A 72,089-nucleotide genomic window follows, 5' to 3' on the forward strand; every position below is an offset into this window, starting at 1 on the left:
AAAATCTACAGTAACTTTTACAACTGAAAATTTGAATTCAAGAGACAGCCACCCCCCCCCCCCCCCCATCCATTTGCCATCCTTTTGTTGATGTCATGTTTGGATTTAAAAAGATCTTTATAGAAACAAAAAAATAAAAAAAAATAAATGAGTTCATAAATGTTAATAAATTAGTTGATACTGCTTAATTCTGTTCTTTTCATTTTCTTATTTTGTGAAATATATGTGATGATGCTGGTGATTATGATGATGTAGGCACTCTGTAATGATAATGCTGTATGACTGAGGTGAGATGGGGTCTGATGCAGTCTTGTGTAGAATTGAGTATGGTGTTCGACCTTTTGATGTTTGTTTATATCTGGTATCAGCGAGATAGATTTAACCATCTTTCCTAATGAGAGAAAGTGGAAATGTAACAAGAGAGTGGGCAAGACTAATGTATAAATACAGTATAAAAAATGGTTTACAATAAAGATGGGGGGGGTTAAATAAAGAATAAGTCAATGCCAAAATGATGAAAGCATATAGGTAATTGGGTGTGGATGGGGGAGGGAGGTTAATAGAGCCTATGGAAATGTCAATATTGGAAGGGTCCCTGTATTGAAAATGTTACTGTTGGGGGGGGGGGGGGCAAATTTCCCCAAAATCAGTGACGACGAATGCAAAAATTTAAATTCATTGGGGATGGGGCACAATATGAAGAACATTGAAGTCGAGGTGAGAATGATTCATTATTTGGACACTTAAAATATTAATATATCACTTGTTAAGTCGGCTAAATGATCAGTGCAGTTTTTCTGATTTAAAAACTATTTAAGTTAATAAACAAACAAAAAAAAGGGTAAAAAATGAATTGAGGTACAACAGTGAAATGGGGTCATTATTTTTGCCTTTTAACTGAACTGAATTTTTTAAAATGTACTTTCCATCCTGGTGACAGTGAAGTTTGTGGCCCTAACTAAGTCAACCATTAAAATTTTATTACCCCCCCCCCCCCCCCCCCCCCCCCCCCCCACCACACACACCTCCACAACTCTGCATGACCTTTGTTCTACATTTATCCGGCCCAATTATAGCCTTTAGTCAAGGCACTCGTGCTGTATTTCCCTAAACGCGCCTGAATACATAGACTAATCGCGCGACGACTGTGATCTGTGGGACGAGGTGCGTCAGCAGCTCGGCCTTTACTAACTGAGTGGTTGTTGTAGTTTATTTCTTTTGTTTTGTATTATATTTCCGCTCCCGAATCAGGAGATAATTAGATGCAAAGTATCTTACCCAGAAAACCGGCCAAACCGCCCCTTCCAATCCGACGCACCAATCAGAGTAGACGATTCGAGAAAACTTCATGCATATTCATTATCAACATGTATAATCATAAATACATTTTTGAGCGGTTACAGAACGACGAAGGAGATCTCTTATCAAAGAGCCTTGAATATGCGGTCGAAAGGTTGAAATTATCATCTTTTAAGGAGTTACAATCAAAAGCTATAAAATCAGCAGTGAAAGGGGAAGATGTATTTGTTAATCTTCCAACGGGTTATGGCAAATCTGCGATTTTCAAGCCATTTCACTGTGCAAGGACTTCTTTGTGCGGACGACCACAGTCGCTGCCAGCACACCATCCCCATCGGCGTCTACTCCCGAAGCTGCCCAGAGTTCGGGGCCGGGAGGTACTACTCACACCGCACTGCACTGTCCATTGAAGTTATCGTTTCACCTCTTATTTCTTTAATGAAGGAATGTGAACCAAACTTGTCACACACAATAAAATGATATATTCAGTATAAGAAATAGCTAGGAAAACTCTTGCACAGGAACCATGCAGAATGTACTGCATAGAAGATATCTACCCTTTTTTGCACATCTATTACATTATAGACCTAAGCAGAATTACCAGAATTTGATGTCCTTTTCATTATTTTAATTCACTTGCATGCAGCTAGCTCAGCAGCTAGCCCTGCAAATTCAAAGCTCCATGAACGCATCGTTTTCACACGTACACAGATTCGAGTGTTTACAATAACAATTCCGACCAGCTGATCGTGCGAACCACTATGCGTAGGTTAAAATGAAAAACAAGGGAACAAAATTTTACTATAAATCTACTAAAGTAGCAAAATAATAAATACCCTAGTCAATAAGTAGAATATTGTTTTTGATAAATTCATATTTTATTCGAAATTGAACTAGATATTATTTTTTTTTTTAGTACATTTGAATACCGATTCCCCCACAATTTCATGGACGAAGCCATTTTAAACACCGCGCGGTTAAAACAATTAGGATTGGCCACGATCATCACTAGCTGCTGTATATGTAAGACCCTCATGCATATGCACAAATGATGAGCTCCGCAATTTAGCAAAGGCCAAGCCGCTGAAGCGGCTCGGTCCAGCGATCACTGCTGTAAATCCACACTGCGTTAGTCTATTTTCAGACCCTGCTCGGCAGACAAGCAGCGCGCGAGGCCTTGTCCAAAGGCTAGCCCAATTAAGGATTATGTCGATATAGTAACGCATGCGCATTGTCTTTTTTTCATTGCGATAATATGCTAATAGTGGAAAAGAGTCATGAATATTCAAAATTTTAATTTAAATATTTTGCGCGCTACGCGCAGTCCAAAATCCCCATTTCGCTGGTGCACTAAAAATTTGTCGTCTTCATAGGCTAATACATGAAAAGTGGAAGCAGTGTGCACTTTTGACCCTCCAAAATCTCCCCATGGCTAGACGGATGCAGAAGCGGAGTTGAACTAATATACTAAGTTATATCTCTATGGTAGCGTATGAACATGAATAAACATGATTATGACGTCATGATACGTCATCTGCATTGCTCAAATTGCGCTGTGCACTGCACTGCGGTTCAGTAGCTTTGTAGCAGTCCTATGTATTTACTGAAATATGTTTCCTTGTCTAGAAGTAATTTAGTCATTGTTCTTAATCCAGCATTGCACAAGCCTATATATCCAAAGATAATATGGAACTGTCAATGACTTCATATTTGAATTTATAGAATTATTGATAGATATGACTATTGATATGTAACCCGTGGCATAGTGGCAGGGGAAACCACTTTTAAATTATTATGCCAGGGTTCAGGTAATAATAATTATCAAAGGATTGACTGGCTTTACTCACATAGACCACCACACATTCTCACGTCTTATTTGGGGTAAGTAGACTTTTAAATAATGGTCGATAGGAAGTATAATTATATTTACTTAATACATGGTCCTTTAAAAATATATAAGTATAACATTCATCATCATCAACAACAAATCAAACAGCAAAATATCAATCTCATTTAAATCTACTCACGGTACCGCTACTTAAATCAAGCGAGGGGTGCGCGCGAGAGCTCTCTAAAAGTTCAACAACGAACTGGATCCGATTCGAAGTGCGATCGTGGTTGTCGTCCTCTGGATGTCCAGTTGCAACTCCCTAGCTACGTCAGTCATGCTTCAGGGCCCGTATTCAATAAACTTCTTAAGCTTGAAATCTAAGTACTTTTTCTTAATTTTGGCTAAGAAAAAATCTTAGCCAAAAATCGTATTCTATAACAGCAATGGGGACTTAAGAAATTTGCTTTAAGATTAAGAAGGATTCTTAGATTTTATCTAAGAAAAAGGACTTAAGTAGCATGTCGTATTCTAATACAATCGAGATATCTAAGATAAGTAAGAAATCTACCCTATATTTAAGCATACTACGAGGATGCTTAAATGGGGCTTTGGCACCGGCAGCTCAGTGATGCTGCAAGCAACCGCTTCGGGTTTCGATCAAATGGAATAAAAACAATGCATGCAGCGCGCGCAGCGCGAGCGCAGGTTATCAGTTGACCTATATAACAACGTAAGCTTCGCGTAATATACAGCGTCGACGGCGCAGCGCGCAGGAGCGCCATAGGCTCTTTGTACTTGTACTAGTATGTTTTGTTTGTACACAACTAAACGAGTAGTAGCATAAGTATGCATAACACTAAATCATGACATGGCTGTCGTATATAAGAAACCGTCTCTTACTTTATTAGTCTTTGGCGCTAAAGTATGGAAACAGGGAATAATGTGCAATCGGCATAATATTAGGTGAGACAAAATTTGTTATAGTATGAGTCTGATAAAGGTTACATTTAGCCATTTGATTAATTTTAGGCCATCATAACAGTAGACGATGTAAAACAATGAAAGGGTAGCTCCAAATCCAATGCTAGCTAGCGCTGGTCGGCCGGCTAGCGACGGCGCTCCCTTCATACTCACAGACCTGCGGCTGCGACATAATAAGTAAGCCCGGTTGGGCTCCTCGGAGTTGTTTGACAGAAAAGTATAAAAAGCCTACAGTGGATGTTAGATCTAGCCTCAGGTGGTCTTGACTAGACTGTTTTAGTGTCAGTTGGTCAATCCCGAAATAATTATGTGAGCATCGTTCCTCCCTTACGCTCTCCCATACATGTTAGTGTATAATTTTCGTGCGGTGCGATTTTTATTTTAACACGCAAATTACATAGGCAAATCGAGTTGCAATTAATTCGCTCGAGTCGACCACATCAACTTTCCCACATGACGTCATCGGGTCTAAGAATTTGTCTTATCTTTCGTCTTGGCTAAGACAAACTGCTTTACGTGTTTAGAATACGGCTAAGGCAACTTTCTTAACCTAGACAAATCTTAGACATTTTCTTAGACTTAAGAAAAATGTCTTAGAAGTTTTATTGAATACGGGCCCAGCAGATGATTAGGCAATCACCACGTACACCGTCACTGCAACTTGTTGAATCAATGAAGTTCTGTCATTGACTTATGAAGTTTCGTTCAGCATTCTGTGGCCGTCAACACCCCTTTATATCGACTAGCGAAGAACGATGCTTTGTAGTTGTATTCTGATTTAGAGTCTAATACCCTTTTCACATCTATTTTTCTTAACCCCGGACTATCCTTAACCCATACTATCCTTAACCCCATACTATTTTTTTGCTGTTCACATCTATTTTCTTACCCCGGACTATGTGCTTAGCCGGGTTAAGAAATTTCACGCGATTCACACTACGTTCGCCTTAGCCCCGGACTATTCGATAGCTCATGAATATTAATGCTTTTGCTACCGCGCAAAGCGTTTTCCCTTTATTATTTTACCGATACAAATCAATTACCCATTTTTCATCCAATTCACTTGATAAATTTACCTACGTAAATATGACTGATAATGATAAATGCAATAAAAAATTATGAGCTACATGTTCTTTCACTATTTTTTTAAATCAATTTTATAATAAAGATTTTTTCATAATGACCTCTGCCTCGTAAAAGACTAAACGTCAATACAGAGAGCATGCATGCGTAACGTGAACTGCATGCATGCGTAACGTGAACTGCATGCATAGCGCGCGATAAATGCAAATTCACGACCACACGACCACGCTGTCTGTGATTGGCTGTTGCTTAGCCCCGCTTCTCCTTAGCCCGGTTCGGATTCACACTACGCAGCTTAGCCCACAATTGCCCGGCTAACCCGCAATTGCCCGGCTAACCCTGCTATTTTGCAGGGCCAGATAGTCCCGTACTATTTGTGGGGTTAGCCCACTTTGGCAAAACGTAATGTGAACAGAAAGCCGGCTAAAATTACCCCGGGTAATTGGTGGGGCTAAGGAAGGAATTGGTGGGGCTAAGAGCCCCCTTAGCCCCACCTATTTCCCGGGGTTAAGCAATATTTGGTAGATGTGAAAAGGGTATTAGTGTTGCTCAGTAATCACAATGTTCCCATTCTGATTCCGCTTCGGAATCTGAGTTCTTAGTTCTGGGCTCTGTCACTATTCTCGGTATTGATTCTCAATCTGACTGATATAGTTCTTCTCAATTCTTCTAAAAGTCTGAGTTCTACATTTCGATTCTCAACCCGACTCTAACAATTATTCTTGTCAACTCTTCTCCGTCGATTATTCTTCGCCGATCATTCTTCTGAGGAGCTCTCCTCCTTACACGCACTTATACCACATTTACAATACATGGACCAGTGTAGGACTTTCCTAAAATGTTATTGGACAACAGCAGTGGCGTACCTGGGGTACTCCGTCAGGGGGGGGGGGGGGCAAGCGACCGAAACAAACAAAAAAAGGCGATGCTAATTTTCACTTCTGGCGAGCGAGCGAGCAAAAAAAAATCTTTAAGTAACGTTTTGGTATATAAACTGGTATTGTTGCAAGTTGGGGGTGGGAACATTCACTTGTTAGCGACGTTAATTTCATTTCTTTGCAAACGAGTGTAGCGAGCAAGAAAAAAATCACTTCTTTTTTAATAATTGCCACTTAAACTTGGTTCAATTGTCCCATGCAGTGCGCGGAACAATATTGTGTTTAGGGTGATTTTATACCCATTTTAGCTAGCGAGCGAAATACATCTTTCTCTCAATGAATTGCTAGTTAAAATTTGTTTCATTGTTGCAGGTAGGGGGCGGGCACAATCATGTTTAAGGCAATGTCAATCCCATTTTGGCGGGCAGGCAACCCCCTACATTTCTCTTTTTAATGATATTGTAGCAGGTTAGTGGTGGGCACATAATTCCACGAGCTAGCGAGCGTAGCGAGCGAAAAAAAAATCACTTCTCTTTTATAGGGAAAATATGGTACATAAAACTTGGGTTCATTGTTCCATGTCAGGGACGTGATTATTAAAAGCGGTGTTATTTCTATTTTTGCGAGCGAGCGTAGCGAGCAAGCAAAAAAAATCACTTCTCTTTTATAGGGAAATATGGTATTTAAACTTGGGTTCATTGTTCCATGTCAGGGACGTGATTATTAAAAGCGGTGTTATTTCTATTTTGGCGAGCGAGCAAAATTTTTGTAATGATAATTGGTTCATAAATTTCAGATTTTTTTGTGTTTTTTTGTTTTGTTTTGCAGGGCAGGGCTTACACAACCATGTCTAAGGTGATGTTAATTCCGTTTTGGCGAGCACGAGCACACCAAAACTTCTTTGAATAACGTTTGGTACATAATTATTAACTGGTTGTTGCAGGTTGGGGCGGACACGTTAGCGGTGGCAACTCCATTTTGGCGAGCGAGCATAGCGAGCAAGCAAAACAAAAAATTCTCTTTTAATAGAAATTAATAAATAAACTTGTTTTTATTGGGGCAGGTCAGGATGGACGCAATCGCGTTTAACGCGATTCAATTCCTTTTTGGCGAGAGGGCGAAAAACTCTTCCACTTTTAATGATATTGTTGCAGGTCAAGGGTGGGCACAATTGTTTCCAAAGCAATGTCTATTCATTTTATTTGCGAGCGAGTGTAGCGAGCTAGAAAAATGAAATAGTCTCTTTTAGCAACATTTACATATACAGTGCGTCCCAGAAAAAACGAAACCGAGAAGTATCGATGTTCTATCATAACTTAATCACAACTATAATTAATGAATGATACATATTTGGAAAGCTTAGAGTCTCCTCTTTCATGTGATGCTACTCAGATGATGCATATTTCACGCATGAGTGATTAAAAGCAATTTGAAGGAAGGAAACCAACAATTGCTCCGATTGTCTCATTTTCGCTCGCGTGAACATTGCCAGCACAAACCACTGACCTCTACCTCCTACACGGATCATCGCACATTCCCATTCACTATACGTTACGTACTAAAAGGCTGTATTGTCTGACCGTTCATGAATATTCATGTTTTTGCTAAACTCGGCAAAATGTTTGCTTTTACTAAATGGAAAAATTACGGTGGGGGGTTGGATGAAATGGACAAAACGAAATAGGCAGAAGTGATCTATGATAATTCATGCTTTTTATGTTTCGTGTGCTCGACCTATAATCTTCAAATCGCTTGGTAAACTGAGTCCAAAGTTAGACTTGTTTCACATGTGTTTTATAGGCAATGACGAGCTTGCAACCTATTTTGAAAAATTACGGTGGGTGAACTTTCAAAAGTCAATTAGACATGAGGGCTCCAATGAAAGAGCTAGTGATAACGTACGTCGGGGTGGATGTGCTTTTCGTTTAAACAAAAAATGAATTTTTAACGATTTTTTTAAAAAAACGTCCATAGGCTAACATGTTAGGCTGCTGAATCTGACCATGCTCTGACGATAGGGGCGTTGTGAAATGAGACTAAACGGAGCCATATGAAAGACATTTGGCGGGCTGTATCTAGATTTCGAGAAAAAATTCACATTTCTAGAAAGTTGAGTTTCTGCCCTTTTATATGACACCTCAATCAGGAAAATGAGCGAGGAATGACAAAGTTCTGTTTGTTTAAAGTAGTGCTTGCATTTCCATAATTTTATTAAACGAATTCGTTTTCACTGGCTGCCTGCCGTATCAATAAACGAAATTAACAAAAGACTTAACTCCGTTTCATTGACAATCAGCCGTAGACGAGAGTCTTCATGCATGGCTGATTGTCAACGAAACGGAGTTAAGTCTTTTGTCAAATCTGCTTTTTGCTACGGCAAGCACCCAGATAAAATTATGAACATGTAAGGGCTACTTTAAACAAACAGAACTTTGTTATTCCTCGCTCATTTTTCCTGATTGAGGTGTCATATGAAAGGGCAGAAACACAACTTTCTAGAAATGTGAATTTTTCTTCGAAATTCAGATACCGCCCGCCAAATGTCTTTTTGGTTTCCTTCCTTCAAATTGCTTTTAATCATGCGTGAAATATGCATCATCGGAGTAGCATCAACTGAAAGAGGAGACTCTAAGCTTTCCAAATATGTATCATTCATTCATTATGGTTGTGATTAAGTTATGATAAAACATCGATACTTCTCGGTTTCGCTTTTTCTGGGACGCACTGTATTGTGTGTTATTGTTGCCATGGTTGCAGGTCGGGGCAGGCACAATTGTATTCTAGGCAATACTAATCCTTTTCTTTTTTCAGGGGGACGAGCAAGTGAAAACATTTAATACAAAATAGGCTAGCAAGCAGTTCGCGCCAGCGAAGAGTTTCGAATTTGTTATATCACTTATATTTTCCTATTTTCATTTGTTTTAATTTTTCAGGGCCGTATGCGGAATATTTTTCTGGTGGGGGAGGGGAAAGATGCGTTAAAAGTTTTCGAAGAATCTCAAAAGCAAAAGGAGTGAAGGGAGTTCGAGCGACCGAACTGGTCAAGAGGGTACTTTTGCATTTTCAAAAGTAGAATTGAAGGATTTGGTATAGGCCTACACTACATTTTCAGGAAAAAAACTGTACGTTTTCAAAATATCTGGGGTCAACTGCCCCCCCCCCCCCTGGTGCGTACGACCATGGTCTTTTTTTTTTTTAAATTCCCCATTTTTATTCGTTTCCTTTTCTTTTCCCTTTTTCTTTCTTTTCTCTTCTTCTTCCTTTTTTCTTTCCTTTTTTTCCTTTTTCTCTTTCTTTCCTTTTTTCTTCCCTTTTCCTTTTTTCTTTTTCTTTCCTTTCCTTTCTTTTCTTTTCTTTCCCCTTTTTCTTTTCCCCCCCCTGGAGCCCGTCAGGGGGGGGGCACTCTGCCCCCTGCCCCCCATAGGTACGCCAGTGGGCAACAGTTTGAGAAAGTGGGAAGGGTCATACAATATTAAATTCCCATTGGTCAACAGGTCCACTTCCTTTCATGTTCCCCCCGAACTTGAATTCAGGGAAACCCTACCAGTCCTACAGTATAGCCCGAAACATGACTCATAACTTTGATGGATTAGGCCATTTGACCAGTCTGTATTCCTGGCCGAAACCAAAACAATAATAAAATGGTCAAGGGTGTATTCCTCTTTTGTTATGTACATAACAAAAGAGGAATACAGCCATATAATGATACTGAGAATCATGACGCCTACTACTTTGAAAACATTGAGAATGGCTGTGTAGAAAGACATATTGCCCCCAGGGGTAACATAAACTCACCCTTGACCACACGAAATTTGAAAGGAAATGGACATGAGAAAAGCACCTAACTAGGAATAACAAGCACTACGTGCAAAACGAATGCGATTTTCTGACGAAGATAAGAAGAATATTTATGGGGCAGAATGTGAACGAAAACAAGGCAATGACGAAGGTCGTCATTGCAATAACATGCAGCCTTTTCACACACAGCTAAAATTCATCGTATCTAGAGATGATTAGTATAAACGTGTTTAACTCAACAGTTTTAAACATGTTTATAGAAAATTTTCCCTGTGTGAACATCGTTTATACGATGTTGGGATAGATAATAATTTTACCCCCCCCCCCCCCCCACCCTGAAAATGATCTCCCCCTAAAAATTACACAACTTATTATCGGGGTTGACTTCCCCTTTAATGAACAGGGGGTATTGTTCTTGGTTGTCCCGGGGGGGGGGTCAATGTCCTATATAGGGGTTAAGTTTCAGAGATGGGGGTAATCGTCATCGGGGGTAATTTTCTGGGCGTAGTTTGAGTCGTCGAGGGGTAATTGTCATTTGGGTAATTATCCTTGGGAGTAGTTTTCTGGCGTGTAATTGTCCTTATTATGATAGGCGAATAAGGTGGGAGGCCGGGATTGAAGCCCCCCCCCCCCCCCCCTCCCCCCGAAGAATGTTGCAATGATGTTTGACCGTTCGTTCGAGCAACCGACAATTTCGGGTAACGATGTGGTCTATTGATTTGTAATTTAATGTAGGCCTACTAGTCATGAAGTTAAATTTTGTGACAAAATTAGATATGATTGATATTAAGAAATGCTTGAAGTTCGGTTCTCCGACAGTGATCCCAATGACAAAAAATAGGTCCGGCTTTTAAAAAGTTGCCAGGGTTGGTATAGATTTGCAAAAAGTTTGTATTCATGTTGTGTCGCCTTTTAATCCAGCGTCGTGGCTTTGTAGCGAAAAGAGTGCTTGTTTATAATACGATACAGGATGTTTCTTCGATTACACCCCTCCTTTTCCCCATTTTTCTTTTAGTCTCCCTCTTCAATTTTATATCCTTCTTTCTTAATACTTCTATTTTTTAGGCTATAATTTTTTTTCAATTTTTTTTCAATTGTTTGTGTGTTAATTTACCAACATGACCAACATGAATCATGACATTTTCGCTGCCATAAATTTCCCTCAGTTGACTGTGAATAAAATAAATATAGGGGTAGAAACTAAAATCCCAGTCTGTTGTTTCATGTGAAATAAACCTATATGAATGGCTATCGAAAGAGTAGTATAAATAATACATTAAGGGCATACGCCTGTCAGGCCTTTCAAATTGCTAAGGTGATTCTTACGTTGTTAGTTTTGCGAAAGTTTTATGGCGAATAAAAGGTGAACATTTTTCATCTCTATCCATAACATAAATATCTCTCGGCAATAAAATGAATGAATATTGAATAAATAAATAGATGAATGGATGAATTTAACATGTAGCATTATGTAGAAAATGTGGGGGGGGGTGGGGGCAGTGGCGGATCCCGGGGGGCCCGGCCCCCCCCCCCCCCTTGAGAAAAAAAATCATGTAAAATCACGTGATTTTTACCTTTTTTGGGGGTTGGGCCCCCCCCCCCCCCTGGCGCTCAAGGGGGGGGGGGTGCAAATTGAATTTTTTTTTTGAGGATCAAAAAAAAAAAAAATGTGCTCACTACCCCCCCCCCCCCCCCCCCCCCCCCCCCCCCCCATGGAAGTGAATCGACGACTTCGTTTTCAAGATCATTTCGGAAAGTTTTATCTTTCAAGTTGAACTATTATTATTGAATGCATAAAATACTGCATAATTTAGAACAACTAGAAAACAAAAAACACAACAACTTGAAGTCTTGAACAAATAATCAAACAGGAAACCACATTTGCGTCACATAGGCCTACCCTAAAATTGTAATGATGATGATTAAGACGATGTCGGCGATGATGATAATTCCTATGACGAAAATGCTATGCTTTTCCAACCAATATCCTAAAAATATACGCTAATTTATTTTTTAATCAAGATTTGAGAGATGTCGAGAATAATTTGCAGTTTAAAAAAAAAATTAAAAAAATGAAGTGCCATTACTCTCTTTCCAAAGTGTTTACTTTAATAGTGGTATTTTTTTTTTGACAAAATGTTGTTATTGTGGATTTTTTTTTCTTCCCCTCTCCCGATTAGCGATAGAACACTGAAGATTTGACTGAACACATTATTAAAACATCATAGACAAGTCGCAGGATTTTCCAAAGGCAGTAAAAAATTGTTTTTCCAGATCAGAAACTGATAAATAACAGTGCACTTGCATTAGGCCTACAGAGGCAAGGGAAGAAATAAAGAAAGAAATATCAATTATCAAAATAACATGTAGATCGAATTCTACTGGGAAGCAATTTGATTTGGCCTAACGTGTACCCGAGATGTTTCCTTTTTCTATACTTTTGATGCGCGCCCACCATCGGGCGGAATTAGGGCGGGTCTAGGCGGAATTAGGCAAGGAAAATGCCTCACGCAGACGGCGCGCTACGGACAATCGCTTATGATTTCGGGCGTAAGAATGGCATAGCTAGATTTGCTAGAATTTCGGCAACAAATTGGTATACATTAGCGCCTGTATAATTCATTTTCAGAGAAGTTATCTGAGAAAAACTGCCCATCGGGCGGAAACCGGGCAGGGTACGGTACCTCACAGCAAGTATGCAATGCTAGAGGTCAATACGCATTACTTAGCTTTGACTCTCTATACTTTGCTCGAGTGGGACTCTTGGCGGACCATATCGTGATTGCTGAGATTGTAAGTATTTTTAGGAAGCATAATTTACCTCGTTAGTGTACCAGTAAAAATCAGAATATATGAAAATCGAAATATATTATAAGTAAGCAATGCAGTGGCAAGATAAGCCCGAACTAAAGCACAATCATTGAAAATTGTTATTAACAGTCCGACGTGCTCGAATTCATGTTTGTGAAGTAGACTGCTTGAGTGAATTTCGGTGTGATGTTGTGTGATTCATTGTACAGGTCAACAAATCCACTGTTATTCGACTGATAAACAATAGATCTACTTCTGTTACAAAGTTTAGTATGTAATCAAATATGATATCTTAACTCTTTGTGATTAAGTTAGCAATAGTTGTATTAATATTGGTAACAGTTTCGCTCCTTCAGTTCAATTTAACTTTTTAAGGAACGATGTTAATTGCACCCTAGGCTAGCCTGTCAGTGTAGGTGTCATCATTTATCACTAAACTTAAAGTGCTGATTTTTAGTGAATTCTGGTGAGTTATGTCTAGCAGTGTTTAAGAGTTTTGAGAATCAACAGAGGATATCCTAATGGTTTTTTCCTACACTCAAACAGTGCAGTATTAAGAATTTAATTAAATGTTGATTATTCAACTTCTGTTCTTTATCTGTCACGGCTTGGATTCAAATACGTCTTTTTAACTGGGTAAAGCCTCATCAGTATTGACACTGTTCTCCTTGAGGGCCCTACAATCATATTTTTTGGCTTTCAGGATTTTTTTAAAAATACCTTTGATTTGTTTGTTTCCTCATCCAGCCTTGTGAAAGAACACAAGTGAGTTCCACCATGCCAGCATGCTTCACAGGGGCATCCAACAGTGGTACGTACCTCTGAAGAACAGCCCAGCTCTGTGGCTTGTTCACATTCAAAGGGGAAGATGCTTTATCGGCTACAAGCAGGTTCACACTACCTTGAGTAAACGTTTCCTAGGACACTCCAGCTACAGCAATGTACAAGGTGCTCCTAGAACAGCATACCTGATTAACAGGAGGGGACTTCACACTAGCCAGTGTGAGTGTACTTCAGATGGCTCTAGTTCGTCTCCTGGTGTGGACTCAACCTCGTCTGGAGCCGGAGACAGGCAGAGAGCCAAGGCGGAGAAACGAAGGAGGCGGAGGGAGAAGATTGATGAGATCCAGAGAGATGGGGAGGAGGCTCCTGGAAGCAGGAGGCAAGGAGCTGGCCAGAAGAGCTGGAGCAAGAAGGAGATTGTCACCTATGATATACCCACTCCTCCAGGAGAAAAGAAAGGTATTGCTCAAGCGTTATTGATCAAAGGCAATGGGTCATGATACTATTTTTAGCTATGTGGGAACCAGGTAGTTCTGTATAAGATAGTAATTAGAGGATTCATTAATCAATTGTTAAGAGTGCACATCACGGCACTTACCTCTGTTGAAGATTATAGACAACAAGAAAATTTAATTGGAAAACTACCGGTACAAATCCTTTGGAATTATTTATAATTTTTTCTTCTGATTTCTTCACCATCATATACATGTACATTAATATAGTGTTGACAAAAAAAAAAGTTGTTTTGAACACTGAGTATAAAAATGGATTTGCATTAAAACCCATGTATACTTGTCCATTTTCTACTAGTATACATGTTACACATTAGAACATTTCCATGTGTAGCAATCTCAATTTGAACCTCATTGCATTACACCAATCTTATTTTCCTTGAAATGGATGCTACATGTATTGAGCCTTGAGCAGTTCTTCAGGCTTATGTTTGTTGTTCTGTTTGTAACACATATCCAAAAAGAAGGAAGTAATATATGTTTGTGTGGATTAAATGCTTAAACATATGTGAACTAACTCATCACCACCCTTCTTGTTGTTTTGATGTAGATGTGAGCGTGGCCCTTCCTAGATCATACAGTCCCAGCTATGTGGAAGCATGTTGGTATGACTGGTGGCACAAGATGGGATTCTTCAAACCAGAATCTCTGGTAAGCTTTTATGATAATAATAATAATAATAATAATAGTTCATTCTTATATAGCGCTTTTCAGTACCTCAGGCCCTCTCAAAGCACTTTACAGATACCCCATTCATCAAATTGAGGCTTACCCGCACACAATGTATGTACATTCTCCACTTCCTGGGGAGCTTTCCAGCCAGGCGTCATTTTTACAAGCGCACACTTGCTAATCTAACCACTTTAGCTTTTGCATCCTACCGGGTACGCATTTAACACTTAGGTGGAGAGTGGCAAATGTAGATCAATGTTCCAAGAAGGAGTAGTATTGCAAGACCTTCATTGCACACCGAATAGGGGGAAGAGTTTAATTCAGAATTGATTTTTGACTGCACGCAGTCGAAGTTCCATCTAGTTCTTATGTTTATTGAGAGCTGATTTGAGGAGATAACCACCTATCAGTGACCTTGCAGGGAGGTCTAATCCCCTGGCAAAACTAGTGCGGTGGGGATTTAAAGTAGTTAGCATTCCATGTGTGCTTTTCATGCCACTACATTCTACTGGTTTTATCATAATTATATTCCTTCTAAAGTATAATTTACTGCATGCTATGTTTTGTGTAGGCAAAATGGCGGAATCCAGTGGAAGAGAAGGAGCCCTTTGTGATGTGTCTCCCTCCACCCAATGTTACCGGTGTCCTTCATCTTGGCCACACCCTAACAACTACCATCCAAGATAGCCTCATCAGATGGTCAGTTTAACAGTGCTACCACAAATGTTTCGGTGACAATTGCTCCAGGCTTCATATAGATCGTCAAAGATATAAGATTGAGATGGGGTGCAGTTGGATTTTACACATTTAGTCTAGGGTTAGGGATGGCATTAGGAATAGTGTGTGGTCCAGGTTGATGTCAGAATTCTGTTACTATACAAAATTGATAGCAGAGTAATTGTCACCAGAGAAAGTGTCTTACAACTGAGTATAACAACATTTTCAATAATGATTATTTTAAAAAACATTTTCAATACCGATAATAACCCTTTAAAAGAAATTTTCAATAATAATCCTTTAAGATCCAAGCAAGTGGCATTCCTGCCCCCCCCCCCCCCCAAAAAAAAGCCATGCTGGTTACATAGTCCATCTTTTCACATGGCTCAGATTCCAATTTGTAAGTTTTGTGTGCATTAATCAAGAGTTGTAAGCAAAATATGGTAAATCTTAGGGATTTTGGGTGACCCTATTTGTGTCAGGTATATTCGAATCTCCAATTTCATCACTGACTGACTGACTGACTTCAATAAGCACTGTTCATAAGATATTACATGTTTATAATATTTCTTCACAGCATAGACATTTTTGATATCCTTAACTTTTTGTTGTATTACCCAGGAAGAGAATGGTGGGTGTTCCCTCTCTGTGGATACCAGGTTGTGACCATGCAGGCATCGCCACACAGGTAGTGGTTGAGAAGCAGATACATCATGAGAAAGGGATCACCAGGCAAGACATGGGAAGGGAGGAGTTTATCAAGGAGGTCTGGAGGTGGAAGGAAGAGTGAGTTTTCTTTCTATCTTTATGTTTGTGTTCGTTTGATTCTGTCCATCTTTCTATTCTTACTTGCTTTTGATTCATATTTTCATTTATTCTTGCCTTTTGTTTTTGTCAAAATGATTCTCTAGGTTTTGATTCTTGTTTTCATTCTTAACTCTGATTCTTACCTTGGCTTTTGTTGTTATTTTTTTTATTCTGAACTCTTTTCTTACTGGATTTTTTTTTTATTGGTTTCTTTGATTTTTTTTTTTACTTTTCTTTGTTTATTCATGTCATCATTTAATTCTTTATTCTTCATGTTGTTTTTTCTTTAAATTCAGTCTGTAGTAATTCAATCTTTCATTGATTAATTCATTCATGCTATCAAGTCATTTGTAAACGTTGTCTTTATTTGTTAGTTATATGGTTTCTCTGATCTATATAGGAAAGGAGGTGAGATATACCAGCAGTTGAGGCAGCTAGGAGCATCATTAGACTGGGACCGAGATAACTTCACCATGGATCAAGTAGGATACTTGTTAAAACTAATATTAATAAGCCAGTTCACAGTTGCAGTATGAGCATGAGCAAATAAAGGTCATTGCAGACCAAATTGTGAAATACACAGAGACAAAACACTGGATACATGCTCATGTAAGATATGTAATCATTATTCATTTATGCACAAGCAGTGCACACCGTGATGCGCAGGTGGAAGTATACTTTGAAAAGGGGAAACAAAGGCTATTTATGTAGCACCACCACGCTGTAGGAGTGATTATTTCAAAATGTACAAAGTGGGACCTCTTCATGTTTTAAAGATCTGTGGATATTCAGGGTCATTTGGGACATGTGCTAACCCTGAACTGGTCTATTAGAGTGATCATTACCAATTCTACATGTATTTTATATCTTAGTGATCAGTGTGCATGTAACAATGTAGTCCAGAATCTGGCCGATTTAATTTTCATCTCCACCACACCACACCAACGCAATACGACCTCCCCTACTTACTTGCTGCCAGCCGAAGATGGCGTGATCCTTGAATTAGGACGCCCAAGTGGGCCATATGGCTGGTGAGCGTATAAGTTCGTTAATAACGCCATCTTCGGCGGCTTGAATCAAGTGTAGGGAATAGAAAGAACTGGTCAGATTCTGGTCTAGCAACAATGTGCCGGAGTGACTTTGTGTATAGTTCAGTGGGGATCTGTCTAGAAGTAAGATCACAAAGAACAATAATAGTATGCATTATAATGAGTGAAATGTACATGTGTAAAGAGTTACGTATATAGTAATAATAATAATACGAAAAATTTATATAGCGCTTGTGACATAAAAGTTTCAAAGGCTGTACACAAATCAAAATTACTTCAAGAAAAATCAATATTACTGATGGAATTAACATTACCAGTACTTAAATTACCAATAAAACAAAATATTACTAGCATAACTTAACAAATTAACATTACTTAAATTACCAAGCAGATCAAATATAACTAACATTACTAACAAAATTAACAAAATATGTAAACTCCTTGGAAATTAACATATTATATCATTACATGTATATCAATAATACTAGCAATAATTTAAAAGACATAATGAAGGCATTGTAAAACTTATTCAAACTTATTTTATAGTTATATATAGTTATATAGTTAAATATATGTTTAATGCTGTGGTTGCTTTCTTCGCCTCTCTGTGTGGTCGCTTACACTTGAATGATCTTGAATGGAACGCGGCACAGGAAGATTATTTGTGTGGCATATAAAGATTTGATATATTTGTGAAAAGCTTGATTAAAATATTCAAGATTTTCAGATGGAATATATTAAGAATTCATTTATGCATCTTCAGTGTTCATAATATATGTCTTCAGGGTCAATATGAATGTGATATGGAGATATATTTGAAAGTAGTATTCTGTGTTTTGTTTTTAGAAATTCTCCCATGCAGTACGGGAAGCATTTGTACGTCTCCATGACGATGGCATCATCTACCGGTCAAGTCAGCTGGTTAACTGGTCTTGTACTCTTAACTCTGCTATTTCTGATATTGAGGTAAATCAAAGGTATTCCGTAACTTTCCCTTGAATCAAGACAAAAATAGCTGATTTGCTTATGTTGCAAGCATGATTTCAAAGTTTTGGTCAAATATGAATCGTTTGTCAGTTTTATAGGCCAATTGCTCATATAGGTAACACGGTATTTACAATTGAAAGATGAAATATTGTGTGAATACCACGTATATGTTTGAGCGTTGAGAAGCCTCTCTGTATAATCAACAAGCATACATATGGAACACAATGTAATTCTGCCTTGGCTGGAAACTTGCAGCCAAGTACTAGCCAAGATTGAGAGCGACTGATCAAGTGCAGCGCTCCGCTAAAAACACTGTACCATTACCACAAAATGAATATTTGTAGTTATATATAAATTGAACATTTTAGGGGGCATTCTCATTTATGCTGCTTTTTGGAGCCAGCTAGTTAAAGGCATCGTTTAACTATGTTAAATCTGAGATGCACGGCCCTACGTGTTATCAGTGTCTGTGAAATAGTGTGATTTTTAAGCCCTAAAAAAATTGCGCTTCAAAATGATCAAGAAGTGCCTCAAAAAAGTAAAATTCTTTGAGTGAACAGTTTTATCATACAATAGACTGTAGTGTTATGAAAACCGTTTGGCAAACAGTTTTTGAAATTTGTAATTCCAATCATAAATATCTTGATAATCAGACAGGCGATCGGCTTGTAAAAGTCATGGGGTTCCTGACTGACCTAAAGGTTTATAATTATCATTGCAGCATGAGCTAAATCCAGGATTTTGTTCCAAAATCTGAGACAAAGTTACCGGATCCCTTTAACTGGTCTTGCACCCTCAGCTCGGCCATTTTGATATTGAGAAAAAATCTGGGATAGAAATGAGGATTTTTAGCAGCTTTTGGTATACTGTCCATGCCATCAATCAGTACCAAGCCTTCTTGTCAAAGTCTTTCTTTGCTGCTGATATTTATTCACTCATAATTATAGAAATGTTTTGATACAGGTTTAAATTTCCTACTAGAAACAATGCAATGATCTGGCGCTGCTCAGTGGCTACCGGGCTCACGATCAATTGGGCAAAAAGAATTTCTGTTTCGGTTTAATAAAATTTGGAGTGGACTATTAGGCTATTATTATTATTATTATTATTATTATTATTAATGCTTATACCATGATTAGTATAAGGTGACTTTCCGTTTACAGAAGAGCAAAGAATGAATTCAAGAGAAAAGAACGAACCTGTGATGTGTCTCCTTTTATTGAATAACGTAAACATTAGCCATAGAATTGAAGTTTATTCTAATAAAAATGCACTTTAAAAGACGAAAAATTTGCTGAATATTTTGTCTTTATTTTAATGCTATTTGTATTTTCTATAACCAGGTTGATCAAATGTCGCTTCCTGGCCGTTCATCACTGAAGGTCCCTGGTTACGCTGATCCTGTGGAGTTTGGGGTTCTTACCTACTTTGCTTATCCCATAGAGGGCTCCGGTAAGTTGATTTCCCTTCATGCTGTGGTTGATGTTTTATCGCCTATCATTTTATACTTGAAATGCTGATTAAAGTTAACAATAGTGATATACTGAAAAGATGATTGGTACTACAAAGTCGGAGAATAGCGTTGAAAAGAGCCATACTAAAGCTTGTCGACTTGCACTCATCAGAGTAAAATGCAAGAATGAACAGAAAGCCGAAATCGATCAATATAAACGTAAAATAAAAGGAACAAGGCGTGAATATAACGAGCGCTGATTGGCTGTCTAAGGTAACTGTAAATTCGCTAAAATAATACAAGTGTCTGAACAGACTCTTTCTGTCTGCATAGAAGCGGATCGGTCAACTGAATGTGTGATATAAAATAAATCAAACAGCAGCAAGGCATATACATTTTTCTGATATATGCATGAACCATGTTTGTTCAGGGCTCCTTCTCAAATCTGATGTGGCGCAGTAAACCGCTGCAACCAAAATACTTCTGTGATTGTTTCTAGCATACCATCCAATCTTCATCCCAAAACACAATTTTATGTGTGTAATTGATTGTAGTATTGTATTTTCTTTTTATGTCCCTTTTTTGTTTTTTGTGTGTACATTTTTAGGTTCACCTACCTATAAGTTTTTGTAAATTTTTTGATGATCCAACCACTTCGTAATTTCCTTTAATGTATTTTCCATTTTATTGGTTTATCTATGTTTGCAAGAAACTATTGTATTCTTTGGTTATGTATTTTTTTATGAAAGTGGTGAATAAATTCAATTCAATTCAAATGTCATTTTTTTAGACCCTTTTACTGCTCTCTAAAATGGCTCTAGAGGGCTAGGAATCTATTTCAGAGCTGTCAACCATTATGTTTTTCCCGGAATTATTCTGCTTGTTCTCCAAATTACGTAGTACATTTTTTCTTCATAAAATAGGTTTTTACATTTTTGGGGGTTTTGTTTTGTTTTGAAAACTAAAGTTAAAATATACTTGAAGAGAAGTTTATTCTCAAAAAGAATGAAACGCTGATAATACCAAAATAATGACCCCCAAAATACTGACTTGTAAATAAACTATACATGTAGGTCCTAATATGGTAAAAAACAGCATGAGGAATGAACATTTCTGCATTGGAAGTGTGTCCACGTGGTTGTAAGTTTTGTTTTAATAAATTCCTTTTTTTTGCTTGAAATTCCGTTTTTGCTTAAAATTCCTTTTTTTTTTGCCATCATGGTTCCTTTTTTTGGTTGTACAAGGTTGGCAGCTCTGCTATTTTCTTTGATCATGATTGTTACGATTTCAAAACTCTATTACAGATGCAGAGATAGTCGTAGCTACCACCCGCCCGGAGACGATGCTTGGTGATACTGGGATAGCGGTTCATCCCCATGACGACAGATACAGCCATCTGATTGGTCAGTCAGCTGTCCATCCTTTCACTGGACGTAGAGTACCGGTCATAGCCGATGAGGCAGTGGACATGGCCTATGGCACCGGTCAGTACTCTCATCTTACTTAAATGATATTTCCAGAGAGCTTGAAACTGAAACTCCATGATATTTAACTTTTTAATCATAGTAATACTCGCACCCAGTTTTCTTGGCAGAACTTCTTACTTGTACTTAATCAAAGTCTAGGGCAATTATCCCCTGCACAAGTACCCCCAAGACAACACCTGGTTCCCCCTAGGACAAATGCCCATTTAACGGTTGCCCTATGAACGACCTCATTTCTCTCAATCAGAATAGCAGAGAGGTAATTGTATGACAGCTTAATTTCACAGAGGGCAGATGTCTTAGGGACTAATTTTGCTGCTTATAGTTCTGTGAAATGATTTTGTATAATATCATTTCTAGTGATAGGATATTTTAAATTTCAACCAAAAAAAAAGTACTTAGAGACACAAGTAATATCCTTTAAGCTTTAAAAAACTGTGAAAATGATGAATGAATAATATAAATAGATTTTACTCCAACTTTCTGGCCTCAAAAATAAATGTTACAAATTTCAATGCTAAATCACAGCTATGACTCAGAATCTCACCATGTATAGTCTTGAATTGCAGGCGCTGTGAAGATCACTCCTGCTCATGATTACAACGACTGTGAGATGGGACGGAGGCATGACCTTGACTCTCTCAATGTCATTGACGAGGAAGGCAAAATCGTAGCTGAGGGAACTGAGTTCCAGGTATAATAAATCAAAGAATATTCCGTCATTGTACAATGCATGTAGCACATTGTTTCATAACATCTCTGTATTTTGGAAGTGCTTTTGAAATGATCATTGTTCTGATAAGGATGTTGGCATTCATTAGCCTGTTCAAAGTGAGGGAAATTTATCAAGAAAAGTATCAACTAACTACTTTTCATAAGGTCAGTTGAGTTAATAGCTAGCCAATCATCAGTGCATTCTCTCTATAAGCCCTGCACCTAGGTATATGATTTTCACATGATGCAATGTTCAGACGAGAACATGACCCTGAATTTTTATCGAGGTCTATTTGAAACAGTGCTCAAACATACTTTTCGATATACAGCTTTTCGCTATTCAGTATTCTGACTGGACAACATTAATTACTTTTCATAAAACTACGGTATATGGTTTTCAAATTGCCATTCAGTGAATGTTGGTAAAGTCAAACCTGCTTTAGTGACCACCTGTATAGAAAGACCACCTGTCGACACATACCACATATTTTGTTTCCCTTGAAATGATTCCTCATTGAAACATGTACTAAAGGAACTATACATAAAGACCAATTGCCTATGAAGACCACTTTTCTTGTCTCTTTTGGGTGGTCTTTATAGACAGGTATCACTGTAGTCTGAATGGGGAACCATTTAACTCGCCTCGATGAAGTCTGGCAAATTAAAAAAAAAGGTAGATTACTGTCATGCCAGAGGAAATAAGTGACATGGCAGGAAATCCACGGTACAGTGAATTATCCACTAGACCACAACACCTCTACCCCAAGACGAGTTGATTTGTTTTAATTAATTGTTTAATGAATATCTAACATTGAGTCCCTGTCAGGGATTTGCAAGCCCTCAAATCTTTTCTCCAAACTAACCTGTAGCAGCAAGAAAGTTTTGCAAAATTTCATATCAAAAGATTCTCTATGAGTGAAAATTGAAGCCCTCCTTTTGTACACAACAGATTGTGTGAATAAAATGCTGCCAGTTGAAAAATTCAAATTTGAAAAGAAAAATGACTGTTATTTTGCCACTTTAATTTGAGGAGTGTATTCAATTATACTTTTCACCATGCAAATCCCTGCAATGTCGTTTAAGTGTGAACATTAATGTACATGTATTTCTTGTGAATGTGTTCATACAAAGGGAATGAAGCGGTTTGTTGCCCGCCAGGCCGTCATTCAAGCACTCAAAGATAGAGGCTTGTATAGAAGAACAGAGGATAACCCTATGTCTCTCCCAATTTGTAGGTAAGATGTCATTATTAGTATTATCTTATCTTAAAAATCACATGCGTTTGATTTCACTATTTAGAAGGGTTTGCAGTATGGATTTCAGTTGTTTTTATCTTCCCTTCATAAAGGAAAAGAGCAAGTTAACGTATATACAGTACTCAATATTTTTTATACACAGATCTGAAACTTTGATCCGACTGTAAACTATTTATTGCCCTTGCAATAGAAATTCCAAAATCTGATGTTATGATTAACTAAAACAGCAGTATGCTGTGTTTTACTTCAATTCTATGAAATATATTTTGTGACTCAATATGACAATATGACAAAGAATTAAGAAGTAAGCTAAACAATGAAACAAAAGCATATTGCGATTCTAAATTTATTAACCTGTTGTATGATAAGCCATCAGACATTCATGTTTTATCAAGATTCAAGTGATATTAAATACATCTACTGGTAGGTTAAAAATTTTTTTAGATACTCATTGTCTCAAAAAAAATTGTTATTGATAGATGTATCATTGTCTGTCTGTCTCTCTCTCTCTGTCTCTCTCTCTCTCTCTCTCTCTATCTCTCTCCCTCTCTCTCTCTTTCTTTCTTTCTCCCCTCTCTCTCCCCTCTCTCTCTCTCCCCCTCTCTGTTATCTCTCACTCTCCCTCTCATTGTCTATCTCTCACTCTCCCCCTCTCTCTCTCTCTCTCTCCCTCCCCCTCTCTCTCTCTCTCTCTCACTCTCCCCCTCTCTGTCTATCTCTCACTCTCCCCATCTCTGTCTATCTCTCTTGCCTCTTATGGGCATCCTTCTCTCTCACTGTGCAGTCGGTCAGGTGACATTGTTGAGCCACTTCTCAAATCTCAGTGGTTTGTGAAGTGTTCTGAGATGGGCCAGAGAGCACTAAGATCGGTTGAGACTGGTGAACTAAAGATAGTACCTGCTGTGTACCACAAGACATGGAGGCATTGGCTTGCAAATGTCAGGTATGCTCTCTTTAATGAATCCAGCATTTTCATAATACTAGAGACTTTCATAAGGCCTTAAGTAAAAAAAAAAAGATGTTGTATTGTCCTTTGCGACCGATCCAAAAATCTTGAAAACTATGGTCGGTTTTTCTTCTTTTTTTTTACCGTTTTTTAGAGAAAAAATTATTAAAGCATTTCAAATTTCAAAACTGAAAAATATCAGCCCAAAGAGGGAGAAGGAAAAAAAAGTACTGGTAATTAAAACTTAATTAAAATTTCCTACCGACTGACCCTTGTTTTGGCACCTAAAGGGCAATACAACATCTTTTATTTAGGCCTAATACTAGAGACTTCTCATTGATTTCAGTCAAAAATGATTTGATTGATTTTTCCTTTTGATGCAGGAGTCATCAGGTTTTGCTTTTCTCCCAAAATATTTTTTTATCGGCTGTTTACTCACTTTAAACTGCCACATTATTTGGAATACCGGTACATGAAACCCATTAATTGTATGTGTAACAAAATGTTGACTTTAGCAGTCTACTGTTTGTTCCTTAGTCAACCAAGGACAATAAAAGGTTCAGACGTGCAGTTTTTCAGTTCCATCATTTTGTGTGTGAAACAAGAGCACTAACATCACATGCAGTGTACTATCAAAATAGTTGCATTATACTTTATTTGGGGGGCGAATTTTGTGCTTTCAAATTCAGTACGTGAATATTTCCAGTTTCTAAATGTTTTGTTTTTTAACACACATTTAAAGCCTGTCTGTACTAGTTTGGCTAGGAGGGATTAGACCACCCAGGGTCACTGACAGGTGGCTATTTCATCAACTCAGATTTCAATTAACATAAGAAAAAGAGGATCATGGGGGACCAACAGGCACCGCTTAGGCATTGTTTGCTATATAGAGGGCACAAGTGGCTACAAGTAGTACAGTGGGGCTTAAAAGGATTGAATATTGTAGTCATTCTGGATGTGTTTGTAATCTCCTCACCTGTACAGAGATTGGTGTATATCCCGTCAGCTTTGGTGGGGTCACCGTATTCCTGCGTACCGTGTGGAAATACAAGGGATGGATCCTGCTGACATGATGGTAAATATTAAGTATTCATTTGTAAAGCGCAATAACTATGTGGATATATTCTACTGCACTGCAAGAACTTGTAAATGCTTTGCTATACATACTACATGAACAAGTGAGTTTTCAGTCTTGATTTAAAAATTTCTAGTGATGGGGCTTCCCTTATTTCTAGTAGTAATCTATTCCATAATCTAGGGGCAGCACAAAGGGGGTATTTGCAACATAAATGTGTCTTGTGTACTATGAGGTAACGACCATGAGTTTGAGACTTGATATTCAACAATTCAGTAACATAACTAGGAGTTTGACCAGTAAGAGCTTTGTAAATAGGGCCTTGTGTGAGCAAGCTTTGGCTATTTCTTGCTTTTTTGTTCAATACAAGCCTAAAGAATTTGAACGCACACACAAGTTAATGTAGTAATAACAGGTACATTTATATTGCACACATATCCATCCAAGGGGCTGCTCCATGCACTCGGAAATTCCTGCTATTACGCAAGCTTTACCAAAGCTGCCCACATTTAGGGATTAACGTCTCATCAAGTTTCAGTTTACTACACATGGGTAGAGAGTGGCAGATGTAAATAAGTGTCCTGTCAAAGGACATCAATACTGTCTTGATAGGGTGGGATCACCATTGTGGAGGGAAAAAATTACTGGTAAAAGTTGTGTATATATTCCTCTGGGGTATGTGTGTTCTATACCTACTTCATGTCCAAGTTGCTCATTGTGACTGCAGCAGTAAAGGGTAACGGTTCAAAACACACAGACTAACATTTACTAATAGCTCTGACAATTTAGTATTTTGGTTTATAGGTTGTTGTAGTTAGTGCAGCAATTTAACTTCCAAGTTTCAATTTGTTAACACACTATTAAAGTCAGTTGGAAATATGGTGACCTTTACTGAGCTGATATCTGATAGTTAGCCATTAATACAAAAATGGATTATTTAGAATACATGCCTTCTGATTTTATTTTTTTGATAGGAAAATGATCATTGGGTGAGTGGACACACTGAGGAGGAGGCCAGGGATAAAGCAAGCAGAAAATATGGAGTAGATGGTCATCGAATCTTGCTTACTCAAGGTAAGACGACATAAATAGATTAATACATGGAAAGATACATGTACATGTAGACAGAAAGCCATTGCATTCATTTGAACTTACATTTAGTCATATACATCTCAATAGACAAATAGATAGATAGAAAGGTAGATAGAAAGGTAGATAGAAAGCTTGATAGATAGATAGATGAAGAGATTGATAGATAGATGAACAGATAGATAGGTAGATGAATAGATTGATAGATAGATAGATAGATAGATGGATAGATGAATAGATAGATGGATGAATAGATAGATAGGTAGATGAATAGATTGATAGATAGATAGATAGATAGATAGATAGATAGATAGATGAAGAGATTGATAGATAGATGAACAGATAGATAGGTAGATGAATAGATTGATAGATAGATAGATAGATAGATGGATAGATGAATAGATAGATGGATGAATAGATAGATAGGTAGATGAATAGATTGATAGATAAATAGATAGATAGATAGATAGATGAACAGATTGATAGATAGATGAACAGATAGATAGGTAGATGAATAGATTGATAGATAGATAGATAGATAGCAAGGTACATGTAGATTTACAGATATATAAGCTGAACAGATAGGTGGATGGATGGATAAATAGATCAATATATATATATATATATATATATATAGGATAGATAGATATAGATAGATAAATATATAGATAGCTAAACAGATACTACAAAAAGAGGAATAGAAATGGTTGACATACAAACAAATAAACAGATAAAGGATACATGTAGACGTGGCATTCAACCTATTGCCTACTGGAGCCTGTATTAAACCTATGGGGATTAGAGAATTCAGTAGTCAACAGGTTAATTGTTACATGTTACATGTTGAAGGAAATGGAGAAGCATCTAAGGTAGCATGCCATCATCATTTCATCTGTAGACAAAACTACATCTAAAGTTAGCTTGATATTAGAAGAATAAGATGAAACCTTCATTTATTTGTATTTCTAGATGAGGATGTCTTAGACACATGGTTCTCTTCAGCTCTCTTCCCGTTCGCTGTGCACGGCTGGCCTCACAAGGTAATTGTAATCAGTGCTATTAAAGACTGTCTGTACTAGTTTGGCCAGAAGGGATTAGACCACCCAGCGTGGTCACTGACAGGTGGTTATCTCATCAACTCAGCTCTCAATTATCATAAGAAAAAGAGGATCATGGGGGACCAACAGTCACCACTTAGGCATTGTTTTGTATATAGAGGGAGCAAGAGCAAGAGGGACTTTTAGCTGTTATTGTATAAATATGATCTATTCATGCATCAGTTACGGCTTGTGCTGGATGTTTGTTTTGGAGGGGAAAACGTTGACTCATTTTCTTGTGATGTATTTTCAAATAACCAGATCGGAGCGCCAGAAAACCACATCCCTGACAACATGGATGACTGAATTTTCTGTATAAAAATACTTGACAGGGCAAGTTGACTATGAATGACCAGCAAAAGACTCTCTAATACACTATGTAGACCACCGCAATTTCAAACATTTAGACAATCATCTTCTAGAGTCTAAAATAGGGCAAGTGGAATTTATGCTTTGGCAAGCAACTTATACTTTACTTACTCAATTGAGCAAGTGGAAAGAAACATTTATGTAGCACCCTGCCAGTATTATATCGAACTTTGCTTATGTAGCACAACAGTGTTGATCAGCGTTTTTTTTTTTATCTCTCCCTCCTCTGTCTCTCTCTCATTGTATCTCTCCCGTATATATATATCTCTCTCTCTCTCTTTCTCACTCTCTTTCTGTATTTCTCCCCCTCTCCCTCCTCCTCTCTCTCTCTCTCTCTCTTTATCCCCCACCCCTCTCTCCCGTCCTCCCTCTCTCTCTTTTTCCCTCTACCTGTCTCTCTCTGTTATGATTGTAGACACCAGACCTTCAGGAGTATTACCCCAGCTCTGTCTTAGAGACTGGCTATGATATCCTTTTCTTCTGGGTAGCAAGGATGGTGATGATGGGCCAACAGCTGACAGGAGAACTCCCATTCCACAAAGTATGCCTCTCTATTATATCCATTTGGTTGTTCTAGTAATCATACCTACCGGTATATATGTAATAAGTTTGGGTAATTATAAAAAATAGAATTCTAAAAGAATCCATTAAGATTAAAGTTCAAGACTACAAAAGTTTGATATCTGTTACAAACTGGTTACAAAATGTGTAATAGCTGACTAAAGAACTAAAAAACTGGGTAGTCCTAACTGTTTGAACACATAACTGAAGGCCCAATCATACATGAACTTGCTGGTGCCCCTAAGTGCATCTGATTTTCAGCAAGTATTTTGTGCAGTTAATTCAAAATGGATCTTTATCCAACTTGTCTCAAAATTCAACCTCTACCTATCCAATTTGATAATTTTTTTTTCTCAATAGATGTACTTAAATTATACCTTTTTTGGTCTGATTTATAATTTTTACCAAACTTCTAATATTTCAGGTGTACCTTCATTCTATGGTGAGAGATGCCCACGGTCGTAAGATGAGTAAATCCCTCGGGAATGTGATTGATCCACTAGATGTCATCCATGGTGTCTCTCTAGAGGTATATGATTGGTTGTTATTTTTTTTTACCTGACTGCTAAGAAAGCATAAATGCTTGTAAGTAAGCAACCAGACGGCTGACGGCTTTAGGTCCTCTCCGAGGGACCTGGTAATGAGGATTAATGCCTTACCAAAGGGCACTAGCGCATCGACCTGGTTTCGAACCCGGGTCACCGGATTACGAGACCACTGCTCTACCGACTGAGCTATCGCACCTACCTATTCTCTTATGAATAGTGCAGTGGGTTCTTAACATGCAAAGTTGGGGACTCTCCTCTACACGGGGCCTCGATTTAACATCCTATTCAAGGGACGGAGTATTTTCCACTGTAACATAGCATGCGTCTATGAACCAAGGAAGGGGCATGTTAACACACAACGCAGGCATTCGTCATTTGCCTTGGTTGGAATCAAATCCACAATCCCTCATCTTCATAATAATAATAATGGTGTCTCTCTAGTCTAGAGGTATATAATAATAATAATAATGGTGGCTTCTTATATAGCCCCTATGGCGGCCATTACGGCGCTCCAGCATTTCAAGGAATTAATTCCTGCCAGGTACCCATTTACATCACCTGGGTTGAGTGTGGCAAATATAGATCAATGTCTTGCCAAAGGACATTAGTGCCACGGCGGGACTCGAACCACTGACCTTGTGATCAACAGTCAGGTGACATGTTCACTCGACCACGACACCTCTACAAAGATGAGGGATGTATATAAATCCCTCATCTTCATCCCAATGATGAGATGGAATTGAGTAGGCTGGCAAGGCAAAGCTCCACCGTAGCAGTGACAGCTCATACAGCCTTTGAGGAGGCAAGTTGGGTCAGTCGGTAAAGCGTCTGCCTGTCAAACCAAAGATCGTGGATTCGATCCCAACCAAGGCAAATGACTGATGCCTGCATTGTGTGTTAACGTGCCCCTCCCTTGGTTCATAGACACAGGTTAGGTTACATTTGAAAACACTCTGTCCCTTGCACAGGACGTTTAATAGAAGCCCGTGTAGAGGAGAGTCACCACCTTTGCATGTTAAGAACCCACTGCACTATTCATATGAGAGTAGTGGGAATATATAGCGGCGTACCTCACAACTCAAATCAGTTATGCTGGGACTCATTTTGCTTTTCCCCTTCAAGGCAAAAGTGATGCCAAATACTTAATGATAATAATAAAGATGATGTCAAGTACGTTGCACTTTTGCAATTGTATTGTGAAAGAGCTGTTCACAATTATCAAGTTTTTTCAAATTGATTATATCTTATATATATATATTATATCTTGTTGACTGAACTGCTTACCCAATACATTCCTAACAGAAACCTCAGGTCATCCAGCAAGTATCTCCGTACTATCCCTCAAATAAAAAGGTTTGACTGTAGTATAATTAAAAGTCACGAGTAGTAGTAAGCACTATCAATGCCATTACCATGCTTACAATGCTTTCTGTGTATGTGTATCGTGCAGCAATTACAATCCAGCCTCCTCCATGGCAACCTGAAGCTTGACCCCAAAGAACTGAAGGTCGCGATGAAAGGACAGAGGTCAGATTTCCCACAGGGCATTCCAGAGTGTGGAACAGATGCGCTAAGGTTTGCCCTCGCTTCTTACAACTCCCAAGGTTAGTGATGCATGCGAGCGAGTCATAGTTCTCTTCATGATTATTCTGATCATAGTCAAGATAATAGACCTGATAAAAAAAAAAATCTGTTTTGCACATAAAAATCATGTTTAGAAAGTCTGAAGAGCTGCATAATTATAATATAAGTCATTAAGTCATCTTGATTTCAGTAGAAGAAAATTTGGGAAGTTACATTGAAATTACCAAGGTCCTCTTCCAGAAGGAGAAATATATTTCCTCATCAGCTGCTAACAAGAGGCACGTTCACAAATACCGATCAAATGCCTCTTAAATTTTTGTGATCTCCGAGTTGGTTTTCTTTTGGAAAAAAACTGAGAAAAAACACAAACTACCCGTAAATGGTATTAACTTGTGGGAAAATCATGTAAAAATATTAAACAGTACTGTAATTGTAGCTTTCATTTTCCTTCACCACCGAAGACATTTTTTTTTTAGTCAAGAACCATTGAGTGAATTTTAATCAAACTGGGATCAAGCATTTATCAGTATCATGTATGCAAAGATGAACTGATTAGATCTTGGGTGGAAGAGGTCAAAAGTCAAGGTCACAGGGTCATAAAAATGTTTAAAAATACCAGAAAATACCTTGTTACCGTGATAATTTGAAAAGCGTTGAAGCAATTCAAACCAAACTTAGCTCAAGTACTGTAGGTACAAGCATGAACAGATTAAATGAAAAGTTTTGTTTTGTTCATGAGGTCAAATGTTAAATGTCACAGGATCCTTTATCAGTGAACACACATATAAGACGGTGGCATACTAGAGACATAGTCACCTTCATCTTGTCATGTTTTTATTCCTGGTAGGTCAAGATATCAACTTGAATGTAGGCCAGGTCTTAGAGTACAGACATTTCTGTAACAAGATCTGGAATGCTAGCAAGTTTGCTCTATCTGCCTTTGAAAAGGATTTCAGCCCACAGCCCATCGATGAGGTATGTGCACACAATGTCATCTGAAATTATTCATTTTCATTTATTTCAATAATAATAATAATAATATTTAGCTTTTATATAGCGCTTGATACAATGTCTCTAATCGCTTTACAAATATACTATTACCCCGGTCATTGGATTCAGTGCTTGCCCGCACACTCTGTGTACACAATCTCCACTCCTTGGGGAGCATTCCAGCCAGGCGTTACTATAGGAAAAACCAAGAGAGAATTTGAAAATGTGTAACGTGATTTTGTACATTACAGAGAAAATGTATGTCTTCAAAATCTGGATGTTGTGTGAAATGGGATATGGCATTTATTTTTTTAAACAATTGTCGGGCTAGTCTGCATGTAGTTATTCTAAAGGAGCAAATTGATGTTTAAAAATAGATATTGCTTGTTCATGTGATAATATGGATATATGAGTGGTATACTGAAGTAACTTTTATCTTGAATACTTTTACACATTCAAGATTTGAACCTTTAAAAATAATAGAGTGTAATATTAAAGTTTGAATTCATTCGCAATAGGGATGTCTTCGTCAGACCGAAGTTGCAAAATAACCTGCTTTTTCAGACTTAGAATATTTTTCCAAAGCTCAAAACTGCGCCTTCACAAGACTAATACGCTCATCACTGTGGATCACAAACTAGGCCGGACGGGCGCAAATTTTTTGGAGACAAGACCAAGATTTCTTGCGATATTTTCTCGACCAAATAGCCCGCTAATTACAACTGCAGGCTGATGAAGACGCAAATTAGCTGGATAATTTGAGATTGGGCTAGCTAATATAGCAGGGTTATGCAACTTTGGTCATCACGGTCTAGATCAGACAATTTGTTTGCGGTCGATAATCTCTTATGTTTTTATTAGCTCTCAGATTTCATCCATGATCTACTTTTGCATTTTTGCTGACGTATCTCTCCCTAGGGATGCTCAAGGCACCTACAAAGTACTTTAATGATGTTATTGATGGAATCTGTTCTTTTTCAAGGTTTTACGTTCGGCTACTCCTGTAGATCTCTGGATTCTTCACAAACTGGCAACCACCATACAGGCCTGCCATAAAGGGTTTAATGATGTGGACCTTCCGATGGTGACAACTGCCCTCTATAGGTTCTGGGTGCACAACCTGTGTGATGTTTATCTGGTAAGGTTCTGAGCTCAGAGACTCCGGTATTAAATGACAAAAATTTTCAGGAACAAAAGATTGCAATTATTTTAAGTGATATTCGTCACAAAATTCTCTAGATGTTTGATTAGGCGCCAGTTTAGAGACTAATTTTATTACTGGTCATTATCAGGAAAAGTCAACGGTCCAATGCTTGAGAACGGTTATGTATTCAAAGATTCTAGAATTATCAAAATGATAACAAGTCTCCTAAATATTGTTTATAATTGCATATAATGAAAACCACTGCTCACATTTACAGGTATATCGGACTACGCATACCGTTACGTAATATCCCGATTTGGTCCAAATTGTTTAGCTGTCTGTAGGCATGTATGGAATATCAGGGTATTACGAGAGAAATCTTTCTCATGTGCAATTAATTTGATATTATCTGCAGCAAGGAAGTTAAACAAATAAAATTATTTTCTTCTATATCAGAACTTAACCCTCTAAAATCAAACAAATCCTAAATTTAGAATTTGCATAATTTTTTGATATTACACTTATAGTTTTATTTATGCATGATTATTTCATACCTCGTAAATACAGGAGTGCATCAAAGAGCCTTTAAGCAAGACTCAGACAGAGGAATGTATGACGTCAGCCAATGTTCTTCACACAGTGATAGATGGCGCCCTTCGTCTCATGCATCCCATCATGCCCTTTCTGACTGAAGAGTTGTTTCAGAGGTTGCCAAGGCAACAGAATGACGAGTGTCCTAGTATCTGTGTAGCTCCATACCCTACCTTGCAAGAGGTAAGATGGTTGTCAACTGTAGCCGCACATGGGGAAAACTCCAAAGAGTCGAAGTGGAAAAAAAATTGTGAATAATAAAACACAGAATTGGTGGGGTTTTTTTTTCAATTGTAAAACAATTCTTTTGAGGTGTCTGAATTGATTTTGTGATGGAATGCCTCTTTGAAAGTAGCCTCTTGTCGATGCCCTCGCGCTGTTGGAGTCTCTAAATTCTGACGAGCGAAGCGAGTCAGAGAAACCGAGGCGCTTGCGCTGAGGGCCTCTTGACAAGTGATCTGAATTATATATTCATGAGACCCGATTTCCTACTGAATTATGCATATCTAGACCGCAGCGATTGTGTGTGTGTACGTGTGTGTTCGGGATTGCCCAACTAGGCTAGTCTGCAAGCACAGACCCTAATTTGACACTTTATCAAAAAAATCATTGTGCCTTGAGAGAAGCCTAGCCCAGCTATCTACTGGTACCTACTGGTTGTACCAATATAGGTCAGGAGCAGCTATAGTACGTGTCATATGGTAGTCTTATAGTGCACACTCTCTTTTACGACTGACCAGGGTCTGTGCTTGCAGACTACAACTAGGCGGCCAGTCTCGCTCTCACGGAGGGAATTCGCACAGAGCGGTAGATATTACGTCATAGTAGCTCTCTCTGATTGGATGACTTTCACCGAACTCTGCTGGGTCGGAATATTCGCCAAACAAAGTAAAACATAAGAAATTCAGATCACTTGTCAAGAGGCCCTCAGCGCAAGCGCCTCGGTTTCTCTGACTCGCTTCGCTCGTCAGAACTTAGAGACTCCAACAGCGCGAGGGCATCGACAAGAGGCTACTTTGAAAGGGGAGGGGGCAGTTTTTCTGTAACTTTTACAGTTTATTATATGAGGATATGATACATGAAAATGTGAAATCTTGTGTTAAGATAAGCACACTGTCAGTTAATGCAAGAGTTACACGCATACTTGATTTACCAATTACCGACAGTCCTTTTTCAGGACTATCCAATCTGCCCCCCCCCCCCCTCACATGGTGCAACTGTAAGCCTACTGTATATACTTGATTTTGTCCTTCATTCTTAGGAAATATGTAAAAGAAGGGAATTTTACGCTTCATATTTCTTTCATCAATTGGAAATTCATCATGAAATATGAACCTTGATATTTCTCATTTGTTCATTCATTAATATACTAAATAGATCACACTACTTTCTACCAATATTTCTTTCTCCATAGCACCCGTTCATAGATGAGGCAGTGGAGGAACAAGTCGAGGTCATGCTGGAAGTAGTTCATGCAGTCAGGTCACTGGAGGGAATGCTGGGATTGAAGAGAGGACAGTCTAAAGGTAAGACAATAAATGACCTCGATGAAGGTCATGACCTTGGATCTGTATTAGGATTACATTCCTTCATTATACTTATTTTTCTCAAAGCTATTTAAAAGTTTATGCAAGATTAAGTTTTATCACAACAGATGAACATATAATTTTTAACTATGTGCAGTATAATTGCTGTGATATTTTTGTTGTGTACGTTGGAAAGTGGCCCGATGTAATTGCTTTAGCATCCATTGAATTTGATAATGTGGACATGATGAGTGTATTACTTTATTGTGGCAAAACACACTTGTGGGAATTTCATTTTGAATATAACAGGTTATCATAATTGGAATACTATATCTATCTATTGCTATAGGACAATTTTTGTCATTTATTTTCAATCTGAAGGATATTTGATTACAAGCTGTAGATATGGGCAAGTAGCAATTCTTTTGTTATCAAGATAATTTCCATGTATTTCATATTTTATAACTGAGGAACTTCATTATTTTGGTGTTTTCTACAGTGGGTATCACATGTCAAGATGAGGGAGTGTTGTCGAATCTTAGAAGACTGCATCACCCACTTGCCACACTTACCAGATCACCTCATGTAGACATCTCCTCCGGTGAGGCCCCTCCCCCTGGAAGTGCAGTCCTGGCTGTGGGAAGCAAATGTACAGCTTATCTGCATCTTCAGGTTAGTAAATTGAAAAGAAAGATTTAAAAAAAAAAAAAAAAATTGATTTTTATTTAAATATATTATGATATTGTATCTTATACTATACAAAACTACTTCATGATTTGTGAAGTTAGATATCATTGAAATTTGGGAACACCAAGGAAAAAACACAATTATTGAAAACTTTTCTCAACTAAATTTAACTGTATCTGTGATACATGTTTGTAAACTTAATGGCTGATCTTGACTTCTCAAAATCAATTACTGTGTGTGTGTGTATTAATCAATCAAATCAATCAAATCAATCCAATAGAAATCTATATTAGAAACATCATGTATGTTACATGCCATATTTAGAATATTAAGGCATTTGAAGAGCCATGCTTTTCAGGGAAAATTTGTATCTGATGTTCTTCCACACTTGCATAATACAATGATAACGCTCACAAATTATTTTTCACCTCTCACCAGAACTCAACCATCTCTTTAATTGTGAAGCGCATTTGGACATGTATATATGGAAAATGCACCATATAAATACTTTATTATTTTTATCATTGTTGTTGTTGTTGGTTGTTGGTATCTATATAGGAAGCATCAAACAAAGCTGCTGCTGAACGTTTGCTCGCCCGGCAGGTGAAGGCAGAGCATCAGCTGAGCAAGCTCAAGACAGCCATGGCCATTCCAAACTACGAGCTCAAAGTACCAGAAAGGATCCAACTCAGCAATAGAATGAAGGTAGGTTGGTGCTGGTTGAGTTGATACAAACAAGTAACTTTTATTTCAAGCGTATATTGACTCATTTTTTATAGTGCAAAATAGTAGTGCACAAAAATAGGGTAATGATAATAAATGAATAAAAAAGAAAATAGGAGCTCCATACTTTCACAAGTTTGATTATATGCAGAAGTCAGTAGAGCAGAGTTTGATAAAAGTCTTCTCTTTTTTGTTACCTCATCAAAATATCTTGATATTTAGATGATCTTTACGCTTAACAAATTATTCATACCGTTACCAAGTTTTGTAATTTTTTAACGTGCAAAAAATGTCTTTCTCCCAATTTATGTTTCTCGAAAATGTGACATATTAAAGCTTGATCATCTAAAAAATATTCAACAAAGGCCCTTATTTGACCAGTCCACCTTTCATTCTTGATTTATGAAGAAGAAAAAAAAAATCACATTTTAAGGAGAATAAATAATTCAGTTGTTATCTGTAGATAGCAAATTCACAGAAATATCATTTTTGCTGAATACTAGAAAATTCAATTCCTAGGGAGAACTGTTAACCATTCTCACAAGCTTTGCTTATCTTGGGGTCCTTCCGATGGTGCTATTCATTTTTTATGCATTGTTTACTTTGAATTTGAATGGAAAATAAATGAATATAATTAAATTTAACCTGACCTGATCAGAAGGAATCTAGATTGGAAAATGAAACAGTATTCCTAAAGGCTCTAACTACACTCACTCATCTATGTTCTATTCTATTTCCTTTATTTTTGACAGTTTGAAGAGCTAGAGGCTGAAGTGAGGTCGTACAAGGAGCTTTTAGCTTCCCTTCAGACGATGTCAAGGTGACCTTCAGACAATGTCTAGGTGACGATGGAAAGCAACCGATGTATACTGAGGAATAAACGACTCAAGAATCTTGTGCAGACTTGTATTTTCCATAGAATAAATTTGTCAAAGACAAAGAGAGATGCATGGTTTAAGCCTGCAATCAGCACCTCAGATCTACTTAGTGAGTTTTGTCGCTCCATGGTTTTTTCTAAAATTAAAACCTTTCAGAGAAGAGGAAGAGGTGATACCTTTGAGCCTGAGATCGATGGATTAATATCCTCCTGCAGATCTGCTGAGTGAGCTTGTTCACTTTGTAGTCCATCAGATGCGACAATGGCTAACAACAGGAACTTCATTGATATGCCATGAGAGATATGTGCTTTGAGCTTTCATTCAGCACCCCAAGAACTCATAAAGATAAACGTCTTGCACTGGACCATGCAGATTTCCATCAGAAAATGGAGAAGGGGGTTCATCTATGCATCCCAAAAGGTGTCCTTTGAGTCTGAGTACCGTCCTGCTAAGACGCAAATCACCTATCAATCTGTAGAGTTGTCCATCTGAAATTGAAATGCTTATAATTGATTTGTAATGTTTTGTTGGAAACATGAATAAATTTGAAATTTGAAATTTGAATTTGAAATGAGTCTCGAAACCCATCACATGCTAAAGAATTCAATCATTGAAATATGATTCAAAGGAATACATTTATCTTACACTTATTCTTGAATATAATAAAGGTATCATGATGATTACATGTAACAAGAGAGTTGATATTTGTCATTTGTTGTCTTGAGGGAAGATATATGGGAAAAGAAAGAGAAGAGAGTGTAGATTTGAATGTGACAGTCGATTTGGAAGAATAAAACAAATCATTTAAAGAGAGACTGAGAGAAGTAGGAAGGATTGAAAAGAGAGGAGCTACTTATAGGCGAGAATGGATCTGCAAAGCAAGCGAAGTAAAACCGTGTATCATGTCTCGCTAAATGACTTTATTGCTGTCATCACCAGAGACTCGAATCTTGTACACTGGGCTTCATACTTTGGCGACTTATTCCTCAGACCACAAGAATCATGTAATGAAAAATATGTGGTTACGTTTGTTACATTTGAAATGATCCTCGAGGGGGGAGGGGGGTAGTAGGGCCACAGTGCCCCCCTCAAAAGTGTCCTTTTTACATAGAAAAGGTCCCTTTTCATTTTGACGAGTGCCTTTGTTAATTTGTAAAATTGCCCCTTCCCCTTTTCACCTCTGATAAGTGCCCCTTTTATTTTGACACGTGCCCCCTTTCCTTTGACATGTTCCCATTTTAGAGATCAAAAGGGGTAATTATGAAAAGGGGAATTAGCACTAAAAAGAAGGAAAAAGAGAATTTGTTAGAAAGGAGAAGGGGCACATGGGAAATAAAAGGGGCAGTTATTAGAGGTGAAAAGGGACGCTCATCATGTGCCCCGTTTATTTTAACATGCGCCTCTTTTTCTCTTTAATAAGAGCAACTCCCCTCCCCTTTCTCATAAAAAGCCCCCTTTGCACCTCCGATAAATGCCCTTATCAAAATCTGATCGGTGCCTGTTTTTTTCAACTCTAGCACATTTTCCTTCATTATAAGTGCCCCTTTTTCATTCTCATAACTGCCCCTTTTCATTTCTGGTCAGTACCCCTCTTCACATCTGAGAATTTCACTTTTAACACTGATACGTGCCTCTTTTCCTTTTTAATAAGGGACCTATCCCTTTTCAATAAATGCCCCCTTTCAGCTCTTATTAATGCCCCTATTAAAATCTGATGGGTGCCCCTTTTCCATCGACAAATGCACATTTCCCATTCTCATAAGTGCTTTTTTTTCATCCCTGGTTAGTAACTTTTTTTGTAGGTGTAGGAAGTGCTTCATTTTCACCTCTAATAAAAACCCTTTGTACTTCAACACGTGCACCTTTTTTTCTAATAAGTGTCTTATCCATTTCAATAAATGTCTCCTTTTACCCTCATCATTAAACGCGCCCCTAATTTCAAGCGACTAAGAGCAATTTTCCCAAACCTGGCACGCTGCGCTCGCTCGCACTTATAGATTATATGATTATGTTACTTATCAAAGGTGTTTTCAATCTCCCGTCATGAGAATGTGCCTATAATGATCCCATCAGGATTAACTTCTATCCTCTTTATAATATTTGTTTGCAATGCGACCTTACAAATCTTAAATTGTTTCCCGGCTCACTTCGCTCGGTCGCAAATGAATTTTCAGCCCATCATACCAAATACAAAGTATTAAGCAATATCCTGTATTGTGTATAAAGAGAAACAAATATTGGAAATCATCCCATCATGTAGGGGTATATACTAATGTCTTTTAAAAAAAAGGGTACATTTTCGCTTTAAGATTTTCCTTTGTAGGTGCCCTTTTTCCACAATGTGCCCTTTTTGTTGATGCCCCCTCCCCTCTTCCCACTTTGGAAGTCGCTCCACCGGCCTGGGCAATTATTTAATGACGCATTAGCGTCAATTGCGCACACAGGGGGAGTCTGAGGAGGTAGGGCCCCCTCGGAAGCTCAAATTTGTTTGATTATTGAAACTGGATTTGTGCGATAGGGATAAAACTTTTAGGCAACATTTAGATAAACTCCCAAATAGATAAATACCATTGACAATTCTCTTCAAGCACTCTGTTTAATATTTTAATCATCTGTATATTAGGCCCTGTATTTCAGCTCAAATGTTTTAGTGATTGTGGACGGGCGAAGCATGCGCTGAATAGAACATTCTGGCTTCATACACACAACCACACCAGTAACACCACAAAACGGAAACACCATAACAATGACTACTGAAACATAGTTTTCAAAACAATTATGTTTACTTCAAAGATAATTATGCAGATAAATACGCGAGGAATATGGACAGCGGCAGCCTAGGTCAAGCAATCATTTATAAAACTGAGGCTTTGCCAAGGCAATCATTGTAAGTATCCGTCTGTAGGGCAAATAAGATGGAGTCAAGTTATAACCTGTCAGTCATTATCGAATATATATGGTTTTGTTTGTGTATAGACTCATATATAGGTGGGATTAATGCAATATAAAAGCCTTCACCGTGAGCATTTAATCTTAAACAGATACATAACATTGGGGGATTACATAGGCTACCCCCCCCCCCCCTTCCCACCCCGGGATCTCCGCATGTACACTAATTCTTATAACATATACACTGTACTAAAAATCTGTGATGGCCGGTTAACATTATGTGACCAAAAATCTTGAACTAGCCCAAATACCGTTTTAACCTCCGTTCAGCTAGTTCATGGATAATGATGTTTCAAAAACTAAACTTGTAACAATCTGCATTCAACTGTATCTTTGTATATTCCCAAATCTGCGTTCTGTGCCCGATGTACGTCATGAGTTCCTCTTTGTTTGACGGGTAGTTCACAATGCTCTTTCCATACCCAGGAATCGTATGACTCTCATCTGTAGAGGTTCCCCCTCTGCTTCTCTCTAGGTGGAAAGAGACGGCGTAGACTTGTCCGCATGTGGTGTAAAAGTTGTCCAAAGTCAGAGGTAGAAAGCACGTCTTTCCGATCAGGTCTTTGGTGTTGGTATAGATAACGCAGAACCTGCTCGCGAGGTAGTAATACAAATCCATGGAAGATTGACCTGTCGTTGCTCTTGATCCGCGCAGGCGTCGTACGCTTTTGATTTGCTCTTCCAGGATTTTCAGTCTGAAGAAGTTCGCCTCGTTTCGAAGAAGTTCAATGCTGTGCGAGGCATCGTCGAGTAGAATCCAACCGAGTCTCAAGTATTCCAATACGTTGCAGAATTTGTCACCATCCCTGTCGATTGCGTAAGTCCCATTTACTTCTCGTTGCGTCATCGTCTCTCCATTGAGCATAGCGGTGAAGAACGAATCGGGCTCCCTGTGCAAGGTGTCGCGTGTCGTCTGGAAGAATTTTCCACCGACGCTCAATTTAATCAGTTCCAAAGGCAAATGTGAACTATCTTCATCTCCGATCAGTTCCTGTACCTCTTTTTTCATCGAATCTAGCTGAAAGAAATCCGCCTCTTCTTGCAGCAGCTTCAGTTCGTTGTATCCCTCGGGTAGCACTAGCTTCTGCAATCGCAAGAAATTGAGGACATGTCGAAAGAGTTCACCGTCGCGATCGATCCTATATCGTCCTTCGTCATCTCTAGCAGACGGTATGCGATCACTTAGTAGCAAAGCGAAGAAACTATCGGGATCGCGTGTGAGAGTTGTCCGAGAAGTCTGGTAGACTTTCCCGCCAACATTCAAGCCAACGTATGATTCCATATCTATTATCGAAACAACTATGATCCCTTAACTCAACATGGTTGCTGTGTTCATAATCTGGCACACGGCATATGCCATCAATAATCAAGAGAATGAACTATCGTTCCCGCTATCGTTATCGCGAGAACGAGCTGTACGAGGTCCGAAACGTCTGGTCGGCTTTTCCCGCGACGATAATTCAGACCAACGTATGACTCCAAACTATCGAAGCAGCTAAGGTGATGGCTTAAATTAACAAACTTAATGTGATCATGAGCTGACAAACGACAAATATGCGACCACTATCGCGAGTAAGAGTTGCCGAAAATCGTCAAGCAGACATTCCTCGCCAACATTCAAATCAAAATGATTCGTCCGCGCCTATTCTATAAACAGGGGCGTTTTACCGGCCTTTACGTTGGTTACGTGTTCAAAGTCGTCTCGCAGCTAGTGTGCCAATGTCCAATCTGCCACGAGGCATGAAGAACAACAATCTGATGTCCGATCTTGTTTAATATTTATCATGTATACATCTCGGATTTTTTGTTGACACTCGACAAACCCCTACAAACGCTGAAGGCAAATATATTCTTTACGACCTTTGGATTGTTTGGGCTCAATGCGTTAATAAAAAGTGAATGATTGTCGTAAACCCATAAATTTAATATTCTCTATTTTTACGAATAAACAGTTTTTTAAAGCATATTTCTTCGTTTATTTGCCAAGCTCTTGTAGGTCACAAAAAACACAAATTTTCGTAATTTTTCGTAATTTGATATTTTTTTAATTATGCGGACATAATATTTGAGGGTCCAGATTTAACATTGATACTGAAATACTGTCATTGTTTTGTAACTAGAAATGAGAAACATAAATGTATGCAGCAACAGGCCTCTTACCTCTTACATCATGTCCTATAGAACCTCTGGATATACATGGTACGGTATGGACATTTTATAATGACTGTTCTAGGACAATTAATTACCCCCTGGACAATTATCCCCCGGACAACTATCCCCTGGACAATAATACTCCTCGAAAGAAAATCTGATTTTTATTAAAACCAACTTATTATCACGGTGGACTTCCCCTTTAATGAACAGGGGTAGGGGTAATTGTCCTCATAGTGGTTGTCCTTGTCTGTCTTGGGGTGGGGGGGGGGGGGAGTTATTGACAATATTTTTAGAAAACATATCATGTCACCACCTAGGTAGCGGGGGGGGGGAGGGTGGGGGCTGACCCTTGGGAGGAGAGTCAATCAGACTCTCGGTTTACAATACACCTCTCTATGTATTTTGTACATTATAATAATTCATGTTTTCTTTGTTTATTTTTAGTTGTTGATTTGATTTGATTATTTTGCATATTTTTATGTTTTGTTATCTTTTGTTACAGGATTTTGTTTTGTGATATAATTTGTATATTTTTTATTCAGTCACGGACTTTTTGAAAATCAACCGATAGGCTGAGAGAGTGACCGTGTATAAATAAATCCTACCACTTAGGGCTATTTCATGAATATTTTCCGTTAAAATCTAAATGCAAAAAAGAAGGCTTTATGTTTGTTTAGTGACCAGACACCCAAACCCCCATCATACCAAGATACAATGTACATTACAAATCCATACAGTTGTACCTACATGTATGAAAGTGCACATTGAACCGTCGCTGTTTTCACGAAGTGACGGTAGTGAAAAAAAATTGCATTCACTTTGCGTTACGATTTTCCTCACTACCGTCACTTCGTGAAAACAAAGTCGGTCAGCGGGGGACTTGGGTATGCAATTTTGCATACAACGGAGTTCACATCGGTTTTGCCTGCCATGCCTGTGTTCTAAATTAAGGCATGCAGGAAAGCTGACTTGTGATAGCATAATGTTGTAAAGTTCACCGGGAAATACCACAGAACTGTAACGTATTTCCCACAGAGCTGTATTTTACAATTCTGTGGGAAATACCCAGTAAGTTCAAAGTGCCACAAAATAGCCTCGGTTCAATGCGCTTCAATAACTAAACCGATAGAATTTAGCAATTTCGAAGGTTTGAAATTACCAAGCATTCATTGTAAAACTTAAAATGTGATTTTGATGTTCCTGGTAATTTTTTGATTGTTTCATGAGTTGTACGGATTGTATGGAAGAGAAAGATGGGGACAATTAATAAACGTAAGAAATCGTAGAAGGCTAGACAAATCTTCTATTTCCTTTAATTCACGTACACAGGATATACCAATTCCACACAAGCTACTAATACATAAGTGAGAAAAGGATGAATACATTGATGCCATAACGGCTAGGAATATTAATACTACAACGAAAATGGAGATTGTAAATGATTCGGGCGTCGGCTTGAATGTCGGTGGTAAGATCTACCAGACCTCTCGGAACACCTTGACAAAATATCCGAACAGTTTCTTTTTTCTCCTGCTCGAAGGTACCATTCCTTCTAAAAGAGATGACCAAGGGAACTACCTGATCGACCAGGATGGCGAGGTCTTCCGCCACGTCCTCAACTTCTTAAGGTCAGGTGAGCTTTTGACCCTACCGGAAGGATTCAAGGACTTCAAACTACTTGAGAGTCAAGCGGACTTCTTCTTGCTCGATGAACTTAAGAAGGTGATCCAAAACAGGATGTCCGATGGACTGCTATTTGACGACGGAGGCGTCGGTTTGAATGTCGGTGGTAAGATCTACCAGACCTCTCGGAACACCTTGACAAAATATCCGAACAGTTTCTTTTCTCTCCTACTCGAAGGCGCCATTCCTTCTAAAAGAGATGACCAAGGGAACTACCTGATCGACCGGGATGGCGAGATCTTCCGCCACGTCCTCAACTTCTTAAGGTCAGGTGAGCTTTTGACCCTACCAGAAGGATTCAAGGAGTATGAACTACTTGAGAGTGAGGCGGACTTCTTCTTGCTCGATGAACTCAAGAAGGTGATCCAAAACAGGATGTCCGTTGGACTGCTATTTGACGACGGCAAGGTTTTCAATACCACGAAAGAAACCTTGATGAAGGAGAGTGGCGCTTTCTTCCCCAGGATGCTGGCTGGAGAGATAGAAGTCACCAGAGATCCTCAAGGAAACTACGTCATGAATAGAGACGGCAGTCTGTTCCATCACATATTGGCCTATCTCAGAGACGGTGGCGTTCTCACTGACATCACGCTTGATGATTTAAATCGTCTTCTGAACGAAGCAGACTACTTCGGACTCGACGTGTTTAAAGAACATATCGAAAGCATCAGGTTCATGCAAACCCGACGAAACGCTCTACGCTACCTGCACTTCTATCACTGTGTAAACAGTCCTTGTTTTGTCTACAAGAATTTTCAGGATCACAGTCATGTTTGTCCCTACGTCAGTGAAATCATGAAAGGTGTGTTTGCTGGAATGGCAGTCTTGGAAAGAATCAATAGAGGTGAAAATGTAAGCGTTGAAGATATCATTTCTTACTTTTGCAAACAGTTGGATAGAAGTCGTACCAATACCCCCAATACCACACGAGTTGAACTCAGTCCTGATTGCACTCGATTGGATTTTGAGCCATTTTGAAGTTTGTTTTCACATCGGATGTCTGTCAGAAAGATATACATCCGATCCCTCTACAGTGACTTGGTATGATGACGATGAAGAGCTGGTCAGCCCTCACCAATAACGATAACTGTAAGAATAAATCGTTCCCAAATGGTTCCGCTCCCTCTATAAAATTGTTATCGTGGGTAAGATCTATGGCAAAGGAACCTCCCTCAACGTTTTATTCATCAACTGGTTTTATCGTCCACCGATTTTCATTTTAGGACAGACCTCGACCTCTGAGAGACAATAATTTCACTCCTTTGATGTGACGTCAATTTATTGTGCGCCGAGTGATTCGTGCTAGAATCCTAAAGATTTTATCATTAAGGTGTGTCACATTTATCAACTTTCTTGTTACCGTTATCGGCGAGGTCTGACGAGGGTTAACTGATCGTGGGAGCTATATTGAATGAATTATATAATCATAGAGGAAATGGAGTAGAACAAACCGGTTTGTAGTTATAGTGTGGTACGGTATATCCCGTACAGCTCCCGAAGAACTTTTGTGCCATTTTTTTTTTTTTTTTTTTTTTTTATTTTATTATTATTTTATTTAATTTTTTGCATTTTTGCATTCATTGGGGTCCAAGCTATCAGAAATTGATGGGGTTCAAATTTTCCCGAAGACACCAAATTTCCCTATTGCGCTTTATATAAGCCGTTTTGGCGCCCAATATGGACCCCCCAGAAAGTGAAGGAGGGGTCTGAAAATTTGAACCCCATCATTTTTGGCCAATTGGGACCCTTTTGAAGCCAAAACAGCAACAACAAAAATCAATTTTAGCAAAAAAATCCTACGGGATTAAGTACCCTACCGCACTGTTAGCTTTGATGACCCCAAAATATCCACAAATCTTTTACATTTGCATAGGCGTCCCTCTTTGTGCTTTTTAGAATAATCATTGACATAGTGATGGAGCCTGGAGGTGCCTCGTGATTGACACCTTTTGTTTGCCTCTTGAGAAGAATAATTCCACCTGCGTATCAGAGAATATCCCATCGGTGAATACATGAATAATGATTACATGACTTTCATGAGCACGTATCGTATTCGTCTTGGTGGGTTTTACAATTTTGGTACATATGACCTTTATTTGCCCATGTGCAGATTGTATCTATGAAGTGGCTTATTCTGTCAACATTTATTGAAATACATGTAACTGTCAGGTAATGAAAATCTGTAAAGATATGATTTTGTTCAAGTGCAAATTCGATGTAGTGTCTAATTATATTTGATTAACTTATCATGGTGAAATTTCCTTTAGTGTCTCAAAAGTACACTTTAAAATTCAAAATCTTAAATCACCATTCAAAAGGGCCGAGGAGTGAACATTTTTTCAAAAGGTCAGATTAACCCCTTTAAAATACTAGATTCAAATTTTGTAGTGTTGGATCAACATGTTCAATTTCAAAGAATTTATCTGACATTTTGAAAATGTGGTCACTCTTCAGCCCTTTTCAATGGGTATTTTAGTTTTAAGAGTGTAGCAAAATGGTCCGTTCACGTGTAACTTATCACTCTGTGCATGTACAGCATTATGTTAAAGGGCGATTTGGTGTTAGAGGTTGACTTTTTTTCATATTCAAGTTTGCTTTTTAGTGATGACCAATTGAATAGCATTTCAGTTAAATGTCTAAACCTGTTGAAGTCAAGTGAGTGTTTGTACTACGGTGTCTTCGAAGACTTTTTAAAAAGGAAATAATTGATTTTTTTTTTTCCACACATTTGTCTATTAATATAAAACATATTTTGTTCCACATTGAATTACTAAGCAGAATGCCGTAAAATTGTGTAAATACTATGTATCAATGGTTTAGGTCATCATTTAGGACACCACCCATTTTGAAAAATAATATATCATTTGCATACGGACTTCAGGGCAAATATTGGCCAAGCCAGAAAGACATTTTGAGGCTGCCTGGCTTCCATTTAAAATCATATATATGCATTTCAGACTGATGGATAGAGTCTTGCTTTTGACATTAAAATATACATTATCACCGTCGTGCATATCATTCCAAGTTCATTCATTTTTGTTAATTAGAATCTATTAAACAATAATGTTCACGTTCGGAAACAATGATTTGTTTTCAAAAGAAAAAATGGCCTTACTCATCCAGCTTACTCAAGAAGTTTATGTCGATTATTGCAAAGCCCTGTGTTGAAAGTGAGGGAAATGGATTTGATGTGCATGGCAGAGAGAGTATAGAGCGAGAGGAGGGGGGGGGGGGGAATGTACAATGTTATTAATGAAGAATCATGAACATGATAAGAGAGAGATAGAGAGAGAGAGAGAGAGAAAGAGAGAAGGGTGAGAGAGAGAGAGTGTGTGTGTGTGTGTGCGTGTGTGCGTGAAAAATTGGGGGAAAGTGAAGGACGTGTGTGAGGTAGAGAAAGAGAACAAAATAATTTATATTGAAAGAAAAATGTGAAAGAGATCGTCTTATTCGCGGGATTCATCTTTACTCAAAATTCTCTGAAAACCAACCAATAAAGCCCAAGAATTATTATGAAGGAATACTCATTATAGAGGGACAAAATAGAGAACTAGATTGAAAGACGAGGAGAGAGCGAGAGAGATATTAAGGGGGAGCAGGGGGAACCAACCACGAGCAAATGAAGGGAGACTGTAATAATAGAGAAGGGGTAAGAATTTGTTAACATATTACATTTTATAGATCGCGGAGCTTCTCCTTTAGAGACATTGAGAGAGGCAAAGCGGTGGCGGATCCAGTGGGCACAGGGGCACATGCCCACCTCCCCCGGAAAAAAAAAACTTATGCATTTTTCATACCTTGCCTATCCTACACATGATACAAACGAATACACATGCCCTTTCCCTCATTCTTCCTCTTCTTCGTCTTCTTATTTTTCTCCTCTCTTCTTCTTCTTCCTCTTCTTTGCTTGCCAGAACGTTGAATACAGCGGATACCCCCCCCCCCCCTCCCCGCCTGGGTTGGAAAAGGAATCCCTGGATGATTAAAAGAAGAACCGCGTCAATAGAGAAGACGAGCTTCTGAAACTAATGACTTTGGTGCCCCACAGGCATGATACATTCTTTGGGCCGCGGGTAGGCGCCGCATCTTACAATATCTATCAACAATTTACAACCCAGGGATTAGTCGACAAATACGGTGTAAGGGGATGTGCCGCTCTAATGGGTCGCGTTTTTGCAACCCTCCCCCCCCCCCCCCTTAACTTAGGGTGTGATTTTGTGTTGGAAAATCGCTAAGGATGACCCCCAAATTTTATATCTTGCCCTCAAGCACGGGTTGCATTAGTTTATTCTTAGAACAATTTCTCAACCACATTCTCACTTAAGTGCAAATCCCATGTTGAAAACATTTCGCTTTTTCATCCAAAATTCTAACAATGAGTTCCATTTTTTTACCAAAATGACCCTGAAATATGGGTTTCATGCAGCTTGGAGGCATCAGCGCACAACGAGCCCATTAATTTCAAAAATATACAAACACCCAAACAGGCGAGTTAAATTTCACCCAATTCCACTGACAGAGCGGCATTAATTAACCTTATGACAAGCATCCCGCGTTAACACAAATCATGAAATAAACAGAAGTAGATGATATGGTAATACGGAAAGCAGAATTACATACATGATATAGGGAACAACTGCGAGTTGCATTTAATGAATTGCACAAGAGGCCTCTATCAAATTAGCCTTGATTCAACACCATCATCATTCCGTAAAATAATCAAGGAATACAAAATAATAAATTTGTTGCTTCCTCAAAATCCGTCACATATTAATATGGAAAGTAATAGAGTGGGTTTTGATGATATAATTCATTATTCCAGTTTATCTTTATTTATGTGCGAATAATGAGACAATGCGTTTGTGGCGGTGGGCGCAGAAAAATAAACACCTTTCACTCTCGAAAAAGGCTAATCGTCAATACGAGTCTGAGTCACTGACAGGTCGGGTGCTTCATCAGAAATGCACGCATGTATTAACATTCTACTGCGTGTCAGTCATCAACGCTGGGAAGATGTAGAATGGATGCCAACCCACAACTGTAAATACAACAACAATGATGGATTCTGCCAAGGCTTCTGATGACTATATTGGTTTAAACGTTGGTGGGAAGATTTACCAAACATCTTGTGCCACCCTGATGCGGTATTCGAACAATTTCTTTGGTTCTATGTTAGAAGGAAGTGCCCCGCCTCCCAAGGATGATCAGGGAAACTTCTTGATCGATCGAGATGGTGAAATGTTTCGCCATGTTCTCAACTTCTTGAGGTACGGGAGGATGGTGCTTCCGGAAGAGTTTAGTGATTTCCATCTGCTCGAACGCGAGGCAGATTTCTTCTTGCTTGGGGAACTCAAGATGGCGTTGAAAGACATGAAAAGAGCCAATGGGGACGTTGGTTTGAATGTTGGTGGTAAGATCTACAGGACATCGAGGGTCACTTTAACGAGTGTTCCGAACAGTTTATTCCAGGACATGCTACATCGTTACCCGCATTCTAAAGATGACCAAGGGAACTACCTCATCGACCAAGATGGTGAGATATTTCGCCATGTTCTCAATTTCCTAAGGTATGGAGAACTCGTGCTACCGGAAGGATTCAACGAGTTCGATTTGCTTGAACGGGAGGCGGAATTCTTTAAGTTAGAGGAGCTTCAGAAGATGGTGATGGGGAAACGGGTGAGAATGGTTGGTTACGTGATCAACGGTCAGGTATTCAAGCTGCGTCGGGAAGATGTTCTGAGAGAGAAAGATTCGCTCTTCGCCACCATGTTGGGTGGTGAGTTCCAAGTCCCCACGGACCCTCAAGGGAACTACATCATAGAGAGGTCCGTTGATGCGGTACACTACTTAATTCACTACATCAAACATGGCGGAATCTTCAAGGACATGACATATGACGAAGTAAAGCGTCTAAAGAGTGAGGCCGAAATGTTCAGGCTGTGTGCATTGAAGACGTTACATCTGAAAAGCATTGAGACCGTCCAAGCTCAAGGAAAAAGAGAAGCCGATAGCATATTCCTTCATATAATATTTGATCATCGTCAGAGCGCCCGCTGTGTCCATGAACCTTGCGTTGTCTACACCAACAAGTCGCCATCTTTCTTCGGTACTAACGCCGATGGTCATCTCATTCGCGATTTCTTTCGCGACGGCAAGGTTACTCAATGTGCAATAGGGAGTAGCAGTATGACTGTTGGACAAGTAGATGTGCAGAAAATAAAACAAGGAGATGGGCGAATTGAACTGCAGGATTTTGTTTCCTATTTTTCCACCAGAATGCCCGGCAGTGTTGATACACTTGGTAGTTGTGGTTATTTCACGTTACTAAAAGTTACCATTCTTCTCAATTCTACCTAGAAGTTGCGATCACTCAGTTAACGTCCTTAGGACCAGCATCCTACTAAAATCATCCTAATTTCCTTCAGAAGCATCTCTCTCTCTCTCTCCCTTAATTTTATTGAATAATTAGTCTAAAGTACGTTTGTATTGTTATGGCAACGCCATCACAACTAAGCTCATGCTTTCATAAATTTCGCAATCTCCCTTCACGTTTGTAAATGTGATATCATTCTGTATTCATTAAATTATAGGAAGGTAATAAATGTCTTTTGAATCTGAAATCTGAATCTGAATTTACAAACAGAATCCTTCTTCAGATTGTGTTTTACCCAGTGGCACATTCAGCATGGTGTGAACTGGCTATTCACCTAAAGAGTCCTTCCGTTTAAAGATGATAATAATAATTGAGGAAAAATAAATGAATTGAATTGAATGGAATCGAATGGAATGGAATGGAATGGAATTGAATTGAACTAATGATAATGATAATGATGATAATAATAGTAAGAATAATACTAATTCACCGCTCCTCTTCCTGAGGACGCTGCAATTATTATTACCCCAGCCAGGTACCAATTTAAACCTGGATGGAGAATGGCAAATGTGGATTAATGTCTCGTCAAAGGACGGGAGTGCCGGGATGGGATTGGAACCCTCAACTCTTGGATTGAGAGTCAAGTGATTAAACACGACATCTCCACGCAACAACAAAAGCTGGTTCATCCGTTCACTCCTTCCATTCCGTTAGGATTCCACCCCTTCCCGTTAAACTATTATATTTTTAATTATGATAAAACCTTTTTCGCAATATTGTTAATGTTGACCTTGCTATATATTGTACGTCGCTTTTGTAAACAGCACTCCCCCCTCTCTCTCTCTCTCTAACAAAATGTATGTATAGGCTTCCTATGTATGGTGCATGTGTACATCTCTCTCTGTCTCTCTCTCTCTCTCTCTCTCCCTCTCTCTAAAAAGACATACATGTACATGTATATACATATATTATGTATATAGATATTTATACACATATGTATAATGCATGTGCGTGCATGTCTGTCTCTCTCTTTGCCTCTCTCTTTCTCTTTCTCTCTCCCTATCCCCCTGTACCCCCCCCCCCTCTCTCTCTCTCTCTCTCTCAAGAGAGAAATGTATGGTGTATGTGTGTATCTCTCTCTCTCTCTCTCTCTCAAGAGAGAAATGTATGGTGTATGTGTGTATCTCTCTCTCTCTCTCAAGAGAGAAATGTATGGTATATGTGTGTATCGCTCTCTCTCTCTCTCTCTCTCTCTCTCTCTCTCTCTCTTTCGTCTCACTCCCTCTCGCCCTTCACCATTTTATCACAGCTACTGTACTTGTATGGTGTAGATGAGGGGATTAATAATACAGATATATACATGAAGAGTATTTATTACATGCTGAGTGTGTTATGTACAGAACAGTGTACTGTGGCATGTATGTAAGCAGCCTATTGTATTATGATATATTGTGAAAAGTTAAAAATTTAGAGATACTTTGTTTAGACTGAAGATCATGTTTGCATAGAATAATTGGCTAAAATTAAAAATGTTATTTCTCTGATATGTAAAATTCATTCTATGATATATGATACAAAAACAAAAGAGAAAGTTCTTATTATTCTGAGTGATAGTATATATTTGTAAAGCGCTTAGAGACATTTGTATTAAGCGCTATATAAAAATTAAATATTATTATTATTATTATTATTATGATGTAAATGTATGTACACATTGTTCATGTATAATTATGTAGTCAATTTATACGAACCTCGATTGTTGAAATTATGACTCTCAAGTTGAGTTCTGGTCATACGATTGCATTGTGGAATCGATCAGAAAAAGATGATCCTGTAGCATATATAAGAATTGGTGTGTACTGCAAGGATCTCGAATCATCATCGAAATGATAAGAAATTCGGCCCGGTCTTGGTAAAAGTAACAAGCACCGTATTGGCTACACAAACATGTGGCATAAAATTGCGTTCATGTTTAAGCTGTTACTTAATCTTTAGAATATGATGCATTTGAAGAGCCATGCTTTTCAAGGAACATTTTTATCTGGAGTTATTCCACACTTGCATAAAAACACTAAAAACGCTCACAAATGATTTTTCACCTCTCTCCATAACTCAACTTTCTTTTTAAAGATACTATTTCCCTGTTGCAGCCAACCTCAAATGCTGTAGAACTTTGCAGGAATTATGAATATGTCATGTATGTCCTATCTGTGAAATTTAAACGTTAGCAGTGTCATAATATTCAAATTATGCAAGGAAACCCGTTTACCTACTAGACTTCACTGTCAGACACTATTGAGTGACTAACTGGCTTTTGTTCTTCTTTGGTAATAACATACATAAAATGAGCTGTAAAGGGTACATGAGCATTTTTCTACATCAATAACCCACTTCTTGTAATGGCCAAAATTAAACTGAATCCTTGCGCAGCATAAAACGTACGACCATTCGGCACAATGGTCTGAAAATTAGACTATTACTTACTGGCTCTATAGCTCTTCAGTCGATATGACAAATGATAGTCGTTATTTTCCCACTTAAAGACATGTTCAAGCCTCCTTTTTATAGGGAAGTTCTAAATTAGTATTATCTTTCAAATGCCGTTGGAATTTAACCTTTTCAAAAAAATTGGCCTGCAAATGGGACATAGTACCTTTAAGGAAGACATACAATTTCATTGCAGATATACTTTACACATTTTTCTTTTTACTGGAAAAATGTTTAAACTTTCATAACTCTCAAAATCTCAAACCATTCAAAATGCAGTGCAGGATGATGAAAAAATTAGAAATGTGATAAAAGTGACAATCGTGTAGCGGATCATTACCTGCAATGCCTATGGTGAATTCCACTTCCACATAGTCTTTACACCCAAGGATTTTATGTACACACTCAATGACCAGTTGCCTATTTCTTGAGAAGGCCATTAATGTAAAGGGCAACCCAACCTTTATTGTAATGATAATAATAACTCCGCTTTTATATAGCGCTTAATACATCAATGACGTCTCTAATGATAATAATAATAATAATAATAATAATGGTAATAATGCATGAAGAACTATATTTTGAACAGAACATTGTACTGTGGCATGTATGTAAGCATCTTATTATGTTATGATTTATTGTGATAAAAGGTTAATAACTTCATGTTTGTTTAATCTGAAAAATAAGAGTTTAAGAATGATGACAAATTGGTATTGGTGAGACAAATAATAAAGATGTGGATGTATAAATAATAATGATCATTTATTCTCTGCGGGTCTCAAATTGGCAATTTGGTCTGTGATTGTAATGTATTCATCATCAGCTGTGTCATACTAAAATATCATTAAGTTCTATTCTTTTCCTTACCTAAATTGTTCTTTTACGCACAAATTCAAAATAATGAATAGATAGCATGTTAGGTCCTTCAAATTGAAAAGATATCCTGAATAATGAAAATAAACGCTAAATTTATTCGACACTGCACCACAGTTATATTGATATGAATTTGATATGAAGTTCACACAAGATTACAACTTTAAAAAATGCACACATGTATTAGTTCTTATAAATTGTCCAATATCATACAAACTTTCATCTATCTGCTTCTTCCGATTTTTCTGCATTCTTTTAGAGCAATTTGCTATGAAGCTTGGATTTTTCCTCATTAATTATTTCATTCATCTGTTGTGGGTAGGACAAGTCATAATATTTGTCCTACCTAGCAAGAATGAATGCATGCAACTCGCATTCTGACTTTTGAAATGCAATTATTCATAACAGGTGAATGGAATAATTTCTGACGAGGCTCTGTCTTAACAATGGTGTGCGCATTGAATTTGAGTACGTTACAAAAATGGTCTATAGCCGCCCCAATTCAGGGTAAAGTTAAGTTATTACTTTTATTGAGTTTTTAGAATTGAGGTTGCAATTAAGCTCTTATACGTTTAGGCTCAATTTTGAAGGCAGAATGAGCGATTTGAAACGCTCATCGTAAACGCTCATCGTAATCGCAGTTCCACGGTTTACTGTTTATGATCACTTCTCTGGCTCCTCAAGGCATGATTCTGGCTCTGCAGCTGGATTCGCAAACCTGCACTGCGCATGCTACGTTTACCCCATTTAAGCAGGGCTCCCACTTAGTCGAGTTGGAACCTCGAGTTGTGGCGAGCTGGCGCGATCTTATGGCAAGCAGTTTTATTATTAAAATATATTTCTTGATATAAAGAATTCAATTCTTGATATCACGAAATCAAATTCCTGAAATCACGAAATCGAATTCTTGATACCAAGAATTACCATTGCTTTATAACATAGAATTATTTCTTGATAACAAGAATTGATTTATTGATATCATTTAATAAAAAACGGCTTGCCATAAGATCGTGCCAGCTCGCCACAATTCGAGGTTCCAACTCGGCTAAGTGGGAGCCCTGTTTAAAACGCGCTTACAAATTATTGTGCGTTTATGCTTCCCCAGAATCGCCGATCCAAAACGCGTCTTTTTGTGAGTTTACGATCGGCGATTACGATCGCCTTTTTTCGGTGATTCTACAAAAATGAGAAAGGACGCAACCGCGTTTAGAACTAAACGCATAACAAATGCCTCATTCTGGCCAGAAAAAGTTGAGCATAAACGTAGATAGTTTGCAGGCACAATCCCTTGTTATTTGTAATGTGTATAGTAGCTGTGTCGATCTGATCTGTGAGACTATGTAGACTGCACGCAGTATGCACTTTATAGGCCCTGTAGGCTAGGCCCAAGGCTTTAAATGTAATTGTGTTAAGTGTCATATAGACTATGTGCCTGCAGACTAGGTTCAGAGCCATGGCGGATACTGATCTCAGGGGCGGCGATTTTTTTTTTTATGACCGGAGGGGAGGGGGGACGAAATGCGAGGGACGAGGGAGCAGTGGCGTAATGACCAAAAACGTTTGTGGGGGGGGGCACACACAAAAAATCCGCATCACCATCATTCTTACATGTTACATGAAGGCCCCGCGGAACGTTTTTCAAAGTGGGGGGGGGGGGGATTTTTTTACGATCAGGTAGAGCAAAGCAAGTGGAGCGTAAATTGGCATTGGGTCCAGGTTGCAAAGCCCCGGCGAGGGTCAAGGGCCAGAGCCCCATGAAGCTCAGGGGTTTTAGGCATTTAATTAAGGTCAGATGAATTTTGTGTCACTGTCATGTAGGGCACTAATTGGAGTGGGGTCCAAGGGGCGGACCCTCAGAAGCTCAGTGGTTTTAAGCATTAAATTACGATCAGATGAGCATCCAGGGGCCACCTTAGGGCCCTTGGTCGGGTCCAAGGGGCAGATCCCCCATGAAGCTCAGCGGTTTTATGCATTTCATAACGGTCAGATGAGCATCCAAGGGGCCGCCTTAGGGGGCCTGATGGGGTCCAGGGGGCGGGGCCCACGGCAGATCAGGGGTTCAGGCATTTAACACGGTCAGATGAGCAGCCAGGGGCACTCTTTAGGACCCTTCGTGGGGTCTAGGAGGCAGAGCCCCCGGAAGCTCAGGGGTTTTTGGAAGGTAATAACGGTCAGTTGAGCATCCAGGGCCCCCCTTAGGGCCCTGGAGAGGTCCAGGGGCGGAGCCCCGGAAGCTCAGGGGTTTAGGCATTTAATTAAGGTCAGATGAGCAACCAGGGGCACGCGTTAGGACCCTTGGTGGGGTCCAGGAGGCAGAGCCCCCGGAAGCTCAGGGGTTTTGGGCAGTTGATAACGGTCAGATGAGCATGCAGGGGCCTGCCTTAGGGCCTTGGTGGGGTCCAGGGGACGGAGCCCACGGAATCTCAGGGAAAACTCATGCCAATTCAGCAACATTTGTAAATGGTATCGAATTATAAATAACCACATATATGAATTTTTTGGGGGGCAACTACCCCCAAGCCCCCCCCCCCCCCCCCATCAGTACGCCAGCGCGAGGGAGCATAGTGGACGAGAGGGGTGAAGGTGACGGAAATGACTACCCCTCACAATTTTTGAAGTTTTGTTGTATTACAAAACTTTAGTATAAAAACAAGCAATGTATTTGTTAACACTTTTCTACAATATCTACTCGTATATTTTAAAGGATATAATGCGAGGGAGCATAGCTTGCGAGTGACAAGATTTTTTGCATTAATTTTGTATTTGTCTAAACGCTGCACTCTTAGGCCCTCCAGAGCCTAAAAGTGTATTGCATTATTCATTTTGCACCTTTTCCAATTTTCCGGGGGGACGATCCCCCCTAAAAAAAGAAATCGAGGGGGGACGTGTCCCCCCCCCCCCCCCACCCCTGATCGCCGCCCCTGACTGTTTTTATGTTGTACTCACATGGCATGAGAAAGAGAATCATTCAGTTTGACATGTGAAATTTTCATTTCTTTTTTTTTAAATACCATTAAAGATAAGCTTGAGTTCTGGTAATAACTTTTCACAAAATCCAACAAAAATTACACTGAATGTACAAGTTTACAAATAAATGACATGTGCCAAACTATTTTGGTAGAAAATGTAGGGCTGAGTAATGAGAATTGAGAAAATCAAGGTAAGGATAATGGCCCGACACTAGTGCTTAATAACGCAGATCACTTTGTGAAAATTAGAGAAAATGAGAGTCGTGGTTTTTATTGAAGATGATTTCCAGTAAGTTTTTGAGAGGTTGTTTTTATTTTACTGGTTCAAACAATCTACTGCAGGTTAAACAATCCAGAATTAAATTATAGCCATGCTTTCTCGACATACGATGCCCACACCAGAGCTCAAGATGGTTGCTTTGTGGTCCACACAGGCACACACGCTCCAAGGGCATATATCACACTTTTTTTATCAACCTCAACCATGCTCGTGACGTGGCATTCATACAATGTGGCGCAAGATTTCTACACCTAATGAACAGGGCGTTGCCGCGGTGTGCGCCTTTGAAAAGGAAATACAGTACAAAGGCTTTTATCAACGGAATAGGCTGGCCATACGGATAGTAACAAACCAAGATATGTACGCGGTGTACACGTGGAGGGTATAATCAAGAACATATCCTTGGTACAGGTTGGTATAATCACTCACTGCACTAGCTCAGGCGTATAGCCACCGGCCATCTCGCGTTTATTATTATATCCAAGAAAACATCTTGTAAGTTTTACGGGTAAACTTGTACTGGAATGTCGAACAGGGCTAGGTGGGGTCCTGGGACTAGACCTAGAACATGGACCAACGAGACAGCGTATAACTATGTTGGTTTGAATGTTGGTGGTAAGATTTATCGCACGTCCCGTACCACACTGACTCGATATCCAAACAGTTTCTTCAAAGATTTGTTCGATTTTAGGGCTGATGGGGTCGTACCTTCTAAGACAGATGGCCAAGGAAACTACCGGATCGACCGTAATGGGGACATTTTCAGACATGTCCTCAATTTTCTGAGATGCGGTAAACTTCTCCTCCCATCACGATTTGATGCCTTCCATTTGCTTGAGCAAGAGGCAGATTTTTTTATGCTTGACGAACTGAAAACGGCTATTAAAGATGAGTTGAAATTAAAAGGGAGTGTAATTGACTTGAACGTTGGTGGAAAGATCTACCGTATTTCGGAATCTGTCATCAGAAGACATGGAGCTAGTTTCTTTTCTCAGATTAAACGGACATGTTCTGAGGATGACAAAGGAAACTACTTGATCGACCGAGATGGTGAGATTTTCCAACATGTTCTAGATTTCATGACGTCTGGAAAGCTCGTGCTACCAGAAAGTTTCGACGAGTTCGCTTTGCTTCGACAAGAAGCAGATTTCTTCGCGCTTGAACCTCTCAAACAAGCAATTGGGAGTTTGGAAATGGTTGGATTTGTGATTAACAATCAGGTTTTCAAACTGAGTCCAAAGGATGTTTTGCGATATTTTAAGGAGTCCATGTTGGCCACGTACCCTATAGATACTCAGGGAAATTATGTCATAGAAGGGATCATCGAAGCAGTCGATCATGTGATGAGTTACATCACATGTGGTGGAATCGTCAAGGACATCACGACTGATCAACTTGGGCTTCTACGCAAGGATAACGAGAAGCTCCAACTGCACGATTTGGGCAAACATTGTCAAAGCCTGGAAATCATGAAAGAGCATTACGAAGAAAGGTCTTATTCCCTTCATGTACATTTATATATCTTGCCGAATGACCCCTGTATCGCGTACATCAACAAACCGCCCAGCTTTTTTTGGACTCGCCGCGAACTCCCCAATAACCGTATAGTCTTGGAAGAAAAGCATGAATACAGTCCTTTCTTTCACGATATGAAGGAAATTAAGCTGGGAGATGGCAAGGTATCTATCAGCAAAGTAGCCCTGAAAGATGGACGTCCCACTTTAGATGATATCGCTTCATATTTCGGTTCTGGTCGATGTACTGCCTCTAACCTAATGGGTGGCGGCTACCACATAAGAGTTAAATAGGACCGCACGAAATGCATTGTTCGAGTGAGAACGTGCCTCCATAGTTCCATTCTCATGTGCATACTATTTACAGTGAGCTGCGCTTCTTCCATTGGTTTGTTGATCAGGAAAGGAAAGTTTAAAGCTATTCGATCTGGAATTCAGAGAACCTGAAAATGAGTTCCCTGTTTTTCTGTTTTCAGGACAAAGTCAGTCAGGAATTTCATCGGCCCCAGAAGAAATGAGTCGGTCTGTTATATCCTGCCTTGTATCCAAACTGTGTAACTACTCAATGATTGGCTGGGAAATAGATTGAAATAACAATATTATCCTACAATTTTTACTTAATCAGGGAATTCATGAAATTGTGAGAACTCATTTATACACGTGGAGACCTACAGGATCAACAGCAATTTTTAAGCCTGTGTGGCCTAATAACTTTGGTCAAAGATTACATTTAAACCTAAATGAAGTGAGCATCTGTGTCAGCCTCTTCATCCCAGTTTTATGAATTGGTTTTGTAATAGAAAATTACAGTTATATTCTCGTGAAATAAGCCTCGGCTCCTTCTCTTTGTATGTAGCGGTTCATTGCCAGCAATGTAATGTGATATTCCACTTCCGCATAGTCTTTACACCCAAGCATGTGTGTATACGCTCCATGAACAATTGCTTATTTCTTATGTATTTAATATAAAGGGTAATCCAACCTTTGTTGTGTATTGAGCTATATTTTGAACAGAACATTGTACTGTGGCATGTATGTAAGCAGCATATTATGTTATGATTTATTGTGATAAAAGGTTAATTCTCACATGAAAATTTCAAAATTTAGAGATATTTTGTTCAAATCGAAGATTATATTTGCATAGAATACAAACTGGTGGCAGCGATGAGAGGTCGCGAACAATTTGTTTTGTTACTGATTGTTGTATAACTTTTGCATTTATGGAGAATTTTGAGGACAATTCATATGTTATGATATATAATATTGTCATACATATTATTACATATAAATGCCACAATATTGATTGATTTATGCTATATTTTACTTTGTTTTAATGTTTCACTATACACTTAGTTGCTACATGTATTTCCTTTTCTATTTTGCAAAGACTAGACATTTTGCTCAGTATATTATCTGTATTCATTTTTGTAAATTGTATAACTGTAGACCATTTGAATGTATTTTGGTAAAGAAACAAACCTGTTTATTTGAAACTATTGCAAAGAAACAAGATTATTTGTACGTATCTGGAATCTTTTAGCGAAGGACAGATCATGGCTTAACTTTAGATTTGGAATACCCCACTTATAGCTTTATGTCGAAGACCTGGGGTTAGAGTTAGGGTTAGGATTAGATTAGTGTTACTTGAGAAACTTAAGTCTTCAGATTTAGCTTCATTGGTGAAGCGTTGGGTACCCTACACATTTCTAGTATTTTGTTGGTGGGGTATTATAAAGTTAATACCAGATCAATCCAGAGTTTACAAACAAAAATTGCTTTTATAAACTAAAAAAAGAAAGAAATGTGTATCATCCAGAAAGCAATGTGATTAAGAAACCGAAGAAATGTCATGAAATATATATATATATTCTTTGTTAAGTAAACAAAAACATTGTATTTAATTTTGAATGGTTACTCTTTCTGGACCTTGTAATAAGGCGAGGTAAAGCTATACTTGTGATAAAAGTGTTGTACAAATTAATAATAACATTGTCATGACTTATTAGATGTAATAAAAAAATTCTCACATGAAAAGTTTAAAATTTAGAGATACTTTGTTGAAATTAGAGATCGTTTTTGCATAGAATAACTAGCTAAAAATGTTATTTCTCTGATATGTAAAATTCAGTTTATGACATATCATAAAGACAAAAGAGAAAAGTTCTTATTATTCAGATTAATGATTTAAATGTATGTAATAATAATAATAATAATAATAATATTTAATTTGTATATAGCGCTTAATACAACTGTCTCTAAGCGCTTTACAAATATACTATTACCCCGGTCATTGGATTCAGTGCTTGCCCGCACACACTGTGTGCACAATCTCCACTCCCTGCATACATTGTTCATGTAGTTATATATGTAGTCAATTTATACAAGCCTTGATTGTTAACATTGTGAGCTTAAGGATAAAGTTGAGTTCTGGGGGGTGTTTCACAAAGATCCTAAGTTGAACTTATCTCTAAGTTGGACTTAAAATTTATGGGAAGCCATTAGCATCCTTGAAAATATTTTGTAATTTTTTTTTTAGAAGGCATAAAATGTTGATTCAAATCATTCATATTTTCTATTATCATGGGAGATTTCATGTTCTTGATGTGGAATTGATGAAAAGTCTGAAATCCTCCAATTTTTGCTTTTGAATGTATTTCATTTTAAGGCTCCAATGGCTGTCCATACTTTTTAAGTCCAACTTAGAGATAAGTTCAACTTAGGATCTTTGTGAAACACCCCCCTGGTCATCTGATTGCATTGTGAAAGAAACGGTTTGGAATCGATCAGAGTAAGATGATCATATAGCATATACTGTAAGTATTGGTGTGTACTGCAAGATTATAGAATCATCAAAATAATAAGAAATTTGGCCGTAGGGTTAATCAGAATAAATCATTGCAATTTTCTATCAAAATACTGTGCCCATACCAGAGCTCAAGATTAACTTTAAGTGTCAATTATAAGTTGATAAGTTAGTTGGTTAATTTATTGCTATTCTCGCTAATTCCTAAAATACAAAAGTAATAGTGGAAGGAATTCGGTTGTAACATCTCTTCTAAATTCAAACGTGAAGTTAAACTGTATATTTGACATGAAAATAATTCATAAATGTTTAATTGTACAATATTTTCATATTTTGCCTGTTATATTTGCCAACTTTATTTTTGATTTGTTATGTACCGTAACTTACTTTTGTGACTGTCATGCTGTTTTTTGTGCTTTTTTATAAAAATATCCAAAATGTATATTATTGTACTGGCGATTAGCCTCGATAGGCCTCTGGGGTGGTATTCTGAACATTGTTGTAAGTTTTGTGTTATATTTTGTTGTATCTCACAGAGATAACACAGCGCTAATATCGTTGTAAGTTGGTATTCTGAACATTGTTTTATCCCTGTGTTATCTCTTGAAGGACCGCCTCTATCTTATCTTTGACCATTGATGACACGCCCATTTGTATGGACCCTACCAATCAAAATCTATTTTATATAAGCATGATAAGTAGGTCAACCAATAGGAATACTTTATGCCATATCTGAAGATGCGCCTAGCGCATACTAAAATGGGGCGTAATTAGTTATTTGAGCACTGTTACGCGCGTCATCATTATGCGCTGTTGAATGTGGATCATGAAGACAAATCACGCTTTCACTATATTGGTTAAGATGAGAGCATTAAAATCGTCATATCCTAGCATGTAATATCTTAGAAAGTTCTCATCTGTGATGTTTCCGGTCAACACACAATCTTCTTCTAACTCGTCTATTGGCACGAAGTTGGTTCTGGGCAAAAAATATTGCCGCCATCATATCACCACGAAAGATACAACAACCCCCTACCTGTTGTAAATATTGTTGTAAATACCATGCAAGATAAGATAAGATAAAAGATACAACAACTTTTAGAATACCAATTATCTCGACCGTGCGCATATGCAAATGAGGATTAAATGCCACTTTAGTAATAATACGCACAATTACAAGCGCAACAAAGTATGAGCGCAGGCGCGGCCAATAAGATGAGAGAAAAGATACAACAAAAGATAACACAAAAGTTACAACAATGTTCGGAATACCAACTTTATCTTATCTTCAAAGATACAACAATATTAGAGATAACACAGGGTTCAGAATACCAACTTTATCTTATCTTCAAAGATACAACAATATTAGAGATAACACAGGGTTCAGAATACCGCCCCGGGACTTTGCTGGTCCCCCACATGTTTTTTTGATATCTATTTAGTTGTTCTGTGTTCGTGTAAATTTGTCCACTGTTTTTTTCTTAATATTATTGTTTGTTAATTTTGCGTTATTTTGCTTTTTTTAATTTTATGTCTGGACATGTATATTTATATATTTTTTATGAACCACATGTGGAAATAAACTGAACATGAAACTTGATCCTTAAATAAACTGGTGCACATTTGCAATTTCTATGCAAAAATCTCCACAAACACATGGTTTGTTTATAACAAAATTGTTTGTTACAGAAATTACAGAATATAAGAAATGCCCGTTTGGTTTTGAATACAGATTATTCAACTTCACAATGTTCTTTGTTAACTACCCTCAATTGAAAATCTGTTAAATAAAGAACTGAATATGAAAAATGTCTTTTAGTCTATAAGACTTGGAATGATTTCGAACCAAAATACCTTAAACCATTGTCTGTTTATATGCAAGCCATTGTTTATAACACTCGCCATACCACCCAAAACCGTCTACAAATACCATACCCTAATACAGAATACAAAAAACGAGTCTTTTCATTCATCGGAAATTCTTTATTTAATAAGCTGCCATTGTCCGTCGAAAACTGCAAGTCACTAAAAAAAATCAAGAAACGATGTAAACAGTTCTCTAGCATGCTTGAACTACAAACAAAAGCGACGGGAATCTGGCTACTGGGGGTCTCACCGCGCATCCCACTTGCGCTCCATGTATAGTTTATTGAAATGTATACATGTTTTTGTATATTGAATTGTATTGATGTTTTAATCAATGTTTTGTTTTTATGTTTTTGTTTGTATCATGTGGAGGGCTCCGTTGAAAAGCAGTTTCTTTTAACTGAATCGGACTACCCTACACTGTTTTATCAATTGTAATACATAACATGAATAAATAAATGAATAACTTTATTGCTGTATCCGTGTTCTTTTTCATGATTTTTAAATGAGTTTTCTTGCAGACTAAAATTTTAATGGAACATCAGACTTAATGCACATAATATAATTGTATTTTGTTTTGAGCAGCATTTCATGCAATTGCTGATGTAGGAACTTGTTTGCTTGACTAGACCTTCCTTAATCAGTATTCCTTTTAATACAATAAAATAATTTCCCTAAAGATCATGATTGCAAGATATTTGATACAATAATATATATGAGTTGTAATGTATACCTCACACAGCCCACACCATTTCTGATACAACATGTATATACTTTTTGCTTTGTCCCGAACTTTTGACCTTTTTCGTTCGCTTGAGAGAGATGAAAATTGGGAGAGAAATAGGAGAGAGAGGGAGAAAAAAAGGGGGGGAGATGAGAAGGAGGAGTAATTGAAAGAGAGAAATGAGAAAAGACAGAGAGATAGAGATAAATGGGAGAAGAGGGGGTTGACGAGTGAGGAAATACTCATGATGAGGAACGATATGGCTAATTGTTTGTGACTAAAATTGTTTGTGACTAAATAGCGCGGCGGCATCAAAAGAATACTTTTTGTTTACTTGAGATAGATGAAAAGGGGAAAAATATAGAAGGGGGAGTGAGGAGTGAGGAAATACATATCATAAGGTCGCATGAGATTGCCAATTGTTTGTGACTGAAAAGAGCGGTAGCATCCAAGCAGTCGGACGAGAGAGATAAAAAAAAAAAAAAACAGGGAGAAAGAGAGCAAGAGTATCTAGAAATAGAGTTCAGTGAGTGAGACAGGGGAAGACAATGAAAGAGACAGAGGGCGCTAGAACTCTAATGGAAATGTACTTCAACAAAACAAAATAGTTTAATCCTCAAGTAAAAATCATTTTGTCTCATGCGCAATTACCGACCACAAGTCTAACAATTCTTTTAGAACACTTATCTGTGCTAGTTAATTTTTTCCTCAATCTCACATTAGATACAATAAACAGAAGGAGCAAAAACGATTACTTCTTGTTATTATTATTATTTTATTTATTCAGTGATCGTATTAATCATGGGTTACTGCAAGACCCGCTGTCTTTCATTTATTTTTCAATACAAGATACACAATTTTACTTCACAAAATCTTGATAATCGTTATTTACACTAAGCAAGTGAATATGTTGTATTTGTTCTATTTCATTTCGAAATATAAAATCAGGCTTTTAGTAAAAATATTATATTGCGTGACGACATTGCATCATGGGATGTGGGGAATCCCCGGTGATTAAAGCAATACATATATTATCATACCATCTGTTCCAATTAAGCCATATTTTTGTATACTTACAATAACAACATGCTACCCTCTGTCTTTCATGAACTGTCCCTCCCCCTCTCTCCCCCCCCCCCCAAACAAAATATATCGTTAGTACCCAGCTAGATATTGTGGTTACTTTCATTTACCTCTTCTAAGGACCCTTATCGCCCAAAATAAATGTATCTATACAAGCCCCAAATCTCATATTCCTTTGTACAAACCGTACCTAGTCGGACATTTCGATTATATTCTTTTTATGTCATAGACTACGTCTTTATCTTTTAAATTTTTTTTTATTTTTTTATATATAGTTTAGTCTACCTTGCTGATACCTCCTCAAAATATATACGATAGACTATCATTAATTCTGCTGCATTACCATATAGCTTACTTAGACTGTTAGAGGTTACTGCAGATCAATCACCTGTACTGTATCTAGACTATAGTTAAGTGTAGGAGAACAGTAAAAACAGTGGGGCCATTGAAGGAGCGTTCACGTCGCGGTCCGTCAGATGAAAATCTGCGAATCCTTCAACCACACTACTCAAGTTTCTTTTAGTAACTACCACTGGACGGGACTTGTGTAGTGACTCGATAAGAAGAAGAAGAAGAAGTACAAACCGTATTGTAAATTCATTGTACGCGTTTGTATCTTACGCGTCTTATTGTGTCATTCTTTGTTGTAAGTCTCTGTTTGCCTTAGTTTACATGTTACATATTATGGATTTATAATCACTCCCACTTACAGATTCAATTATTCATTTTTTTTTTTCATTTTTTTTTATCGGATACGTATTTATTACATTAGTTCATGGTTATTGTCATTTGAGGGATCCACATTGGCTTCTCAGTGGATCCCTCAATTTCCACAGTTTTTTTCATTTAAAAAAACATACATCATTTTACAGCAAATGCTTACTTCGGTTAATGATTTGCCAAGTGCTTTAAAATAGTGTAAATTGATTTCTTTGATTTTGTTGTGGTCATAATTGATTTGTATCGATTGTTCTGTGAAAACACGGGGTGAGCTTTTGGACACCGTCTTAATCAGCCATCCGCAAAAACCTCACCCGGGTAGGTTACCATAACAACCGCACCTGTCTCATGGCGATGAGCTGACGCGCGCTGTGTACATGACTTGTATACATTTTTTTTTCACGGCGATGACGTAATTTACCCGGGTAAATATCGCCCTGGCTCGTCTAGGGTGAGATTTACCTCGATATTGTCCGGACGTTACCCCGATTGACGCGTCTTAGGGGGTAAATAGGGACTTTTAGATTCTGCACGACGAGAACGCGGACGCCCTTTTAAGGCAATGTGACGTCACTGCCAGTGCCTTAAAAGGACGTCACATTGCCTTAAAAGGGCAGTCCGGACGTCACCGCGACTTTATTTTCCATTTAAGACGGGGTTTTAGATCAAGATTTTAAAGTAAAGTTCCGAAATTTAATTTAGTTTAATTAAGCTTTTGAATTCCATCGTCCGATGGCTGCGATGGCCGTCTAATTTACAAGGGCCAGCTAGGTCTTCATCTGATGATTGTCATGCACGATGTGTGTATATTATGCACGATGTGTATATATTATGCACCTCGCATGTAGGCTGCTAGACTCTAATATTAGTCGCTTCCATGGTATTTATCATAGAAATGGCCAGGCTAGCGTGTAAAAAAAAATTGCGCATCCGGGGCTGGATGTCCACGGGGCGTTATTTTCTTCTGCGGCACAGATTGGGGCTTTTTTTTTAAGGGGTCTTGATTTAACCCTAACCCTAACCCTAAACTTTCCCATAGGCTCAACACGCACCTAACCCCAATCTGTGCCACCGAAAAAAATAACGCGTCCAGTGGGTAGGTGTCTCAGAACCATTTTAGTCCTATTCATTGTGAAAATCGGAACCAGTTGTATTTAAGTTCGTTTATCAAATGATTAAAAAAAGGCTTTGTTATAATTATGTTGCAGTTTTGTTTAAACTTTGTAATGTACGATAAGAATTGGAGTTTTGAGAAAATGAATTCAATAAACACAAAACAAATTTGTGATCGGGGCTTCGGGAGCAATGAAATGTCTGACAAAAACGATGACAATGATGCATGACGCGGCATTCATAAATCTATACAGCGTTGGCGCTTGTGGCGCGATGTTCGCGCCCTTGAAAAGGAAAATGAAATACAGTACAGGTCATACATGTATGTTATAAACCACAATATGTACGCGGTGTACACGGGTACACTATAATAATCACTCACTGCACTCAGGCTTATAATAATTAGCCCCCATCCCGTGCTTACAATTGATATAAATCCACGAAAACTTCTAGTAAGTTTTACGGATAAATTTGTACTGGAATGTGAAAGATGGATGATTATTTTTCTAGAATGCGGGCCATAGCCAAGACCAACGAGGCACCTGGTAACTACATTGGTTTGAATGTTGGTGGTAAGATTTATCGCACGTCCCTCCATACCACACTGACTCGATATCCAGGCAGTTTCTTCGATGGTTTGCGCGGTGGTGGTCTACCGTCTAAGAAAGATGATCAAGGAAACTACCTGATCGACCGTGACGGCGATATTTTCAGACATGTCCTCAATTTTTTGAGATGCGGTAAGCTTGTCGTCCCGGCACGATTTGATGAAATCCATTTGCATTTGCTTGAGCAAGAGGCAGATTTTTTTATGCTTGACGAATTGAAAACGGCTGTTAAAGATAAGTTGGCATTAACAAGGAGTGCAATATATGACTTCATTGGCTTGAACGTTGGTGGGAAGATCTACCATACTTCAATGTCTGTCTTCAGAAGATATGGAGGTGATTTCTGTTATCGACTTTGCGACGGCGTCTACCCATTTCCATTGGATGACCAAGGAAACTACATGATCGACCGAGATGGTGAGATTTTCCAACATGTTCTAGATTTCATGACATCTGGGAAGCTCGAGCTACCAGAAAGTTTCGACGAGCTCACTTTGCTTGAACAAGAGGCAGATTTCTTCAAGCTTGAACCCCTCAAAGAAGCAATCAAAGAACGTTTGGAAATGGTTGGATTTGTGATTAACAATCAGGTTTTCAAACTGAAGCAAAAGGATGTTTTGCGATATAAGAAGTCCTTGTTGACCACGTACCCTAAAGATACTCAGGGAAATTATGTCATAGAATGGGACATGGAAGCAATTGATCATGTGATGAGTTACATTAGATATGGTGGGATCGTCAAGGACATTACGGTTGACCAACTTCGGCTTCTACGCAGGGATGCCGAGAAGCTCCATCTGCACAATGCTGTCCATCATTGTCGTACCGTGGAGTTCATGAAACAGAATTGGGAGGGAATGTCTAATAGTCATAGAACGTACATTAGTGTATTTCACTGGCTGAATGGCCCCTGTGTCACGTACACCAACAAATCGCCCGACTTTTTTCGACATAGCTCCTTCTTTCTCGAGTTGAAAGAAATTAAGATAGGAGACTGTTGTGGCAAGGTATCTATTGGCAAAGTACGCCTGAACAATGGACATCCCACTGTAGATGATATCGTTTCATTTTTCAGTCGCTATGACAATGCTGAATTTCGACGGACTCCACTACAGAGTGACTGCACTTTCATAGACGTTACTGAATACTCACATAAGGCCGCACAACAAATGTATTCTTCCGGGTTTTGATCGATGTGCCGCGAGGCAGTGTTGGGTCCGACCCTCTTTTTATTCTTTGTTAACGATCTCCCAGATGTATTTTTGGTAAGTCAAATATTATAATGTTCGCAGATGATACACATTTTGTATGTACGTTCTGATACGAGAGATTCTATTGTGCAACTTCAAAGTGATCTATCAAAAATAGAAGAATGGGCTGCAAAATGGCAGCTTCGTTTTCTTCCTATAAGAAGTGCACTATTCTAAGGGTTGGGAAACAAAATACAAAGATGTGCACTGAATATTACATGAGTAGGGAATCATGCACAATAGCTCTTAATGAGGTCCATGCTGAGAAGGATTTAGGAGATTTAGTAGACTCAAATTGTCTTTCAAAGATCAAGCCTCCAAGCAGCCTTGAAAGCTAATGGAGTTTTGGGAATTGTTAGAAGGACATTTGTGAATCTTGATGGGCCTTATTAGACCCATTTTAGAATAATATGGTCCGGCAGCATGGTAGCCATAGGTGAGCAGAGGAAGTTGAAGAGTGCGCAGAGGCGGGCAACAAAACTGATTCCAGGATTTAGAAATACGTCTTATCGGGAACGCCTCACTATACTCAATTTACCAACTCTTACTCATAGGCGAAGGAAGGGTGATATGATTGATGTCTTCAAGTATTTAACAGGAATATATGATACACAACATAATCTTTTTTAATTGGCACAGAGGAGGTCAAGAGGTCACAAAATTACACTAGACCAACAGTACTCTCGGCTTGATACGAGGAAGCATTTCTTTATAGCAATAGAGTTGTGCATTTGTGGAACAGTCTTCCGGAATATATCTCAGCAACTTCCGTAAACTGTTTTAAAAATAGACTAGACAAATACTGGTCTAAAAACCATGATCTTGTCTATGAGCCTGTATAAGCCTATATTGCAAGTTTGCACAAATTTTTGTCCATTCCCACTTATTTAATTTGAAATGACAAGAATAATGTATAATCAATGAAGAAGACATCTACGATCGATGAGCAGGCATGGTCCTATAGCATCGCTGGATTAAAGTAAAGTAAGTTTTAAAGTAGAACGTGCCTCCTTATCCCCATTCTCATGTGCATAATAATATTTACAGTAAACTGCGCTTCTTCCATTTATTTGTTGATCAGTGAAAGGAGAGTTTAAAGCTATCCTGGAATTCAGGGAACCCTGTTTTTCTGTTTTCATGACAAAGTCAGTCAGGAATTTCATCGGGCCCAGAAGAAAAGAGTAGGTCTGCTATATTCTGCTTGCCTTGTATCCAAACTGTGTAACTACTCAATAGTTGGCTGGGAAATAGGGTGAAATAACTATTATCTTAGAATTGTTTAAACTTCAACAGATAAAAGTTGGATTTCTTTTTGAAATGCTTGAAATACGTGTGGAGGCCTGCAGGTTCAACAGTAATGTTTTACGCCTGTGTGGCCTAATAACTTTGGTCCAAAACTACATTAAAACCCAAATGAAGTGAGCATCTGCGTCAGCCTCTTCATCCCAGTATTATGAATTGGTTTTGTTAAATAGAAAATTGCAGTTAAATTGTGCATTCTCGTGAAAAAAGCCTCTGCTCCTTCTCTTTGTATGTAGCGGTTCATTGCCAGCAATGTAATGTGATATTCCACTTCCGCATAGTCTTTACACCCAAGTATGTGTGTGTGTATACGCTCCATGAACAGTTGCTTATTTCTTATGTATCTGATATAAAGGGTAATCCAACCTTTATTGTGTATTGAGCTATATTTGGAACAGAACATTGTACTGTTGCATGTATGTAAGCAGCATATTATGTTATGATTTATTGTGATAAAAGGTCAATTCTCACATGAAAAGTTCAAAATTTAGAGATATTTTGTTCAAATCGAAGATTATATTTGCATAGAATACAAACTGGTGGCAGCGATGAGAGGTCGCGAACAATTTGTTTTGTTACTGATTGTTGTATATAACTTTTGCATTTATGGAGAATTTTGAGGACAATTCATTATTATGATATATAATATTGTCATACATATTATTACATATAAATGCTACAATATTGATTGATTTATGCTATATTTTACTTTGTTTTAACGTTTCACTATACACTTGGTTGCTACATGTATTTCCTTTTCTATTTTACAAAGACTAGACATTTTGCTCAGTATATTATCTGTATTCATTTTTGTAAATTGTATAACTTCAGACCATTTGAATGTATTTTGGTAAAGAAACAGACCTGTGTATTTGAAACTATTGCAAAGAAACAAGATTATTTGTACGTATCTGGAATCTTTTAGCGAAGGACAGATCATGGCTTAACTTTAGATTTGGAATACCCCACTTATAGCTTTAAGTGCATAAACGTCGAAGACCTGGGGTTAGACTTACGGTTAGGGTTAGGATTAGATTAGTGTTACTTGAGAAACTTAAGTCTTCAGATTTAGCTTCATTGGTGAAACGTTGGGTACCCTACAAATGTCTAGTATTTTGTTGGTGGGGTATTATAAAGTTAATACCAGATCAATCCAGAGTTTACAAACAAAAGTTGCTTTTATGAACTCAAAAGAAAAAATTATTAAAGAAATTTGTATCATCCAGAAAGCACTGTGATTTTGAAACCGAAGAGATCTCATGAATTTTTGTTGTTGAGTAAAGCAAAATATTGTATTTTATTTTGAATGGTTACTCTTTCTGGACCTTGTAATAAGGCGAAGTAAAGCTACATGTACATGTACTTGTGATAAAAGTGGTGTACAAATTAACAATAATATTGTTATTACTTATTAGATGTGATAAAAGATTTCTCACATGAAAAGTATAAAATTTAGAGATACTTTGTTGAAATTGAAGATCATGCTTGCATAGAATAATTAGCTAAAAATGTTTGTTTTTCTTCTGATATGTAAAATTCAGTTTATGATGTATGATAAAAACAAAAAACAAAAGAGAAAAGTTCTTATTATTCAGATTAATGATTTAAATGTATGTACACATTGTTCATGTAGTTATTATGAAGTTGAGTTCTGGTCATTGCATTGTGAAAGAAACGGTGTGGAATCGATCAGAAAAAGATGATCATGTAGAATAAAGGTATTGGTGTGTACTGCAACTGCAAGGTTCTAGAATCATCAAAATGATAAGAAATTTGGCCATAGGGTTAATCAGAATAATATCATTGCAATTTTCTATCAAACTACTGTGCCCATACCAGAGCTCAAGATTAACTCTAAGTGTCAATTATAAATTGATAACTTAGTTGGTTAATTTGTTGCTATTCTCGCTAATTCCTAAAATACAAAAGTAATAGTGGAAGGAATTTGGTTGTAACATCTCTTCTAAATTCAAACGTGAAGTTAAACTGTATATTTGACATGAAAACAATACATAAATGTATAATTGTACAATATTTAATATTTTGCCTGTTATATTTGCCAACTTTATTTTTGTTTTATGTACCGTAACTCACTTTTGTGACTGTTCGTTTTTTGTGCTTTTTTTATAAAAATATCCAAAATGTATATTATTGTACTGGAGATTAGCCTCGATAGGCCCCTGGAATTTGCTGGTCCTCCTCATGTTTTTTTTAAAATATCTATTTAGCTGTTCTGTGTTCGTGTAATTTGTCCACAGTTTTTTACTTAATATTATTGTTTGTTACTTTGCATTTTTGTTTATATATGTCTGAACATGTATGTTTATATATTTTTTTAATGAACCGCAAGTGGAAATAAACTACACATGAAACTTGATCCTTTAATAAATTGGTGCACATTCATACGTCCAGGTA

General features: G+C 38.1%; 3 protein-coding genes across 3 annotated transcripts; all 3 read left to right on the forward strand.

Moving 5' to 3' along the window:
* Nucleotides 1-13,451: 13,451 nt before the first annotated feature.
* Nucleotides 13,452-37,613, forward strand: LOC576254 (valine--tRNA ligase). Its single transcript, XM_030997684.1, has 24 exons — nt 13,452-13,923; nt 14,527-14,627; nt 15,220-15,347; nt 15,987-16,151; nt 16,573-16,654; nt 18,068-18,187; nt 19,552-19,660; nt 20,966-21,145; nt 21,715-21,839; nt 22,991-23,094; nt 23,900-24,058; nt 25,046-25,136; nt 26,111-26,210; nt 27,195-27,265; nt 28,107-28,232; nt 28,677-28,781; nt 30,251-30,404; nt 31,232-31,359; nt 32,357-32,512; nt 33,086-33,292; nt 34,524-34,635; nt 35,135-35,307; nt 35,881-36,027; nt 36,798-37,613. Exons 1-24 carry the CDS (start codon nt 13,467-13,469, stop codon nt 36,867-36,869), a joined length of 3,372 nt encoding a protein of 1,123 aa, XP_030853544.1. The 5' UTR covers nt 13,452-13,466; the 3' UTR covers nt 36,870-37,613.
* Nucleotides 37,614-43,228: 5,615 nt separating this feature from the next.
* LOC576395 lies at nt 43,229-45,211 on the forward strand. The gene has a single exon (XM_003731506.3). The coding sequence runs from the start codon at nt 43,452-43,454 to the stop codon at nt 44,685-44,687; it is 1,236 nt and encodes a 411-aa protein (XP_003731554.2). The 5' UTR covers nt 43,229-43,451; the 3' UTR covers nt 44,688-45,211.
* A 3,556-nt stretch (nt 45,212-48,767) lies between these two features.
* On the forward strand, nt 48,768-50,475 carry LOC105444453. Its single transcript, XM_011678724.2, has one exon. It carries the CDS (start codon nt 48,768-48,770, stop codon nt 50,064-50,066), a length of 1,299 nt encoding a protein of 432 aa, XP_011677026.2. The 3' UTR covers nt 50,067-50,475.
* Nucleotides 50,476-72,089: the final 21,614 nt, after the last annotated feature.

Source organism: Strongylocentrotus purpuratus, unplaced genomic scaffold, assembly GCF_000002235.5.
Source record: "Strongylocentrotus purpuratus isolate Spur 01 unplaced genomic scaffold, Spur_5.0 spur5_scaffold_4, whole genome shotgun sequence".
Classification (NCBI taxonomy): Eukaryota; Metazoa; Echinodermata; class Echinoidea; order Camarodonta; family Strongylocentrotidae; genus Strongylocentrotus; species Strongylocentrotus purpuratus.

Bases quoted from the DNA above. Each gene is read 5' to 3' on its own strand.
- LOC105444453 (XM_011678724.2), top strand. From the start codon at position 48,768: ATGGATTCTGCCAAGGCTTCTGATGACTATATTGGTTTAAACGTTGGT.
- LOC576254 (XM_030997684.1), top strand. From the start codon at position 13,467: ATGCTTCACAGGGGCATCCAACAGTGGTACGTACCTCTGAAGAACAGC. The intron at 21,146-21,714 runs GTCAGTACTCTC...CTTGAATTGCAG, and splicing joins GGACATGGCCTATGGCACCG to GCGCTGTGAAGATCACTCCT. The intron at 24,059-25,045 runs GTATGCTCTCTT...TCACCTGTACAG, and splicing joins CATTGGCTTGCAAATGTCAG to AGATTGGTGTATATCCCGTC.
- LOC576395 (XM_003731506.3), top strand. From the start codon at position 43,452: ATGGAGATTGTAAATGATTCGGGCGTCGGCTTGAATGTCGGTGGTAAG.